General features: G+C 39.6%; 1 protein-coding gene across 4 annotated transcripts; it reads left to right on the forward strand.

Moving 5' to 3' along the window:
• The first annotated feature begins 13,708 nt into the window (after positions 1-13,708).
• On the forward strand, positions 13,709-56,534 carry GATA3 (GATA binding protein 3). Of its 4 annotated transcripts, none has more exons than XM_044276741.1 (6): positions 13,709-13,826; positions 29,443-29,798; positions 31,142-31,645; positions 43,947-44,092; positions 46,253-46,378; positions 55,553-56,534. In XM_044276741.1, the coding sequence occupies exons 2-6, from the start codon at positions 29,552-29,554 to the stop codon at positions 55,835-55,837; spliced, it is 1,308 nt and encodes a 435-aa protein (XP_044132676.1). In that variant the 5' UTR covers positions 13,709-13,826; positions 29,443-29,551; the 3' UTR covers positions 55,838-56,534. The 4 variants fall into 4 exon arrangements, with proteins under 4 accessions (XP_044132676.1, XP_044132677.1, XP_044132679.1 ...); XM_044276742.1 differs by lacking the exon at positions 13,709-13,826 and adding an exon at positions 15,114-15,128; XM_044276744.1 differs by lacking the exons at positions 13,709-13,826; positions 43,947-44,092 and adding an exon at positions 44,149-44,228 and having other exon boundaries at positions 29,182-29,798.
• Positions 56,535-72,089: the final 15,555 nt, after the last annotated feature.

Here is a 72,089-nt window from a genome sequence, read left to right on the forward strand (position 1 = left end):
TATTTCTACTATTGCTGTTATAACTCATCCCTATTCAAGGGAGTAAGAGAACAGAGTCGCAATACTCAACACAGCCCGTGGGCAAGAGTGCCGCTGTTTCTGGAAAACTAGCAGAACATTTTTTCTAATTCTTGACAACTTGATTTGATGGCATGGTGACTGCTTGGGCATAGTCCAAAATGAGTAAGGGGCAGAGTCCCCGAGGTCTGGTGGTGGGAGAGGAGGCCAAGAAAATGTTGGACTTGGTGTCCTTCAAACATTGGAATTTACCCATGTAACCAGTGATATTGTATGAAATAAAATGACATTAAGATGTGTCATCTTTGAGTCATGAGTATGACATAACACCTCACTAAACAACAGTATCAGTTTCATTGCTGAAGTCCGCATGATTGGACTGCTTGGGCATGCCAGCTGTTACACAACCATCAGGGTTATCTGGTCTCATATATATAGTCGGGTCTGGTCAGTTGTTTTCTTCCAGTGCCATACATAACTGGTGTACATGTATATGTACTTTAGTGTTTTAATGTAGCGTCCATAGACTGAAGGTGCAGAATAGAAAAGTGGTGCATGCACATCAGGTTTTCTTCTGATACCAGACATAACTGGTGTATGTGTATATGTCCTTTAGTGAAGAAAGGGATATAAATGAGCTCTTACATGCCCTGCCTCTGATGCAGCCAGATGTAAGGCAGCTATCCTATAAGTCAATGTTCGAGCCTTTAAATAAGCCTTGAGACATTACTCGGATATTAAATAAGCCAGCACCTTATCTGCAGACAGCTGTTTCGGGGTGATTGCCCCTCATCAGTGCAGAGCAGAGAGTACTGGCTTAAGTGGGCGAAACACCTAAGTCAGGGATTGGGGGGTACTATCTCTCCTTGGGGGGAGAGTGCCTTAATGGGCATGAGGAGACTTATATGCCATACATGCTCCTCTGGAATTCTGGGAAGAAAGGGATGCAAATGAGCTCTTTTAGTGCTATAGTCTAACGTCCATAGACTGAAAGTGCCGGATAGAAAAGTTCTGCATGCACTTCTGGTTTTCTTCTGGTGCCAGACATAACTGGTGTATATGTACTTTAGTGCTATAGTCTAACGTCCATAGACTGAAAGTGCCGGATAGAAAAGTTCTGCATGCACTTCTGGTTTTCTTCTGGTGCCAGACATAACTGGTGTATATGTACTTTAGTGCTATAGTCTAGCATCCATAGACTGAAAGTGCAGGACAGAAAAGTGCTGGATGCTACATTTTTCTATATGGCACTAGAAAATATCCAGCATCAAAACTGACGTTCCGGATGTTATGAGCCAACCAAAAGAAAACTATGGGATCAGATCTGGCCTCAGAAAATATGGTGGACTTTATGCGTCACATTTACCTACATATTATCCGATTCTCTACCATGGTAAGGTTTACAAATACCTGGCCATCCATTCCAGTTTCCTGCCAGTCTGGTACAAAGACTGAAACACATGGCTGGGTACATATGAACCTATGAACCTGACCTTGGTCATTAATATGTAAGTAAACAATACATATAAGGTCCACCATATTTTGTGATGTATTTACTACAGCCCATGATTGTAGCATTCTTGGTCATATAAGTGATAATTATAGCTGTAAACCCAGCCAAGCATACATGAAGCAGTCATCATTCAACATATTTTTTGCTATAATATTTCAGAAGACTCCTGTGTGAGCTACCATCACTGGTGTTATGTTATTACTCACTTCAGAACAAGCCTAAGAAGTTCATGCTTCTGCCCTGAACATTCACAGCAGAGATGGCTCCTGTCAGCACCAACCTCTCTCCTTAATAAGGACCACATTTAACAGTTTAAACCATTTTTCCTTTGCTATATCCCATTAGCATCAATATCAGACTTGTGCCCATATTAACCTAGGGTGGGTTTTCTCGGGTCTCCTCCGCTTGTTTAACACTAGCTAATATAGAGAAACTCCTCTTCCTCTGTCAGACTGCAGCCCTACTCCAGCTTCAGTAGAAGAGTTAACCAAATTGCCTTGACCCTTGTGCTATTTGATAGTTGCCTCTTTGACACTCATTTAGAAGTTCGCAGCAGTAGAGCAGACACAGGACAAGTCCAGCCTGAAACTGAAGCCCTATGAAAAGAGGAGATCAGGAGAACTTGATAGCTGGAAACTTGCTCTCTCCAAAGGCTTTTTGGACATTTTAGCTCAGCTCAGGAGCCCTTGGAGCGCCAGCAAGTCTCCAGCCAGGGTGTAAACTCTAAATGTTAGCTATTTGTTCCAGAGATTGCTGCAAAATTCAATCTTTCTTTTGTTACATTGTAACCTCTCTACTTCATTTTAACAACCATTCATTAAGTAGGATAATATCCATCTGAATATAGCAAAGCCAGATCCAGCGCTGCCCCAACTACCCGTGTCTATATATAGTACTATGTAGTGAGATAAAGTTGACTATATATATATATATATATATACAGTATATATATATATATAGATATATATATTAGAGATGAGCGAAGTTTTGAAAAATTCAATTTGGCAACTTTGCCAAAGCTTGGCAAAAATGTTAATCATTCCTTATTAATTCGTCACAAATCACTATAAATCAGGTATACCCGGCATACCCGGGCAAGTGCTGGGGCCCATTGCCCCTGGGGAGGGCCCACTGCCACTGGCGTAGTTATAGGGGTCGCAGCGGTTGCAGTTGCGACCAGGTTTCTAAGCCAGGAGGGCCACAGGCCCCCCCTTGCTGATGGTGTTATATTTTTCACTTTATAAGACAGTGCGTCTAGTGAGTACTTCTATTATGGAAGTGCTCAATCGTATGCAGGAAACGGGGGAGTGTAGCGATGTGAGCGCTATACTCACCCCTTCTCTCTGGCCTCCTCTGGGCTGCGCTCTACTGTCCTGACTGCCCACAGCATCAAGATGTATCGCAGGCCCAGAAAAGACAAAAGAGTATGACTGCAGGGTAGAGAGTGCCAGAGGAGCAGGAGAGGTAAGTCAATTTATTTATTTTAAAGTCTGATCTGAGATGTGATACTTGCGGGTTCTGACATGGAGGTCTAATGGGAGTCTTATCTGAGGTGTGATATAGAGGCCCCCGTCTCATACGGAGTCCTGATCTGAGGTCTCAAATGATATAGGGGTCTATTCTGAAAATCTGATATGGGGGTCTGATGATCTGATGTACTGACGCACATTGTACTGTTGCACATTATAAGGGGGTATTTTTTGTACTGGCGCACATACTGTATTTTATTTGGCCAAATCTATAATATATGCAATTTCATTGTCGCATGCATCGTACATAATGCTACAAGGGGGTCCACTGAGACTTTATTGTCCAAGGGCCCACATGAACCTGGAGCCAGCCCTGCTAGAAGTGATGCCATACTTTTCTATGGGATCATTCATATACACCCTGTGCATCAGTTGTGATGCCAAATGTCAAATTGCCAAATTGCTCCAGGCAGAAAAACCTGGCTGATATATGTGCACCCAACCCTACTAAACCGCCTATTTAGATGTTCTCAAATATGCACTTATACAAGTTACATTAAGAAGTATTAGGGTCATTTATCAAACTGGTGTAGAGTAGAACTGGCTTAGTTGCCCAAAGCAACCAATCAGATTCCCGCTTTCATTTTTCAAAGGAGCTGTCAAAAATGAAAGGTGGAATCTTATTGGTTGCTATGGGCAACTAAGCCAGTTCTACTTTACACCAGTTTGATAAATGACTCCATATATATTTAGGAAACATCTGCAATGCACATATTATATGTGACCAGTAGAGATGACCAAAACAATTCTAACCTTTGGTAATTTGACCAGAATTTTTCAAAACGTTGTGATTATTAAGAATCAGAATTTAGTGTGATTTAATTTGGGGAAATCAAAGAGGGAAGAGAGACAGAGAGAGAGACTTTTCCAAGCAATCAGAGCACTTTTGATTCAGGTCAAATTTAATCAGACCAGAATTCAATTGCATACGTGATTTGGCAGAAAATTTTGAGAAATTTACTCATCTCTATGACCAGTAATTTACATAGAGAAGATAAAAATTTAGATTCTTCATTTAAAGGTACCATTAAATGAGGACTTTCACTTTTTATCTCCTCTATCTTCTAGCTAAGGCTACTTTCACACTCGCGTTTGGTGCGGATCCGTCATGCATCTGCACAGACGAATCCGTTCAGATAATACAACCGCATGCAGAACGGATCAGTTTGTATTATCTGTAATATAGCCAAGACGGATCCGTCATGAACTCCACTGAACGTCAATGGGGGACGGATCAGTTTTCTATTGTGCCAGATTGTGTCAAAGTGGAATGGAGGCGGAACGGAGGCAAACTGATGCATTCTGAGCGGATCCTTTTCCAATCAGAATACATTAGGGCAAAACTGATCCGTTTTGGACCGCTTGTGAGAGCCCATGACGGATCTCACAAACGGAAAGCCAAAACGCCAGTGTGAAAGTAGCCTAACATGGTACACAGATTTTCATACAGTTATACACATCAAATATGTCAAATGGATTTGTATATATGTTCATCACTTTAAGTCTAATTATTAATAGCCATGTGTTTTGTGTATATTAACATATATTTATGCCTAAAATTATAATGTAACAGGGAGGTTGTGTCGTAATGCTGTCTATTTGTAAATATATGTCATCTATGTTTACACATTAATTATCTTTTATCTACATAATGTATATCATTCTACATGGTCTTTATCCCTTAAATACTATATTATACTAATATTATTTATATTATTATCATTTATCTATCTATCTTTTTTTTTTAAAGGAACTTTTATTGAGAGAAACAGAGTATGAAAGACATACAGTACATAGGGTATGCACAGAATACAGACATGTCAAATATACCGCCGCAGATAGTATGATACTTTCCATCACTGTTTCTTCAACTTGTCCTCAACCCAAACATAGATGCGTAGGAGGGCATCAAGGCAATGTCAGGTATAGAAGGCTACTTACATATGAGCTATATCAACACAGCCCGACCGCCATCAACAGTCGTGTAGAAAGAAAGTCTGAACAACAACCAAAGATAGAACAAAATAAAATAGTGGGAAAGAAGGGAAGGAACCTATCATGTATCTACCGCATTTAGTGACTATTTGGCTAGCATTTTTCTAACTCTCTATTTATTATCTATCAATCTGTCTATATGTCAATCTGTCTTCTAAATCTCTAACTTTCGATTATCTATTTGTTATCTGTCTATCTATTATCTATCTATCTATCTATATATCTATTATCTATCTATTATTGTCTATCAATCTATCATCTATTTATTAGCTATCTATTAATTATCTATCAATCTGTCTATATGTCAATCTGTTTTCTAAATCTCTAACTTTTGATTATCTATTTGTCTATCTGTCTATTACCTATCTATCTATCTATCTATCTATCTATTTTCTAAAATTAGTCACTACATATAAATGGGGTGGATATGCCATCATTTCATGACATCTATCATCTATAATTAATATAAGAACTATTATCCTTATATCTATTTTTATCATCTGTAATATCTGGCTTTCTATGTCTCCTGGAGTATATGTAACGATTTCCTGACTGTGCAGCCATCTATTTAATAATCTAAAAATGACAGATATTATTTAGGCAGAAAGAAAGATTGGTAGATTATTTAGACTTTAAATATGTGTATGCAAATGATAAATATCAGTATATTCCTCTGATAATTCTGAGTTTGTGCATTAAAATATCTGTCTATTAATGTGTGTATAATCTACTGGTCCTATATAATGTCCATATAGTATCTGTAATATCTATATCTATACTATCAATTTACCTATCTGAATCTTTTTATTAAAGTCTGGTGTGTATTACAAATGGTAGCATATGAATAGGTTCTAATGTGCTTTTGATATGATTAGGGTGGTGGGAACACTTGCACTCCTCACAATGGTGCTTCTATTGTAAAATCACTGAGGTCTCCAACCCCCCCTTCCTTTTCCATCCTGACCAGAGATAAGATATTATGAAAGGGCTGCATACAGAGAGTGTCATATTATAGATCAAAAGTGACATCAATGATATACAAAATGGCTGCTAAACAAAGGGGACTTGGAGATGTTCATCTGCTAATTACAGCTGCAAATATTATGCAAATGTTTCTTGGCACACAAGAGGCAGACAGCAAGTTTAAGTGTGGAGATAAGGCTGCAGGACTGACTGCTCGTCTGAGAGTGGGAAGGGGTCCAGTAGGTTCTAGTTGTGTGTGCTGCATTTTATCAGACATGAGCCTTCCTATATCAGCTGCTGATGCCAATCTGTGGGCACATTCCTGCCTGGGGGTAACACATCAGCTTCATTCAGCTGGTATACCAAATGTGCAGGAGCAGGGCTCAGAGGAAAAATATCTATCTATCTTATATCTATCTATCTATCTATATCTCCTATCTATCTATATCTCCTATCTATCTATCTATCTATCTATCTATCTATCTATCTATCTATATCTCCTATCTATCTATCTATCTATATCTCCTATCTATCTATCTTTCTATCTATCTATATATCTCCTATCTATCTCATATGTATCTATTATCTATCTATCTATCTTATATCTATCTATTATCTATCATCTATCCATTCATCTGTCTATCTATCTATCTATCTATCTATCTCATATGTATCTATTATCTATCTATCTATCTTATATCTATCTATCTATTATCTATCTATCTTATATCTATCTATTATCTATCATCTATCCATTCATCTGTCTATCTATCTATCTATCTATCTATCTATCTATCTATCTATCTATCTCATATGTATCTATTATCTATCTATCTACCTATCTTATACCTATCTATTATCTATCTATCTGTCTATTATCTATCTATCTATCTATCTATCTCTTCATCCATCCATCTGTCTATCCATTTATCTATCTATCCAGCTATCGGTCTATTATCTATCTATCTATCCATCTGTATATCTATATCTATAATCTATCCATTCGTCTGTCTATCTATCTATGTCTACCTATTTATCTATCCAACTATCTTTCGATCTTTCTATCATCTGTCTGTCTTCTCAGTCATATATCAGTTATCCATCATTTTAATGATCTATCAATTATCTATTGCAGTCAAAAGGGAATAATAATGTTTATTTTTATAATAACCAGATAATAGGTCGATTAGATAGACTGTAGTCTGTCTGTCTGTCTGTCTATCTATCCTTCCTATAACTGCAATTTGTGGATGGTTTCGGTAAAATAGAACAGATTACAGAAGTGGCTTTTAAGACTATGGAGACTGGCTGGAGGTACCTCAGCCCAGCTAATGGTGTCAGTCATTCAATGAAATACACAAGTCTTTGTTAGATAAGCAGCAATATTCCATCCACACTCGCATGTCTGGGATAGAGCCACTGGAAAGACAAGCCTCAGTGTAAAGGGAACTAGATCTAGATTATCAGACCAAGGCTAAAAGTGATGAATCTGAAGTTTATTGAAAGAAAAGTGCATTTCACATAATGATACAGTGTCGGCACCGACATGGAGGAGCTCAGCCTCCTGTCTCCAGAACTGTTCCCCTAAAACCCATCAAGAGATACAATTACCCCCTGGACACAAATACTAATCTCTCTGCTCTGAAATGGAAAGGACATTTTATCCCCTGAACGACATTTACATGCGCTTTCTTTCTGCAGCCATCCACTGTCCAAAGATATATTTCCATCATATACATATATATATATATATATATATATATATATATATACACACACACATACTTTATGTGATTGTTTGTAGATAAATAAATAATAGATAGAATATATATATATATATATATATATATATATATACTTTGTGTGATTGTTTGATTGTTTGTAGATAGATAAATAAATAAATAAAGAATATATATATATATATATATATATATATATATATATATATGTATATATATATATATTTCCATAAAGATGTATTGATGATCCACAGTAGAGGACCTGAGATGGCAGGTGTCATAGTAGATGAGGGACTATCCACAGTCCATGATTGCTTATGTATCACGTTTTAGAAGGTAGTTGAGAAGAGCTTATTATTAGCCCAGGTTTAATCGATGAGAGGAGTGAATTGCTCTTATTAAATCTGTTAGTGGACACAAATCTACAGATATGTGCAGATGTAATAAATAATGCCCCGTGCAATCGAGCCGGGACTATGCGCAGATGAAGCAGAATTTTGGGGTGAATCTTGTTAATTTCATCCTGAAAGTGACACACTAATTACCCAGCAGCACTGCTATGGGAGGAAGGCGAGCTCCAGCCAGCTCTTTATCTGATGTGCCTCTTATTTTCCCAATTAAAAGTCTAAAGGCAATTTCATTGCCCCAGATAAAAAATAAGCCCCCTCCCTGCCTCTCGTCCCCTTGTATATATTTTACAGCATTGGCCATCAGTCTGGCAGCATCAGATTCATTGTGATGTATTAGATGCAATAAATTATCCCATGTAACAAAACATTGGGAGCTGAAAGGCTGATAATCTGGAAAGCACAGATAAGAATTCATTATTCCAAATCATTATGAATCCGACGTTGCCTGTGACTTCTTCCTTAATCAGCTCCTGTGATCCTGGTTATGTGAGCAGCGCAGATAAGGACACAGTCATTTATAATTCTGCACCTCGCCTAATATTGGAGAATCGAGTCAGTGCAGGGAGAGGCTGCCCTGTATGCTGCCAGCAGGCAGTGGAGAGCCAGCGCCTCCATCTCCTTATTCTCCTTCTAATTCTTCTGTATCCACCCGGACTGGAAGATGTCATTACACACCGCAGCTCCACATCCCCTGCACTGGGAGTAATTGATATAAATGGGCAAAGTGGGAGCAGGCAAGTCACTTATAGAGCCCTGGCAATGGTCAAGGAGGCTTCTCCTAGCCCTGTGAATGGGGCACCACATCCCCAGTCCTCTGCACAATGCCATATGGAGGACACAAAGTATCAGCATGCTCTGCCTGTGTGTGTGTGTGTGTGTGTATATATATATATATATATATATATATATATATATATATATCCCACCATTCTAGATATAGATAGATAGATGGATAGATGGGATAGGATTTTATATTTATATATATATATATATATATATATATATATATATATATATATATTAGATAGATAGATTTGCAGAAACCTATCTGCCTTATGATAACTAGCAAGGTGGGATAGGATAATATATATATTAGATAGATTTGTAGATACTAGCAGGGTGGGATAGGATTATATATATATATATATATATATATATATATATATATATATTAGATAGATAGATTTGCAGACACCTATCTGACTTCTGATAACTAGCAGGGTGGGATAGGATAATATATATATATTAGATAGATAGATTTGTAGATACTAGCAGGGTGGTATAGGATTATATATATATTAGATAGATAGATAGATAGATTTGTAGATACTAGCAGGGTGGTATAGGATTATATATATATATATATAAATATATATATATATATATATATATATATATACATAAAAGAAGTTTCAGGCAGCACTCCTGTCGTTTTACTCAGCCGTAGCTGTGTGGTGCCGGCGGTGGTCCCTCGATTCGAGACGTAAAACAATGAAGAAAATCCGCAGCACTCCTTGAAGTGTAGAAAAAATGTGTAGTTTTATTCACACATGTCAAATAAGACAACGTTTCGGTTCTCTCACAGAACCTTTTTCAAGTGACTTGAAAAAGGTTCTGTGAGAGAACCGAAACGTTGTCTTATTTGACATGTGTGAATAAAACTACACATTTTTTCTACACTTCAAGGAGTGCTGCGGATTTTCTTCATTATATATATATATATATATATATATATATATATATATATATATAATAAATAGATAGATAGATAGATAGATAGATAGATTTGTAGATACTAGCAGGGTGGGATGGGATGAATGCTGGAAATGCTCTGGAATGTATGAAAAAGAGCCCTGCTCCTCCCTATGCAGATGTTGCAGTGGGGGAAGGGCAGTTTGGGGTACTATATGAGTTATACAGAATGACTGGACCATATGATGGGAAGGGGGCAGAACTGTGTGTAGTAATCATCCTCTAGGATGATGGTTGTGTGACTGTACTATACAGCTTCATGTGTATGTTGTGCCCCATGGTCAGGTCTGGTGCCCTCTCCTGTGATGAGACAGTCCCCCAGGTCTCACTCCACATAATGAAGGTTGGTAACCAGCTGTAAACTCTTCATCACCCCGCAGAGCCTGGCACTTATCTTGCCACCTTTATATTGGCACCGGGGTAAAGTGGCCTTTGTCTGGGCTACTTTTATCCGCTCCATAGACTCGCTTGCAGCCCCATTATCTTTAATTTATTACCTTAATTGAATTTGTTTTCTAAAGATAGAATTGGTTACGAATCAGATTACATTTCACTACACAGAGAGTCACATTAGAAAGTGAGAGATGTGCCCCCAACGTCAGCACCGAGCCCCACACTGATCTATTACACTGATTTATTTACCACCATGCCCTGCCCGGCTGCCACTGTGCCCACATACCTGCCCTCCATACCTCTTCTCACCTACCACACTATTTCACTGGATTCATGCAACCTTCAGTATAATACCACACACGTCTATTAGATACCAGCACACAAGCTGACGGGTTTCTTACAATTTACATATTATTTTAATGGGAAAAATATATACCTTTTCATATTTATTTATTTATTTATAACATATCTATAGACAAATAGACAAACAGATGATTAGATAGATAGAAATATAATAGATAGATAGAAGATAGATAATAGATAAATATGATAAAAAGAGTGAACAAGATAAATCAGTCTGCTGATTTCTGTCGATCTATCTATCTATTCATCTAATTCTATGTAGGAATAATTATTTTATATCTATCTATACTTATTTGTATTTTGATAGTGGATGATACTTAAATATACAGATGGATAGAGGGCTAGATAGACGGACAGATAGATAGATAATAGATAGAAGATAGATAAATATGAGACATACGGAAAGAAAGAAAGAAAGAAAGAAAGAACAATCCTGTGACGTCATCATTTGATGATACTTTTCTTTTTTACTCATGTAACAATCGACCATAGCACAGACATGGAGACAATGGTATGCCCTCACTGCGCCAAGGTATGCCCTTACTGCGCCAGGTATCAGAAGACTGAGACAATGTTATGCCCTCACTGCGCCAGGTATCAGAGGACTGAGACAATGTTATGCCCTCACTGCGCCAGGTATCAGAGGACTGAGACAATGTTATGCCCTCACTGCGCCAGGTATCAGAGGACTGAGACAATGTTATGCGCTCACTGCGCCAGGTATCAGAGGACTGAGACAATGTTATGCCCTCACTGCACCATGGTATGCCCTGACTGCGCCAGGTATCAGAGGACTGAGACAATGTTATGCCCTCACTGTGCCAAGGTATGCCCTGACTGCGCCAGGTATCAGAGGACTGAGACAATGCTATGCCCTCACTTCGCCATGGTATGCCCTCACTGCGCCATGGTATCAGAGGACTGAGACAATGTTATTCCCTCACTGCGCCATGGTATGCCCTCACTGCGCCATGGTATGCCCTCACTGCGGCATGGTATCTGAGGACTGAGACAATGTTATGCCATCACTGCGCCATGGTATGCCCTCACTGCGCCATGGTATGCCCTCACTGCGCCATGGTATGCCCTCACTGCGCCATGTATCAGAGGACTGAGACAATGTTATGCCCTCACTGTGCCAAGGTATGCCCTGACTGTGCCAGGTATCAGAGGACTGAGACAATGTTATGCCCTCACTGTGCCAAGGTATGCCCTGACTGCGCCAGGTATCAGAGGACTGAGACAATGCTATGCCCTCACTTCGCCATGGTATGCCCTCACTGCGCCATGGTATCAGAGGACTGAGACAATGTTATTCCCTCACTGCGCCATGGTATGCCCTCACTGCGCCATGGTATGCCCTCACTGCGCCATGGTATCTGAGGACTGAGACAATGTTATGCCATCACTGCGCCATGGTATGCCCTCACTGCGCCATGGTATGCTCTCACTGCACCATGGTATGCACTCACTGCGCCATGTATCAGAGGACTGAGACAATGTTATGCCCTCACTGCGCCATGGTATGCCCTCACTGCGCCAGGTATCAGAGGACTGAGACAATGTTATGCCCTCACTGCGCCAGGTATGAGAGGACTGAGACAATGTTATGCCCTCACTGCGCCATGGTATGCCCTGACTGCGCCAGGTGTCAGAGGACTGAGACAATGTTATGCCCTCACTGCGCCATGGTCTGCCCTGACTGCGCCAGGTATCAGAGGACTGACAATGCTATGCCCTCACTGCGCCAGGTATCAGAGTACTGAGACAATGTTATGCCCTCACTGTGCCAAGGTATGCCCTCACTGCGCCAGGTATCAGAGGACTGAGACAATGTTATGCCCTCACTGCGCCATGGTATGCCCTCACTGTGCCAGGTATCAGAGGACTGAGACAATGTTATGCCCTCACTGCGCCAGGTATGAGAGGACTGAGACAATGTTATGCTCTCACTGTGCCATGGTATGCCCTGACTGCGCCAGGTGTCAGAGGACTGAGACAATGTTATGCCCTCACTGCGCCATGGTCTGCCCTGACTGCGCCAGGTATCAGAGGACTGAGACAATGCTATGCCCTCACTGGGCCATGATATGCCCTCACTGCGCCAGGTATCAGAGGACTGAGACAATGTTATGCCCTCACTGCGCCATGGTATGCCCTCACTGCGCCATGTATCACAGGACTGAGACAATGTTATGCCCTCACTGCGCCATGATATGCCCTCACTGCTCCAGGTATCAGAGGACTGAGACAATGTTATGCCCTCACTGCGCCAAGGTATGCCCTCACTGCGCCAGGTATCAGAGGACTGAGACAATGTTATGCCCTCACTGCGCCATGGTATTCCCTCACTGCGCCATGGTATGCCCTCACTGCACCATAGTATGCCCTCACTGCGCCATGGTATGCCCTCAGTGCCAGGTATCAGAGGACTGAGACAATGCTATGCCCTCGCTGCGCCAGGTATCAGAGGACTGAGACAATGCTATGCCCTCACTGCGCCAGGTATCAGAGGACTGAGACAATACTATGCCCTCGTTGCCCCAGGTATCAGAAGACTGAGACAATATTTCCCCCTCCTTATAACACACAATCTAAAGGGTCGCGACAAATGTCTCACTTCTGTATCGGCCTTCATTAAGTTGTCCTAGTAAATGGCGACATTCGTTGGGCTCTTCTTCGCATGCTTTCCAGACCCTCGAATAGATGAAATGTCGCAGAGCATTTTCCCACATTTGTCGCCGATTATGCGTAAAGGGTGTGTTTAGTGTACAGTAAGTGAGGGGCATGGAGTGGTTACAGTGGGAGATGTGCCTGGTCTATGGGCTGGGGGCAGGGAGGTCCATCACTGGTGTGTCCTCTGGATGAAGGTCTTTACTACTGAGTCCAGCTCTTTATCCTTCTGCTGTCACATGTGTGTAACGTGGATGTCACTCATCTGTGTGTGAAGGACCAATAACAGGCAGACCCCGAACCTGAGGCAAGGCTGGTGGGGTTGTGAATGGCGGCAGTGTGGAGCACAGTGCCCTGAAGGTGGGGGTGTTGTGTGTGTGCTGACGAGCTCCTCAGAAGCAGCCCTGTCCTCCAGGCTGAGACACCTCTGCAGCCAGCTGGAAGTCTACCGGCAGCACCCGCAGTCAGGAAACTCAAGGTACTACTCCTGCTACTACTACCCCTATCATCTATCCTCTCCGCTTCTTACTCACTCACTACCGCTGTGCATGGTGACTACTACCCCAATGTAACAGTGTATCTGGAGGAAAAGAATTCTAGTGAATATATTGGATACACTATAGGTAGATACATAGGAAATAGCTTAATATCTGAAGAGTAGTGACTGCATAGCCAGAGCGGCTGTGCCATCACCGTAGGATATATACATATCTATCTATCTATTATCTATGTATCTGTCTCATTATCTATCTATTATCTATTTATCTATCTATCTATCTATTATCTATCTCATTATCTATCTATTATCTATTTATCTATTATCTATCTCATATCTATTATCTATCTATCAATCTATCTATCTATCTATCTATCTATCTATCTATTATCTATCTCATTATGTATTATCTATCTATCTACCTTCTCACACATATATCAGTTATCTACCATGTCAATGATCTAGTCATTATCTATCGCAGTCAAAGGGATTAATAATCTTTCATTTTATAACTTCCAGACGGTAAATGCTAGATTTATAAATATAAATATAGATGATAGATATTGGATAAATAGATAGATAGATAGATAGATAGATAGATAAATAGAACGTAGTGTATCTATGTATGTATCTATATACCTATAATCTATCTATCTTCATTTGTTTATGATATCTTTCATGTATCAACTCTCTATTTAGTTTCTATCCCTCTACCTTTCATATCCATATTTTTAATTTAAATTACTACTTTCGATATGTGTATCTATATATTATCCATATTTCAAGCCTATTTTGTATTTTTATGTCTGCACATTGCTATATCAGTCTGAATGCTTGATTTTCATATATAAATGATTCTGAGTATGTGTATCTATCTATCTAATGAATGTAATATCTATTTGTTTTCATATTATCCATCCACCTGTCTATTGCTTTTTTAATATTTCCTTTCAATTCTATGGTTGATATCTGTATTATCTCCAGACTGTGGTAAAACATTGTAAACATGACAATAATTGGAGAATAGAATTCTGCAGATAATAATAATAATCGTACAGGTAGAGTTCTCCATAGGCACACCTCACATATGTATTGGGGCTGATTGCTAGCTCTGTGATTTGGGTGTCCTCCATCACCCAGGAAGAGGTGAGCTTCTCCCCGGCAGCCGGGCGGTGGGTGGTGGAGGAGGAGGTAGGAAGACCCCCCACCGGTGGTGTGCCCCCTGTGTGTCATTGCGCCTGAGATATTGAGGAGATCAGAGGGGAGATCGGCTGCAGCCTGCAGGTCAGTGACCGGAGATCTGCCCTCCACGAGCTCTGCCTTAAAGGGGCCCCGCACCATTGCCCCAGGTTATAGAGGAAGCTGAGGAGGGGGGGGGGGGGGGGGGGGTACAATAGGGGGGTCTTTATCCAGTTATATAGTCCTGTGCCCATATATTAGACAGGGGGTTAGCTTAGAGCACAGCCGGCGCCTGGCCTCTCCCCTGGAGTGTCAGCTCTTCAGGATCCGGACACAGTTCAATGTGCTGCCATTTGCATCGCATAGATTTTACAACTGACAGGTATATACACAGACTATATACTGCTCCCAGCACTGTGGTCAAGGGAAATGCATATCTGTGTCTGTACATGTAAATGTGGCTAGATCACTTACACACACACACACACACACATATATATATCACTTACATATATCACTTACATGTATATATAGATCACTTACACACACACACACACATATATATATATATATATATATCACTTACATGTATAAATAGATCACTTACATGTATATATAGATCACTTACATATATAGATCACTTATATACAGTAGATCACACACACACACACACATATATATATATATATATATAGCACTTACATGTATATATAGATCACATATATATATATATAGATCACTTATATATATAGATCACTTACATATATATACAGATCACTTACATATATACAGTAGATCACACACACACACATATATAGATCGCTTACATAAATAGATCGTTTACATATATACAGTAGATCACACACACACACACACATATATATATATATATATAAAAAAAATCACTTACATATATATAGATCATTTACATATATATATACACAGATCACTTACATATATACAGTAGATCACACCCACCCACACCCACATATATATAGATCACTTACATATATAGACCACTTATATACAGCATATATATATATCGATCACTTTACATATATATATATATATATATATATATATATAGATCGCTTACATAAATAGATCATTTACATATATACAGTAGATCACACACACACATATATACATATATATATATAAATCACTTATATATATAGATCATTTACATATATACAGTAGATCACACATATATAGATCAATTACGTATATATACACTAGCCTGTCGTGTGTGTATATACAGTATTATATATATCGCTGTCTCATTCCTGTGGCTCCCTCTGTCTCTATAAGTTGATGCCCATGATGCTATATATGTGTCTGTACCCCGGGGTTGTATTGTGTATAGGGTGCAGACGATGGCAGTGTGGTTATACGTCTCTGTGCAGATGTTGCTGCTTTTGCTACTTTTTGCTGCCTGTGTAATAATAATTTTCCGACCACTATTCGGGATATCATATTCAGAGATCTGCGGTGATAACCACATATACAGTAATTCCGGGCTCAGCCCCTTCACCGAAATACTGCATTTTATTATCGTCTCATCTACGGAGCATCAGCCCCTGACGGCAGAGAACATTCTCAGAAAGATCCAGCTCATCATCATCATCATCATCGTCATCGTCAGAAGTGGGGGATGGCCGATATCTATCTATCTATCTATATATATTCACATTACCTCGCACTACTAGTCATTTTCGTGTTTGTACTTTTTGTTGGATTCCTCTAGAATATAAGTACATCAAATAATACATATTTATCAAATATACTGATGAATTACATAGAGGATGGAAATACAGACACTGAGATGGATACATGTACGGATAAGGATACAAAGAGTTAATAGGATAGGCGGTAAATAGATACATCCATCCCAGATATAGAAATAGACACAGTAGTTGATAGATGTATAGATTGATGATTGATAATAGATAATAAATAGAGATATATCGCTAAATAAACGATAATCTATATATTAGACATAAATAAATATATATATATGGACAAAATACATAAATAAAAGAAATAAATCTCTAGACATATAAATGTAATAAACACATAGATGTATAGACTCGATAGCTGACAGACATCCAGAGATGGTAGATGGAGGCTATCCCCCGGCTGTCACCTGCAGGCTGCTCTCCCTGCCCCGCTCTGCAGAGAGGTATGCGATAGTTAAGGGCTTGGATGTTAAATGTTTACACTCAAGTGGAGAAATGTGTCAGTTGAACTGTTCTCAATGGCCTCTGGAGACATTTAACTAAAACACATCTAGTCTGAGCCAGGGGCAGACAAAATACCTGTAATCCATTTTCCATTCCTGTGATAAATGGCTGCAGCTCCAGTAAACTGGAGGAGCCGGAGCGTCCCTCTGCTGCAGACCAGGACACCGCTCCTGAGCCACATATATCTGCTGCAGACCAGGACACCGCTCCTGAGCCACATATATCTGCTGCAGACCGGGGCACCGCTCCTGAGCCACATATATCTGCTGCAGACCAGGACACCGCTCCTGAGCCACATATATCTGCTGCAGACCGGGGCACCGCTCCTGAGCCACATATATCTGCTGCAGACCAGGACACCGCTCCTGAGCCACATATATCTGCTGCAGACCGGGACACCGCTCCTGAGCCACATATATCTGCTGCAGACCAGGACACCGCTCCTGAGCCACATGTATCTGCTGCAGACCGGGACACCGCTCCTGAGCCACATATATCTGCTGCAGACCAGGACACCGCTCCTGAGCCACATATATCTGCTGCAGACCGGGGCACCGCTCCTGAGCCACATATATCTGCTGCAGACCAGGACACCGCTCCTGAGCCACATATATCTGCTGCAGACCGGGACACCGCTCCTGAGCCACATATATCTGCTGCAGACCAGGACACCGCTCCTGAGCCACATATATCTGCTGCAGACCAGGACACCGCTCCTGAGCCACATATATCTGCTGCAGACCGGGGCACCGCTCCTGAGCCACATATATCTGCTGCAGACCGGGACACCGCTCCTGAGCCACATATATCTGCTGCAGACCGGGACACCGCTCCTGAGCCACATATATCTGCTGCAGACCAGGACACCGCTCCTGAGCCACATATATCTGCTGCAGACCGGGGCACCGCTCCTGAGCCACATATATCTGCTGCAGACCGGGACACCGCTCCTGAGCCACATATATCTGCTGCAGACCAGGACACCGCTCCTGAGCCACATATATCTGCTGCAGACCAGGACACCGCTCCTGAGCCACATATATCTGCTGCAGACCGGGGCACCGCTCCTGAGCCACATATATCTGCTGCAGACCGGGACACCGCTCCTGAGCCACATATATCTGCTGCAGACCGGGGCACCGCTCCTGAGCCACATATATCTGCTGCAGACCGGGACACCGCTCCTGAGCCACATATATCTGCTGCAGACCGGGACACCGCTCCTGAGCCACATATATCTGCTGCAGACCGGGACACCGCTCCTGAGCCACATATATCTGCTGCAGACCGGGACACCGCTCCTGAGCCACATATATCTGCTGCAGACCGGGGCACCGCTCCTGAGCCACATATATCTGCTGCAGACCGGGACACCGCTCCTGAGCCACATATATCTGCTGCAGACCGGGGCACCGCTCCTGAGCCACATATATCTGCTGCAGACCGGGACACCGCTCCTGAGCCACATATATCTGCTGCAGACCGGGACACCGCTCTTGAGCCACATATATCTGCTGCAGACCGGGACACCGCTCCTGAGCCACATATATCTGCTGCAGACCGGGGCACCGCTCCTGAGCCACATATATCTGCTGCAGACCGGGACACCGCTCCTGAGCCACATATATCTGCTGCAGACCGGGGCACCGCTCCTGAGCCACATATATCTGCTGCAGACCGGGACACCGCTCCTGAGCCACATATATCTGCTGCAGACCGGGACACCGCTCCTGAGCCACATATATCTGCTGCAGACCGGGGCACCGCTCCTGAGCCACATATATCTGCTGCAGACCAGGACACCGCTCCTGAGCCACATGTATCTGCTGCAGACCGGGACACCGCTCCTGAGCCACATATATCTGCTGCAGACCAGGACACCGCTCCTGAGCCACATATATCTGCTGCAGACCGGGGACACCGCTCCTGAGCCACATATATCTGCTGCAGACCGGGCACCGCTCCTGAGCCACATATATCTGCTGCAGACCAGGACAACGCTCCTGAGCCACATATATCTGCTGCAGACCAGGACAACGCTCCTGAGCCACATATATCTGCTGCAGACCAGGACACCGCTCCTGAGCCACATATATCTGCTGCAGACCAGGACACGGCTCCTGAGCCACATATATCTGCTGCAGACCGGGACACCGCTCCTGAGCCACATATATCTGCTGCAGACCAGGACACCGCTCCTGAGCCACATATATCTGCTGCAGACCAGGACACCGCTCCTGAGCCACATATATCTGCTGCAGACCAGGACACCGCTCCTGAGCCACATATATCTGCTGCAGACCAGGACACTGCTCCTGAGCCACATATATCTGCTGCAGACCAGGACACCGCTCCTGAGCCACATATATCCACCTAATCTATCTGCTATCTGTCTATCTATCTATCCACCTAATCTATCTGTCTATCATCTATCTATATCCTATCTATCTGTCTATCATCATCTATCTGTTATCTATCTATTATCTATCTGTTATCGATATATCTATGTTTCTATCTGTTATCTATATGTTATTTATCTATCTAATATCTATCACCAAATCTACTATCTAATCGCCTAATCTATCTATCAATCAATCAATCAATCAATCATTATCTATCTATCTGTTATCTATCTATCTAATATCTATCTATTTGTTATCTATCTATTATCTATATATCTATGTTTCTATCTGTTATCTATATGTTATTTATCTATCTAATATCTATCACCAAATCTATCTAATCGCCTAATCTATCTATCAATCATTATCTATCTATCTGTTATCTATCATCTATCTATTTGTCATCTATCTATCTATATATCTATGTTTCTATCCGTTATCTATCTAATATCTATCAACAAATATATTATCTAATCACTCTATGTATGTATGTATGTATGTATGTATGTATCTATCTATCTATTATCTTCTATCGGTCTATGAATTTATCTGTTAGGAGGATAGTCACTATACCCCTGATTACTGGACTGTGTATTTGGCAGTACATGAGGTAGAGGCTGTGGATATCATGCCACCAGTCCGCTTGCCCCTGGCATGTGTACCCGCCGCCCCTCACCCAGTCTCCTGCCCTGGGCCTGTCCTCTGTATAACCCCCTGGTCCGGGGCCCGGGGCTGTTGACACAGCTTTACCTGTAGTACTCAAGGACCCTGTTAAATCAAACGTAACCTAATCCTGCGATCAGCAGGCTGCTCCTCCAGAAATGCGGACCAGGTGCGGCGGACCCTCACTCCTCACATCAAAAGGGAATGGAAGTAAAACAATTCACGGAGGATCTGGGGGGCTCCATTGTTTCCATTAACATCCCCGCTGCCTTCCTGCTGACCCGCACGGTAACCCCTCTACTGCTCCTCATTATTACCATGGCGTGTAAGGATTAGGGGCTAGCGGCGGGGCTGCATGGCGTCACCGGGATGACGTCACCTCTTCCTCCCCACACACACCCTTTAGTTGCCGGCACCTGTCTACTATTTGTCAAATCTGAATGGATATCTATTGGCCTTAGCACAAAATTCACCATATTAAAATATAATAAGGCCATGCTGATTGATACAGTGAAGAAGACATCTTAGTCACCTCCATGGTCTTTTCAGTAATGTATTGTGGAACCCCCCAAGCCTCATACAGGAGGGTCCCTTACAGCACAGGTCAGGACCCGCCTCACCTCAAGCCTTGGAATGAGGTTTTGGGAAATGTCCCGAGATTGAAAGCGACGTGTGGGCTAAATAGTGGTGGCAAGAGGCCGCCTGGCTCCATGGGTGGTGGACGTGGAAGCCCTCCGGTCCCTCCCGCAGGCCCCGGGGCCACTGTCTGCACAGTTCCCAGCATGAGAAGGAACACAGTGTGTGGAGACTGGGCCAACAGAGGCGCCTATGAGTCCTGTCAATGGGGGGCTGGGGGCAGTAGTGCCCCTGACAATGTCGCTCTTATTCCACATCAGGAGACATTTTTTACACTGGAAGTATTTTAAAACCCATAATTCCCCATAGGCGTCTATTATGTTTTATCTACCTATCTATCTCTAATATGTATCTATATATCTATTATCTATCTATCTATCTATCTATCTATCTAATATCTATCTATATATCTAATATATATCTATATCTGATATCTATCTATCTCTAATATGTATCTATATATCTATTATCTATATCTATCTATCAATTAAATATCTATCTATATATCTAATATATATCTATATCTGATATCTATCTATATCTATGTAACATTTATATATCTATCTCTAATATGTATCTATATATCTATTGTCTATATCTATCTATCTATCTAATATCTATTTATATATCTAATATATATCTATATCTGATATCTATCTATATCTATGTAATATCTATCTATCTCTAATATGTATCTATATATCTATTATCTATATCTATCTGTTTATCTAATATCTATCTATATATCTAATATATATCTATATCTGATATCTATCTATATCTGATATCTATCTATATCTATGTAATACCTATCTATCTATAATTATGTATGTATATATCTATCTGATATCTATCTATATATCTAATATTTATCTACATGTCATATCTAACTATCTATATCTATGTAATATCTATCTATCTATCTATCTATCTATCTATCTATCTATCTATCTATCTATCTATCTATCTATCCATCCAACAACAAAGTCCAGGGCAGCACAATCAGTAAACAAATAAAGGAGTGCCAGCAGTTTAGAGGTAACCAACTGTACTCAAAGCATAGATAAAAGGAAAAAGACCCGGGCACTTCCAAATGGTGAAAACATGTGTAGTCCTTTATTCACCAGTGCAACGTTTCAGTCCACTTACTGGGACTGTTATCAAATCTATCAATCTTTGCATCTATCTATATTTTTATATGTATTTTTATCTATCACCTATCTATCTATCTGCTTCACCTGTGTGTATATCTATTTATCTATATTTGTATGTATCTATATTTTTATTTACATGTATCTATCTATCTATCTATCTATCTATCTATCTATCATCTATCAATCAGCTATCTATCTATATTTGTATGTATCTATATTTTTTATCTATTATCTATCAATCTATTTTATCTATCGATCTATTATCTATCTACCTTCTATCATCTATATTATATCTATCTATCTATCATCTATCTACTATCTATCTACTCTATCATCTATCTACTATCTATCTATATATCCATCTATCTACTATCTATCTATCAATCTACTCTATAATCTATCTACTATCTATCTACTCTATCATCTATCTATCTATCTATCTATCTATCTATCTATCTATCAATCTACTCTATCATCTATCTACTATCTATCTATCATCTATATTTTATACATATTTGTATCTGTCTATGTAACTCTGCAGCAGTGTGTTCTATGCGGGATAGATGATATACTATTACTAGTATAGGCAGGGATGGTTTATCGTACGTGTAGTGATCACTAGCTGGTGAGAGCAGCAGCAGAGTGTTTGTCGCAGGGTTGGGTGTTCTTACGTAAACAGTCGCAGTGATGGCCTAGGGCAGAGTGGAGACTGACAACTGAACAGACTTTTGGATTTTAAAGAGATTATTGCTACAAGAGTATTAGCAGAGTACATGACAAAGCTGCTGTGACTCACAGCAGGTCAATTAGCACTGCAGCCACTTACCTGCCTCTATATCACCTGGGATGTACTATGGGGTCTGGGGCACGACTGATCGTAGACTCCACATGGCAGAGCCACAAGCAGTGATTTACAGCTATGATTTTGAAGGGGATATGGCATCTTATGGCTGCCTGTTTCCCTGCACTGATCTCTTCCGAGCAGGAATACAGCTTCTGGTTAGCCTGCTGAGACCTGTAGTTCTGCACAAGCTCCACTGACTGTGTGTAAATCCCCGTATGATTGGCAGGCTCCTGCAGTGCTGGAGCTTCCTGTGACGTCACGGTTCCTGGCGTCGGTCAGGCTGGACAGTGCAGGCAATGCATAGCATCAAAGGGCGGCCTCCCCAGCTCCACACTGTCAGTCTGCCCTGCTATGGACAGATCAGAAGGATACGGATTCCAGCTGGAGTCTGCCACCATTCTTTGCCTCCTGCCCCATGGATATCATCCTTAGGTTGATGCCTGCGTTTCTCGCCCTTGGGTGATGCTGTGTACACTGTGTGCCTATAGATGAGCAGCGGCCAGGGGGCGACAGGTCCTAGTGCACGGCTCTGTGTACAGATGGGTGCCCCCTGCCTCAATGAATGCGATAGGAAGTGATATACAGAAAAATCCATTGATGGGGCTGGAGGTATATATATATATATATATATATATATATATATATAGGACTTCTCTTTCTCCTTCCTTACCTAGCACATAAATACATGTGCAGACATATACCCACATACATAATCACGTATATACATATATGTATATATATAAAGCCGCTAATAGCTAATTCCTGGGACGCCGCTAGGGGGCGCACCAAGCACAGGAGGTCCCAGGACCTGGAGCTAGTGACAGCTGATCTCTCCCCTGCAGCACATTACACAGGCTCCCCCTGAGAGTCACCGAATTGGGACTGGCCATTACTGGACTGAATACTACATACTCCCACCTAATTGCCTGAATAATGGGCCCCCACTACCTACCTCCGCCCTGGACACCTGCAGCTCATACATAGCTATCTACTGCACCCAGTAACTGATCTATAGAGAACACATCGCGCTGAAAACATATAGACGGTGATCAGGATGAAACAGGAAAGCTTCATGTACAGGCTGCAGTGTGCCCTCACTGGTGTCATGTAGTCAGCAGTATCATGACAATGCCCTGGTGCAGTATCCAAGCAGCCTTCACACCTGTACTAGTGCAGTATCCAAGCAGCCTTCACACCTGTACTAGTGCACTATCCAAGCAGCCTTCACACCTGTACTAGTGCAGTATCCAAGCAGCCTTCACACCTGTACTAGTGCACTATCCAAGCAGCCTTCACACCTGTACTAGTGCAGTATCCAAGCAGCCTTCACACCTGTACTAGTGCAGTATCCAAGCAGCCTTCACACCTGTACTAGTGCAGTATCCAAGCAGTCTTCACACCTGTACTAGTGCAGTATCCAAGCAGCCTTCACACCTGTACTAGTGCAGTATCCAAGCAGCCTTCACACCTGTACTAGTGCAGTATCCAAGCAGCCTTCACATCTATACTAGTGCACTATCCAAGCAGCCTTCACACCTGTACTAGTGCAGTATCCAAGCAGCCTTCACACCTGTACTAGTGCAGTATCCAAGCAGTCTTCACACCTGTACTAGTGCACTATCCAAGCAGCCTTCACACCTGTACTAGTACAGTATCCAAGCAGCCTTCTCACCTGTACTAGTGCAGTATCCAAGCAGCCTTCACACCTGTACTAGTGCAGTATCCAAGCAGCCTTCACACCTGTACTAGTGCAGTATCCAAGCAGCCTTCACACCTGTACTAGTGCACTATCCAAGCAACCTCCACCCCTGTACTAGTGCAGTATCCAAGCAGCCTTCACACCTGTACTAGTGCACTATCCAAGCAGCCTTTACACCTATACTAGTGCACTATCCAAGCAGCCTTCACACCTGTTCTAGTGCAGTATCCAAGCAGCCTTCACACCTGTACTAGTGCAGTATCCAAGCAGCCTTCACACCTGTACTAGTGCAGTATCCAAGCAGCCTTCACACCTGTACTAGTGCAGTATCCAAGCAGCCTTCACACCTATACTAGTGCACTATCCAAGCAGCCTTCACTCCTGTACTAGTGCAGTATCCAAGCAGCCTTCACACCTGTACTAGTGCAGTATCCAACAGCCTTCACACCTATACTAGTGCAGTATCCAAGCAGCCTTCACTCCTGTACTAGTGCAGTATCCAAGCAGCCTTCACACCTGTACTAGTGCAGTATCTAAGCAGCCTTCACACCTGTACTAGTGCAGTATCCAAGCAGCCTTCACACCTGTACTAGTGCAGTATCCAAGCATCCTTCACACCTGTACTAGTGCAGTATCCAAGCAGCCTTCACACCTGTACTAGTGCAATATCCAAGCAGCCTTCTCACCTGTACTAGTGCAGTATCCAAGCAGCCTTCTCACCTGTACTAGTGCAATATCCAAGCAGCCTTCTCACCTGTACTAGTGCAGTATCCAAGCAGCCTTCTCACCTGTACTAGTGCAGTATCCAAGCAGTCTTCACACCTATACTAGTGCAGTATCCAAGCAGCCTTCACACCTGTACTAGTGCAGTATCCAAGCAGCCTTCACACCTGTACTAGTGCAGTATCCAACAGCCTTCACACCTATACTAGTGCAGTATCCAAGCAGCCTTCACACCTGTACTAGTGCACTATCCAAGCAGCCTTCACACCTGTACTAGTGCAGTATCCAAGCAGCCTTCACACCTGTACTAGTGCAGTATCCAAGCAGCCTTCACTCCTGTACTAGTGCAGTATCCAAGCAGCCTTCACACCTGTACTAGTGCAGTATCTAAGCAGCCTTCACACCTGTACTAGTGCAGTATCCAAGCAGCCTTCACACCTGTACTAGTGAAGTATCCAAGCATCCTTCACACCTGTACTAGTGCAGTATCCAAGCAGCCTTCACACCTGTACTAGTGCAATATCCAAGCAGCCTTCTCACCTGTACTAGTGCAGTATCCAAGCAGCCTTCTCACCTGTACTAGTGCAATATCCAAGCAGCTTTCTCACCTGTACTAGTGCAGTATCCAAGCAGCCTTCACACCTGTACTAGTGCAGTATCCAAGAAGCCTTCACACCTGTACTAGTGCAATATCCAAGCAGCCTTCTCACCTGTACTAGTGCAGTATCCAAGCAGTCTTCACACCTATACTAGTGCAGTATCCAAGCAGCCTTCACACCTGTACTAGTGCAGTATCCAAGCAGCCTTCACACCTGTACTAGTGCAGTATCCAAGCAGCCTTCACACCTATACTAGTGCAGTATCCAAGCAGCCTTCACACCTGTACTAGTGCAGGTCTGTAGTCCTGCAGGAGCACTATAATGATGTAATAATAGTCATCAGAGTAGATGGGTGTACTACTGTCATATATCAATACATGATAGTTATATCATGATATATAGACAGCAGAATGCCCAGGATAATAATAACAACAACAACAATAATACTACCACTTATTATAATTAATAATAATAATAATAATAATAATAATTATAAATATAATACTGTATGCTCTTCTCCCATTCATTGCATATATTGTCATGCAATGTGTGTGGTTATGTGCTGGTATGTAGGAACATGAATGTCCATAAAATATGTATGTGACAATAGTAATTAACAATGCTATTTATTTAGTTATTTTCAAGCATCCCTTTTTGCTGGAATATTTATGTATTTAGTTATGTGCAGACTTTAATATACAATCCAGATATCTAATGTAATGTACACACAAATAATTGTTATACATTATTAATAATAATAATAATAATAATGTGGTTTGTAACTATGTGCAGGCAATAATGTATACAATGCAGACATCTTGTTATTAATGCACACACAAACTGCTTATATAATACTACTACTACTAATACTATAATAGTAATATGGATGCAGTGCTCGGTGTAGCTGGCAGGCAGTCCATGGCGCACAGTTAATATCATAGCTACAATGCTAGTAATATGTAATGCACATAGCAGTGCTAGTAACATGTAATGCACATAGCAGTGCTAGTAACATGTAATGCACATAGCGGTGCTGGTAACATGTAATGCACATAACTGTGCTGGTAACATGTAATGCACATAGCGGTTCTGGTAACATGTAATGCATATAGCGGTGCTGGTAACATGTAATGCACATAGCAGTGCTGGTAACATGTAATGTACATAGCAGTGCTAGTAACATGTAATGCACATAGCGGTGCTGGTAACATGTAATGCACATAGCTGGTAGCATGTAATGCACATAGCAGTGCTGGTAACATGTAATGCACATAGCAGTGCTGGAAACATGTAATGCACATAGCAGTGCTGGTAACATGTAATGCACATAGCAGTGCTGGTAACATGTAATGCACATAGTAGTTCTGGTAGCATGTAATGCACATAGCAGTGCTGGTAACATGTAATGCACATTGTAGTGCTGGTAACATGTAATGCACATAGCAGTGCTGGTAGCATGTACTGCACATAGTAGTTCTGGTAGCATGTAATGCACATAGTAGTTCTGGTAGCATGTAATGCACATAGTAGTGCTGGTAGCATGTAATGCACATAGTAGTGCTGGTAGCATGTAGTGCACATAGCAGTGCTGGTAGCATTTAATGCACATAGCAGTGCTGGTAACATGTAATGAACATAGCAGTGCTGGTAACATGTAATGAACATAGCAGTGCTGGTAACATGTAATGCACATAGTAGTGCTGGTAACATGTAATGCACATAGTAGTTCTGGTAGCATGTAATACACATAGTAGTGCTGGTAGCATGTAATGCACATTGCAGTGCTGGTAACATGTAATGCACATAGCACTGCTGGTAACATGTAATGCACATAGTAGTGCTGGTAACATGTAATGCACATAGTAGTTCTGGTAGCATGTAATACACATAGTAGTGCTGGTAGCATGTAATGCACATTGCAGTGCTGGTAACATGTAAAGCACATAGTAGTTCTGGTAGCATGAACTGCACATAGTAGTGCTGGTAACATGTAATACACATAGTGCTGGTAACATGTAATGCACATAGCAGTGCTGGTAACATGTAATGCACATAGCAGTGCTGGTAGCATGTAATGCACATAGTAGTGCTGGTAGCATGTAATGCACATAGTAGTGCTGGTAGCATGTAGAGCACATAGCAGTGCTGGTAGCATGTAATGCACATAGCAGTGCTGGTAACATGTAATGCACATAGAAGTGCTGGTAACATGTAATGCACATAGCAGTGCTGGTAGCATTTAATGCACATAGTAGTGCTGGTAACATGTAATGCACATAGCAGTGCTGGTAACATGTAATGAACATAGTAGTGCTGGTAACATGTAATGCACATAGCAGTGCTGGTAACATGTAATGCACATAGCAGTGCTGGTAACATGTAATGCACATAGCAGTGCTGGTAACATGTAATGCACATTGCAGTGCTGGTAACATGTAATGCACATAGCACTGCTGGTAACATGTAATGCACATAGCAGTGCTGGTAACATGTAATGCACATAGCAGTGCTGGTAACATGTAATGCACATTGCAGTGCTGGTAACATGTAATGCACATAGCAGTGCTGGTAACATGTAATGCACATAGCAGTGCTGGTAGCATGTAGTGCACATAGCAGTGCTGGTAGCATGTAATTAACATAGCAGTGCTGGAAACATGTAATGCACATAGTAGTGCTGGTAACATGTAATGCACATAGCAGTGCTGGTAACATGTAATGCACATAGCAGTGCTGGTAACATGTAATGCACATAGCACTGCTGGTAACATGTAATGCACATAGCAGTGCTGGTAACATGTAATGCACATAGTAGTACTGGTAGCATGTAGTGCACATAGTATAGCAGTGCTGGTAACATGTAATGCACATAGTAGTGCTGGTAACATGTAATGCACATAGCAGTGCTGGTAACATGTAATGCACATAGCAGTGCTGGTAACATGTAATGCACATAGTAGTGCTGGTAACATGTAATGCACATAGTAGTGCTAGTAGCATGAACTGCACATAGTATAGCAGTACTATGGGCCCACACCACCTGCAGTGATGACACCTGGTACTATAGGTGCACACCGGGCGGCAGGCACATGACAGGGGCGTGTGATGATAAGGATGGGAGGCTCGGCTCCGGGTGAGCCCCTCCTGGGTGACAGTCCCTCCCTCTCTACTGATGACAGTGGAACCTCCTTAAGTTGCGTCTCGCCACAGCTGTCTGCGATCATTGAGCCGCCTGGCGCCATCCTGCTCCTTGCAGAAAGAATGCCTGCACTGTAAAAAATAGAGAGAAAACACGAGATCCGATCAGGCAGTCTGAGCCCTGGGATCTCAGCCCTCCCGCTTTGTAGTGTGGGACTTCTGCTGGGCTGGGGCACAACTTCTGTGGGACACTCACCTGAAGGAGCCTCTCCTCACCTGAGCTCACACACTCCTCCTAAACTGCTGCTCTCCCTGCAGGTCACTCGCTCCCTGGATTTATCTCTTACTTCAGCTGATTGGACTTACTTTTCTGCCAAGTTGGGAAGCACAGAAGAACTTCAGCAACAAGTCCTAAGTGCTGGGGGACATGGAGGTCTCTGCTACAGACCAGCCTCGCTGGGTCAGTCACCACCACCACCACCCGGCTGTACTTAATGGACAACACCCCGAGTCCCATCACCCTGGGCTAAGTCACTCCTACATTGATCACTCACAGTACCCTCTTACAGAAGATGTGGATGTACTTTTTAATATCGAGAGTCAAGGAACCCATGTCCCTTCCTACTATAGCAACTCGGTGCGAGCAGTGCCCAGGTACCCAGCTCCACATCACGGTGAGTGCCACCCTGCCTCCCACAGTGGTTTTTACATGCCCTCTGCAATATCTATTTAATATATGTGTATATCTATATATCTATCATCTGTCTATATAAATCTATCTACATCTATCTATATAAATCTATCTACATCTATCTATATAAATCTATCTACATCTATCTATATAAATCTATCTACATCTATCTATATAAATCTATCTACATCTATCTATATAAATCTATCTGCATCTGTCTATCTAAATCTATCTATCTACATCTCTCTATCTCATATCTCTCATATATATATATATATATATATATATATATATATATCATATCTATATATCTAATATTTCTATCTTTCTCATCTTTATGATTGACCTGTTGCTTGTGTGCTTTTACCCCATTTTTTGGTTATAGAAGACTACATGAGATCTAGTATTTTCACACTTATTTCTTCTTGGCTTCCTGCATCCTGTGTCTATATCGCCCCCTCCTCTTCCTCTTCTGTGTCTTTCATACCTGGTTTGAATAATTCAGCTTATGACTAGAAAACCATGGTAGTGTAATTTAATTATCATCGTGCAGTGTTTTCTTATAAATCGCATCTGCACATCTCAGATGTGTAATAGGTTGCCTTGGCATTATGGTATATTATATTGTGACATATTAAAATATACAATGATGTGATATAATCCCATAGAAAACCAGTTCCTCCTTTTTTCAGTGCTCTGAAAATGTGAATGAATTAGTATACCACGCATTCATTATTTTAGATATAGAAGGCTTGCAAATTTTTGCTACAATACCTTATATCATTTAATACAGATGAATGGGTAGGTTGAAGATAGATAGAAAGATATATAATAGATAGATAAATATGTCGATATACAGATAAATATGTGGATAGATAATAGATAGATATAGACAGATCTGAAATAGATAGACAAATATGTCGATAGATAGCTAATATATAGATAGATATAGACCGGTATGAGATAGATAATAGATACCTGTAGATATATAGATAATAAATGAATAATAGATAAATAAATAGGCAGGTGACATTCTATATTTATTGAGCGCTGCATATGGAGTATATGATATTTTATTAGGGCCCGAAAACAATATTCAGTAAAGGCACACGACTCTATTCCGGTTTCTTATAAATTTAAAATGGCAGAATATGGGTGACATTTTGCTATATAGTAATAAAATATTTGCTGCAAAAGACAAATCAGAACGGAGAAGATGTCACATTTAATAGTATTGTAAATGGCTGTGGTCAGTGCAGGTTTGTAGGAATGTCTTCAGACATATTTGATAACATTTAATCTTACCGTGTTCATTGCGTTTTTTAGGCCAGGTATGTCGCCCTCCTCTTCTACACCCCTGGTTGGATCATAGCAGCAAGGCTATAGGAGGACCTCATGCCGCATCACCATGGAACCTGCCTCCCTTCTCCAAGACCCACAGTCCTCCCGGACCCCTTACTGTCTACCCTCCAACTTCTTCGTCATCCTCTTCCCTGGTTACTGGACATTCAAGCCCCCACCTCTTCCCTTTCCCCCCAACACCACCAAAAGATGTCTCCCCAGACCCCTCCATATCTAACACTGGATCCACAGCTAATCGTCAAGAGGACAAGGATTGCATCAAATACCATGTGTCCTCCGAGTCCATGAAACTGGAGTCCTCTCACACCAGAACCTTAGGAGGAGCAACGTCTTCTGCTCACCACTCCTTATCCAACTACCAGTCCTATGTCCAAGACTACAGTCCTGGACTTTTCCCACCAAACATTATCGGGGGATCTCCAACCAGCTTCCAGTGTAAAGCTAGACCAAAGACACGCTCAAGCACAGGTAGGACGGTTCTTCTAATAGGACAATATCATCTTGTATATTATGGTCATTCATACCTGTCATCAATTCAAAATGACATTTTTGTTCACAATTTTAGAATAATTCTAAGGTGGACTAAAGCTTTCATCTAGGACAAGGTTGTCCGGAATATGTGTTCTTCAATACATGTTCTGATTTTCAGTCCTAGTAATAGCACATTGGTCTACAGGCCCTGACTGTGTCATCAGAGCTTCACTCTGGCCAGATTTTTTTTTAGGTCATAACTGCACTATGCACTTTCCCCAAACTACTGAAATACTATCTATCTATCTATCTATCTATCTATCTATATCCAATATATCTACATATTATCTATCTGAACAATTCTGTCTATCTATCTTTACAATATATATCTACATGTATCTGAACAATTCTATCCATCTATTTATCAATAGTATCTGTCTATCTATTTATCTATCTATCTGTAAATCAATCAATGTATCTATCTATCTAATCTATCCATTCAATATATCTACATATTATCTATCTGAACAATTATATCAATCCAATATAGCTACATATTATCTATCTGAACATATCTATCCAATATATCTACATATTATCTGAACAATTATATCTATCCAATATATCTACATATGATCTTTCTGAACATATCTATCTATCCAATATATCTACATATTATCTATCTGAACAATTCTGTCTATCTATCTTTACAATATATATCTACATGTATCTGAACAATTCTATCCATCTATTTATCAATAGTATCTGCCTATCTATTTATCTATCTGTAAATCAATCAATGTGTCTATCTATCTAATCTATCCATTCAATATATCTACATATTATCTATCTGAACATATCTATCTATCCAATATATCTACATATTATCTGAACAATTCTATCTATCCAATATATCTACATATGATCTATCTGAACATATCTATCTATCCAATATATCTACATATGATCTATCTGAACAATTCTATCTATCCAATATATCTACATATGATCTATCTAAACATATCTATCTATCCAATATATCTACATATGATCTATCTGAACATATCTATCTATTTATCCAATATATCTACATATGATCTATCTGAACATATCTATCCAATATACCTACATATTATCTATCTGAACAATACTGTCTATCTTAACAAATCTATCTATCTAATCTCTCACCGACTGTCTATGAAGCACTCAGTGACACTTGTAATGAAGAAGCATAGAGGAGGTGGCACAGCTGGTAATTGTGTGTGACCTGGGAGAGGGCAGAGCTGGCAGTGTCAGGGCCCGGGCTGTGTGATCAGGGGGTTTTCCAGGGTGACATTTGCTCTGCTTGTCTGCGCTGGGACTGGATCTATTTAGCTGATATGTTTGACTTAATCCAATTATTTTCAGACTGCTGCACGCGACAGTTTCATTGTTTACCCAGCGCCAAGGAGTTTAATAGGGTCCGGATGTGGCCAGGCTGCCCAGAGGACAGGGGTCCTGCTGCCCTGTGCACAGGGAAAACCCGAGGAGCTTCCACCATTCCCGTGAAAGCTGCAGAAGATGATAGTAGAATACTACTGAATATTAGAATTAGATCGTGTGGAACTGCAAGCCCCAGCATGCCCAGGCAGCCTTTAGGAGGGCCACAAGGTGCCAGCCTACAGCTGTAATTGCAGTGCTGAAACTGATGCTGCATCCCACAGTTCACATTACAGCAGGTTAATTGGAATCCTTAAGTATCCAGCCCGAATGCCTGGTTTGTGAGCTAGGCAGCACCAATGGTGAGATTGTGGAGGAGGCTGCATTGTACATGATGGGGCTCAGCTCAGCAGGGAAATAGGTCACACGTTGTTATTGTAGCACTAAGTGTGGTTACTAAACCCCAAGCTCAGGTAGAGACAACAGCAACCCTAAACTGTGACCATGCAAATACAGGTGTTCAAGAAGATAGAAAAGTCACAGGGAGGCTAGTACAGAGACCTTACTACTGTGTGCTCCTCAGAGATGACATGGACCTCAATATCAATGTGTGAGTCACAAACTAGAGAAAAAGAAACAGTTACAGGCTTGTGGTTGTGGCACTGGTGTGCAGGAACCAGACTTTACATGAACTAGCTTCTGTATAACTGCCTCCCACATCCCAGCAGCTGGGAGGCTCAAGGACTTTGAGGCCTATACATGATGGGGGTACAGAGCACAGGTCAATATGATGGAAATTAGGTTATATGGATGAGTCCTGTACATGATGGTGGTACAGAGCACAGGTCAATATGATGGAAATTAGGTTATATGGATGAGTCCTGTACATGATGGTGGTACACAGCACAGGTCAATATGATGGAGATTAGGTTATATGGATGAGGCCTGTACATGATGGTGGTACACAGCACAGGTCAATATGATGGACATGAGGTTATATGGATGAGGTCTGAACATGATGGTGGTACAGAGCACAGGTCAATATGATGGAGATTAGGTTATATGGATGAGGCCTGTACATGATGGGGGTACAGAGCACAGGTCAATATGATGGAGATTAGGTTATATGGATGAGGTCTGTACATGATGGTGGTACACAGCACAGGTCAATATGATGGACATGAGGTTATATGGATGAGGTCTGTACATGATGGTGGTACACAGCACAGGTCAATATGATGGACATGAGGTTATATGGATGAGGCCTGTACATAATGGTGGTGCACAGATCAATATGATGGACATGAGGTTATATGGATGATGCCTGTACATGACGGTGGTACACAGTACAGGCCAATATGATGGACATGAGGTTATATGGATGAGGCCTGTACATGACGGTGGTACACAGCACAGGTCAATATGATGGACATGAGGTTATATGGATGAGGCCTGTACATGATGGTGGTACACAGCACAGGTCAATATGATGGACATGAGGTTATATGGATGAGACCTGTACATGATGGTGGTACACAGCACAGGTTAATATGATGGATATGGGGTTATATGGATGAGGCCAGTACATGATGGTGGTACACAGCACAGGCCAATATGATGGCCATGAGGTTATATGGATGATCCCTGTACATGATGGTGGTACACAGCACAGGTCAATATGATGAACATGAGGTTATATGGATAAGGCCTATACACGATGGTGGCACACAGCACAGGCCAATATGATGGACATGAGGTTATATAAGCCCGTCCCACCTCAGCCTTTAAATTTATTACTGTCTATGATGCCAGTTAAGGACAGAAACAAATATGATGCCAGCAGGTTTTACCTGAGAAATGACTTCCTCATAGATGTGGCCTTTTATACTGTGTACTCTATATATGTACTGTGTATTGGATATGCACAGTGAGCAGGGGTGAATGGATATGCCTGCTGTTTAATCAGTCACTGAAAGCATGATTTAGGCCTCTTTCACTGACCGTTTTTTCCCCCCGTTTACGGGCCGTTTTTTGCGTTCTGTATACCGAACCATTTATTTCAATGGCTCCGCAAAAAAAAAAAGGAATGTACTCCGTATGCATTCCGTTTACGTATTTCTGTTTTTCTGTTCAGTTGAAAGATAGAACATGTCCTATTATTGCCCGCAAATCACGTTCCGTGGCTCCATTCAAGTCAATGGGTCTGCGAAAAAAAAAGGGAACACATACGGAAATGCATCCGTATGTCTTCAGTATCAATTCCGTTTTTGCGTAATCCATCTATTGAAAATGTTATTCCCAGCCCAATTTTTTCTATGTAATTACTGTATACTGTATCTGCCATACGGAACAGAAACGGAAACACAACGGAAACAAAAAAACGGAACAACGGATCCTTGAAAAATGGACCGCAAAACACTGAAAAAGCCATACGGTCGTGTGAAAGAGGCCTTAGCCTTTCCCATGTTGGTGAGCCCTCTCCTATTAGTCCTTTGTAAGCCACAGTTTACATGATTTGTTGTCTTCAACTTAGTCCTTTCAAAAGATTTACTTCTCTTCAAAGAAAAGGAGCAAAGCTATGGAGACAGATATCAATATTTTGTCACACTGTTGCTTAAGAAGAATGCATACATTCTAAGGGCAGACAATAGGCTATAGGCTCCTGCTTTTAAAGTAAACAGCGCCTCTTAAGATGTCTACAGTTCAGCTGAGCCCTTGAAAGGGATCACTCCAAGCCCACCTGGAAAATGATCTATTACCTTCCATTCGCAGGGTTATACACGTGTAGCCTATGTACAGAAGGAGGGTTACGGCAGGTATAAATACAGCATAGGGTAAACTGTGAGTCAATTTGTCATTATTTCCAGCTATATATCTATATAAACAGATATATAATATTATATTTATGGGGCTTGTAATTGAGGTAAAATATGCTTGTAATTACCCCATAATAGAATATATATATATTGTATAAAATGAAGAACACTTTTTTTTTTAATATTGATTTATGGTTTATTTATTATTATTTAATTTTTAATTATCTAAAGTACTAACCCTAGTTTAAGGCTTCATGCACACAGTCGTGTCCATATTTCAGTCTGCAAAATATGGATACCTTCTGTGTGCAGTTTGTATTTTTCAAAAGCCCATAAGTAGAAATGGCTATTCTCATCCTCAGTGAATAGGACATGTTCTATAACTGAAAAACGGATCCGCAAAATACACTGATGTGTGCTCGGCTCCATAGAAATGAATGGGTCATTGTGCTCTCCGCAAAAAAATGGGGATATTGCATGGATGTGAGATACAGTCGTGTGCACGAAGCCTAACAGGGAGATAATGAACCCAGCGCTTTCTTGCGGATGTCGTTGAGCTCTGTAGCTTTACTGTAAAACAAAGTGTTCCCTTGCTGGCATCGAAAAGGTTAATGAAGTAACATAGCCCCCCTCCGAAGACATTCAGTGGTATCTCTTGGGGACAGTTAAGGCGAGTTAACAAAGCAATCCTTGCTCAATGGATTTGTGCGAAATAACATGACAGGATTTGCATAGATATTTTTCCTTCACATTATTTGCAAATTGAGACCTCTGAAAATCCATTTTGTGTATTTAGTGATGCAGCAAATGCTTTGCTTATTTTGGGCATAAATAGGCCTTTATTTACCGAAATTCTCATGTAAAGTGTGACATCTGATAACGGCGCATTTGCATAACAGCATTTAAGGCTTAGAAAGTCCTAATTTATACGCAGTAACACACGGGTTATATGTCTTTTACCGTGAGTATATTGCTTTATATTATATGTTAGTTTTTTTTCTTTTACATTTAGCTCTTTTAAGCATAAATATGCTTACATAATGTAGAAGGCCATTCCCTTTTCAAATGTTATTTCATGGCTGACATTTTTATTAAGAAAAGGAGAGAAATACATGACAGCATAATAAAAAAAATAATAATACAAAAAAATAAAAAATGTTATCAGCTAAGGTAATACATATAAATGTGGCGACCTCTGCGCCACATTTTTTTGACACAGTGTGAAAAAAAAAAAATATCAACCCCCTTTGAGTTGTAGTGGCAGAAAATGTCTGGAGGAGTAATTGTTTACAAGTTGAAAGACTGCATACCGAATTGGTATGATTTTCAACTGATAATTCTTTTCCTGAGGAAGCTCATAGCATATAATCTTTTCCTGAGGTAACTCATAGCTGTTAATCTGCTGTGTCAATTATTCTGCTGTTACCTTTAGTTTAGTGCAGTTTTGTGCTGTTATTATTGTTATTACTCGCTGAAACACGCAGAACGTGAAAGCCTTTCCTGTTTAATATGCAAATGTCACAGGTATTTACCACAAGAAGGCACAGTCAGCAATACTGCGCTTTCACTTTTGAATAATCAGATATCAAACCTTAGTAAAGGAGGTGAAAATGTGCCCATTCAATGGCTGACGCTTGTTATTACTACGAGAACAGCATATGGTGGGCCTACGTCATGAATACAGCCTAATAATCTCTCTCTCTCTCTATAATATTCATCTGCAGGCCATTCCAAATATTGTATTCATAGCTCAGTGTGAAATATTTGTCATCGCTGTGGTAAAATGGTGTCCTAGAAACCAAGATAAAACTGTTCAATTTCACAGTGTTAACACGCAACAAAAACTTTATTAAAAACAAACAGAACAGTGGCTGCTTATAGTCTCTCCTAACCCTCCTCCCTTTTTTTTTTTTTTTTTTGATTTATCCCAGGCTCGTAGAGTCACAAAATTTTCCATTTGTAACGATATACATTTGTTTCAAGAATCCCTGCTGTGTATAAATATGTGTAGCGCTGGAATTAAGGAACGTCACGCGCTGCTCTCATAATGCATTATCAGGATGCAGGAATATTTTCCTGTATTATCTCCATTGACCAAAAATGTTTCAATGATCTATCCCAGGTGATTGTATGATATAAAATAGCTAATTATTTCCATGCAAAGCCTTATTCGTAACCGCCATCATATTCTGTAAATTTTTCCATATAATATAATCAGCCCCCAATTTTTTCTTGATTTTTTTTTTTCACATTTCAGCTTAGTTCATTCTCCAGTCACATATTTGTTGAAGTCTCTGTTGCAAATTTTGTCAAAAATGGCACATGTGGCACCGTGACAGAAATGCAGCGGCCCCCATTATAGTCAGCGGAGTCTGTCAGACGCTGTTGGTGTCTGTCATGTGATGGATCCAGCACTGTTGTTATTTTCATTTTTCTTTTGTTGACGACGGAACAGAAACCTGGAAAAACACATGCAGATGAGAACATTAACTAACTCCATGACTCATTTGACATTGCCTATAAGTCTCTTCCAGTTAAAACTGAAGGTCATCTTAGGTTCCTCAGATTCAGTTTAGACTTGAAAAGACAATCTAGGACTCCTCCATACCCAGATCATCTTGCGTGTAGCTTGGTTATGGTATTATGTTTAGTAGTCAAGCAGAGTTTAAGCCTCAGAGAAACCCACCATGGGCTTCTAGGGGAATGACTTTAAAATCTGTAATTGCTGGTAGACCATATCATGTGTATCCTAATGCTTTACCAGTAGTCTAAAGGTAGACTGTTATATAAATTTGCCGTGTGCAACATCTCTTCTCGGATGGGTTTCCATTGCCCCAGAATAGAAGGTGTTAACTTTGACTTTCTGTAAACAGTACCAAGTAGCTAATGGATTCTACAGATCTTGGTGTCAGGGATAACTCCTGCTCCAGGAACCAGAAATGTTTTCTTTTACGCTAACCTCTCCTTAGAGATGTTCTCCTCCTCCTTTTACAGACAGTTATAATAAATGCCATCATTTATTCATAATTATAATAATATTTGACCTTTATTGGCAGCACTAAATAAATCATACCGCCTATTAAGCATGTAGTATTGTGTGCCCTCTTTTTGTCCCAATAGTTCCAGTACCATCCTACCCATAAGATATCATGATGCTTGTAAACTTACAGTTGAGTTTAGGGTCGTCCCACCGCCCTGCAGCTATATGACTGAATCTAAATGAAAGATTAGGAGTAGCCCTTTAACCTTTCCATGGCCTACCCAGTGTCGTACAAACCGGCATAATGGTAAATATAAGAAAATCTAAAAAGATTGAGATCTTGACCATCTGTGCTGCCCTTCATTAAAATTGGCAGACCACTTTGAGGTCCATTGAAACCTGTAGACAGGTGACAGTAGTGACCGACTTCTGACTACATTGCTAGTCATAGCCAAAAAGGACTGCATGGATTGTATGACGGTCTTCAGCAATCACAGTAGTTTTAGGCCTAGTTTATTGTGATAACTTGTATGACCAGATTTGGGCATCTTGGCGTTTTTCCTTCCAAGAAAGCCCTACATATGCTTCTGTGACAAGGTCTCGTCCATATACCGATCAGTAATAAACATGAAGGCAGTCCAATAAAATTGATATTCCAAATTGATGCATCATATCATTTAGCAAAACAATGGGGTGAGAATATCACTCTGAGGTTTTCTCACTACACTATTATAGGCCTCACTAATACATTGCAGTATGGGTTCAATAAGGCTTATAAAGCTCAAGCAGACATTTTTCTGCAAACAAACCTTAGTAGGACCTATTACAAGATATCTTTCATGTACAAAACCTTAAACCTGTTCTACCACACCTTATTTTTATCTGAGCCTCTCCAAATATCATATTACTGGGTGTCTGTAATTGGTTTGGCATATCATTTCTTTACGGGAATTTGGATCAGAAGCTTTACACATACATTTTCGTAGTGCAACCTTTGTGCCAATTGTAATTATGTCATGAGTATATCACTAGCCCAACATATTGGTTTAACAGGTTGGAGAGCTGCTCCGTATCCTTCAAGAGGCAAATAATTATGAGCAGGACTGAGCAGTCAGGCAGGCTGGTCCCCTTCCCCATAATACACATAAAAAAAAAAAAAGATTTGTATGTAGTGTATTGCTGAGGAGTAACTGACATTTATGCTGCAAATATTAGTGAAATTTAATATGCACTTTAAAATATCACTTCTCATTGCTTTTAACATCAGTGGCACCATACATTTGGTGCTGTCATTGGGGCCAACAAGGGTCCTGTTAAACTGCTTTAATGGCTGTCAGCTGACAGCTGTTTCTCCTAACTCCCCATACACTTGCATGCTTGGTTTGTGTTGTCGAAGAGGAGAGTCGGGGGTGCACCACCAATGAGGCTAGGTCAGGCGATCGCCTCAGGCAGCACAAGGTAGGGGCAAGAGGGGGGCAGCCAATGGACCATGGGCTGAAGGGGAGGGGTTAGGTTAAGAAATTTGCATTGAAGGGGGGGGGGGGGGCGCCACTTCAGTTTTCGCTTCAGGCAGCAGAAAGACTAGGTACACCCCTGGGGAGAGGGGAGCAAGCTGCTTCTCCTGAGAACAATAGGATTAGGAGCTAAGAGATTCGACATAGCTGATCCTCCTTTACCCCCGACATCATCTCTTTGGATGATCCAATGCACATAAAATAGTTGGCTGGTCTTGTAGAAGTCTGAGAATTCCAGAGACTTTAGCCTGATCTGGCAGTCTGGTAGTAATCTCCATAGGTAGTGTATCAGTAATCTAAATTGTATCTAACATATCTATCAATACATGTCTTATGTCATGATTGATAGCTTGGGGGTTGAGTGCGCTCTAAAGCTGGCCCTACACATTAGATAGAAGTTAGCTGTTGGTTGAACAGCAATTGAACAAACGATCATCTGGTGAACCATCGTTTTGCAGACACAGCCATAAACATTTTAGTCCATATTGTCTGGTTTTCAAACTGGCCATACATGTTCAGTGAAACCAGGTGATGGATGAAAGATCTGGGAACATTCTTTCAGAGAAAGATCTTTCATCCATGAATGATCTTTCTTTAAATGAAAGATCTTTTGTCAGGCTATCGGGCAAAAATTTCAAACACGGCCTACTTCTTTTCAGATGACAATGGTCTGTCACTGGTCAGCTACAACGGTCATTTACACTTAAAGTTCACCTGACGAAACAATCGCTTTGGTTGAAATCGTCCATTTTGTTCAACTTTAGACTAATGTGTATGGTCACCTAAAATTTAGCCCAGCCCTGGCCATGGATAAAGCAGAACTTAGGGCATTAGGTTTATCTTATAGCATAATTTCTAGATTAGATGAGCAAGCTTGGATTCTATACATGAATGTCTTTACACAGTACTCGTACATTTAGTCATTTCTTGATATCTGCAAGCAACCCTTCATATTGGTGATATGGAACAGATTGTCTTGTGTATTAGTTATAGAAACTCAGGAAATGCTTGTTATCTGCTTATAAAGGCAATATACGGTAAATGTTGAGCTCCTGTCATACAAGCAGTGCACTCTTCTATAGGCATGAGGCATTAATCTTCATGTGACAGGAAGTCATCATTTACAAACACTATGATGGAGGATTGCTAAAGGCTGGTAAACGGAACATAGTTAAAAAAAACTCAACATACATATATGAACATTCCCATGAAGTTGCAGATCTCACCGAAGCCAAATTCACAGTGTTTTTATGGCAAAAGGCATAGATGAACATGATGATTGTGTGGCTTCAAGTGTGCTCAGGCCTCCATAATGTCATGATGTCAGTGCGCTGGTAGCAATACAAAAAATATTAAAAAAGGCTTAAACAGATCATAGAAAAAGCTCAGATCTATCTGATCAATGAGACACAAGGCATCGGTCTTCATTATACACCATACTTCTTGTGAAAGTGGCCACCAGGTTTGTGGAATGTCGACAAACTTGATCCCTGCAACAATGCAGTTTGGACCTTCTCTTTCCTAAGTGCACATTTGCTTCCGTATGGAGCTATATTGGTGTTTGGGTGCATAGTGTAAAATACATGTCTTAAAACATTTTAAAGTCCCTAATAATAAAATTATTGTGACCGGTGGTCAAGATTGGTTTATATTGGGCCATCATAGTGTACCATCATTCAGATTTCTACCAAACATATAGTCTTGATCGTAGATTGCGTTTACCTCTAAGGCAGTTTGTATAGTGAAACAAACATCTAGTGCACTGTTCTCCAACTGCTACAAAACGGCAACTTTTAGGTTGGAGACCACAGATCCAGGTGGATCTGGTAGGTTTGGCAGATTTTTATGGACATGTGTCTTTTTAACTTCGTTTTCATTATGGTGCACTTGGTATTGCTACATACTTATAGTGATACACAGGCCCTTAGCTCCTATTAGGCGGCAGCATAGTTTTCATTAGGCTTCATGCACACGACCCTATGTATTTTGTGGTCCGCAAAAAACATCCGCAAAAAATACGGATGATGTCCGTGTGCATTCTGTATTTTGCGGAACAGAACAGCTGTCCCCTGATAGAACAGTACTCTCCTTGTTCGTAATGTAGCCAATAATAGGACATGTTCTATTTTTTTGCGGAACGGAAATACAGACATACAGAAACGGAATGCACAAAGAGTAACTTCGAGTAACTTTTTTTGCGGACCCATTGAAATGAACGGTTCCGTATACGGTCCGCCAAAAAAAAAAACCTGAATGGACACAGAAATAATATAGGTTCGTGTGCATGAGGCCTTAATAAGCGGCAAGTGACGATTTATTGAGTTGTTTGCATTCAAAAGACGTTCAATTACATGAAGTTATAATTGCAAAACTATTTTCTCACTCATCGTTCGCAATTTCATGTGACTTCTCAAATTTGAACGATTTTGCGAAAATTTAAACGAAAACTAAAAACACAAAAAGTTAAAAATATACATGATATTTAATCCATAATATTAAAAAAGACATAAATCACATTAAGTATATAAAGACACATTGACCACACAATCTAATGGCACCCACTGCGATATAATATATTAAAGTGCAAATCTTATAGGGGCTGTAGTTATGTGCATATATTAATATACCCTAGGTATACAACATACTCTAGGTATACTGTAGGCTGTAAAGCATACAAAATACAAAAATCCCTTGGTATAATAAAACAATAATACATAAACTGATATACAAGTGCAAATAGGAAAATACCTAATAAATGAATGGCTAAAGTATACAGATATATGTACTAATATTCTGTACATAGCAAAGACAATATAAAATTAGAACAGAAAATGAAGCAAAAAATTCAAACAATATTCACACAGTTAATATACCTTTTACTCCTTAGGGTACTCATTTAGAAATGGGTTGTAAGTTTTATTTTTTATTTTTTTTACCCCCTTTCACCTATATTCCCCTTCCCCGTTGTATACACTACTATATTTACTAATGATGACTAGAAATAACACGCATAACATACACCGTACACAGAAGTGTATGACACCACGCTGATATCTGAAAGAGGCCTACCGATTCCACCGATTCTGACTTTATGATACCAAACTGCAGCCTCTGTATAGGTGGGATTTGCATCTACTAGGTTTAGTCATTTGGTATTATGACAATGCTGTTTTCTTTTACAGCAAAAACTTAGTGTAGGGCAAGATCAGCCTCTGTATAAACTCAATGATCCCTGAGGAGTTAACTATTTGAATATGTGCTACCAATTTTCCACCAGTCTCAATTTTATTCATATCCTGTTTTGTCTTATTGCTGTATACATTTATATGTATCATTACGCTAAGAAGTGCTATGGTGTCCAGGACTAAGAGGGCAAGAGAGAATCTTAGTGTCTGGTAGTGTCCTAATATTACGCTATTCATTCATGATGGCGCTCTAGAACATACTGCGGAATGTCCTCCATTGTAAGCAGGTCTTCTAGTTGTTTCTTCCTTAATTATCATTTACAGCTATGTTAGTAAATTGCTCCATGTTGTTCAGAGATCAACCATTTGTAATCTTGTTTTCAGAAGGCAGGGAGTGTGTAAACTGTGGGGCAACGTCAACCCCTCTGTGGAGGCGAGATGGCACCGGGCATTATCTTTGTAATGCATGTGGACTCTATCACAAAATGAATGGCCAGAACCGACCCCTCATTAAACCTAAAAGAAGGCTGGTAAGTGAGAAACCAACATGCAAACACCAACTCTCTTCTTTCTCTAATCTCCTCAGCTCAGAAAGGGAAGCTTTCAGCAGGATATTGGCATCTCCACCAAAAGACTTGTTATAGTGGCCAGAAGAACAGTTTTCAAGTAAGGAAGATTAGACACTCTTGGTCCCACATTACCCATTTTTATTGCCATCTGCTTGGGTTCTAGGCCTCACACATATTTGGCGTCATGCACGCAGAGCTATTTATACAGACCAAAGATCTTATGGCTTTAACTGTCCTCATTAGACAACAATGCCTCCCTGTAATTAAATGACTAATGCCGCAGTGATCCCTCTGCAGATCACTTTAGAATCAGACCTTTCAGCCAAGCGTTCTCTAATAGTATAAGACGACGCGTCACACAGAGACAGGCACAGCTTTATCGTTTCATTTATACCCTGCTAGTTTTGTGTCAAAGTACGCACCCGAAATACGTAGCATGCAGCTGTTTTATATCTGCTCTCCATTTCATTAGTTTATATGAACATGCCAGTAAATGTCTACCAATAAACTGTCCATCTATCTATCTCCTATCTATTGTCTATCTTCTATCTCATATCTATCTATCTATCTATCTATCTATCTATCTATCTCACATCTATTATCTATCTTCTATCTCATATCTATCTATCTATCTATCTATCTATCTATCTCACATCTATTATCTATCTTCTATCTCATATCTATCTATCTATCTATCTATCTATCTATCTATCTATCTCATATCTATTATCTTCTATCTATCTCATATCTATTATCTATCTATCTATCTATCTATCTATCTATCTATCTATTATCTTCTATCTATCTACTTATCCAATATCTATCTATTATCTATCTTATGTATCTATCTACTTATCCAATATCTACTGTATCTATCTATCTATATTCTATCTATCTATTTCTATCTATCTCATATCTTTCTATCTATTATCTATGTATCTATCTATTATCTATCTATCTATCTATCTATCTATCTATCTATCTACGTATCCTCTATCTATTATCTATCTTATCTATCATCACCTTATCATCTATCTACTATTTATTTATCTATTTATCCAATAGCTATCCATCCATCTACCTGACTATCTATCTATCTATCTATCTATCTTTATATCTATCTATCTACTTATCCAATATCTATCTATCTACTTATCCAATATCTATCCATCCATCTACCTGACTATCTTATTATCTATCTCTATATCTATCCATCCATCCATCCTTCTATCTATTATCTATCTTATTATCTATATATCTAATTATCTATCTATCTATACATCCATCTCCTATCTATCTATCTATCTATCTATCTATCTATCTATCTATCTATCTATCATCTCCTATCTATCTATCTATCTATCCATCTCCTATCTATCTATCTATCTATCTATCTATCTATCTATCTATCTATCTATCTATCTTATTATCTATATATCTAATTATCTATCTATCTATCTATCTATCTATCTATCTATCTATCTCTATACATCCATCCTTCTATCTATTATCTATCTATCTATCTATCTATCTATCTATCTATCTATCTATCTATCTATCTATCTATCTCTATACATCCATCCTTCTATCTATTATCTATCTATCTATCTATCTATCTATCTATCTATCTATCTATCTATCTATCTTTTATCTTCAGTTTTAAGTCACTAAAATCAAAGTCTCTCATAAAAGAGGGCTTTCACAAGGCTTTGATTTTTGGCAGCTGTCCCCTGTCTCCACTCCCTCTTTATATGTGAATTGAACTTCCCAGGAAATATCTGCCGGAAATCTGATCTCCTTAGATAACTCCCAAGTAACAATTTCCTCAAAGTAAACCATTAAGTAAGTTACAAAGCAGGAAGGACTAGGAAAACGGCAGACTGTATGAATGGTTATATGTCATCACTTGTAAATACTGATCCAAATGATCCCAAATTTAAAGGAAAATAGTGCAGCAGCAGAGTACATGAGAGACGGCAGAGATATCTTAGAGCGTGCATCTTAATGGTTTTAACCCTTTGTTTCTAACGCTCTGTTCACTTTCTACTGTCCAGTACTGGCAGCTTTGTTTGTGCACCGATGCAGCTATCACCTGACAGTAACCATATTGTCTTCTTTCAGTCCGCAGCTAGGAGAGCGGGTACGTCTTGTGCAAACTGTCAAACCACCACCACTACGCTGTGGAGAAGGAATGCCAATGGTGACCCAGTGTGCAATGCCTGTGGGCTGTACTATAAGCTGCACAATGTAAGTCTATACAGCTAGTTAGCCGAAAGTCCAGTTTCCTCTGAAAAAATGTAAAAATGTGCTTTAACCAGTTAGTCTTATTAAACTAAGGTAATTGAAAGTTAATTATCAGTGCTGTAGCTACAGTACATATAGAGTATATACAGGCGCAGCAGATTCGCTGCTGAAATTTCCGTGACTGTCCTAATTATCTGAATCCATGTGCTTGGCACCAAAACAACCCTGTTCAGATGAATGAAACTGATTATAAGTTTATTGATTTACTAAGGCTACTTTCACACTAGCGTTTTTACTGGATCCGGCAGGGTTCAGCAAAAACAACTCCGTTACTGATAATACAACCGTCTGCATCTGTTATGAAGGGACCCGGTTGTATTATCTGTAACATTGCCAAGACGGATCCGTCATGAACTCCATTGAAAGTCAATGGGGGACGGATCAGTTTTCTATTGTGTCAAATTCCGTCTTGCTCCACATCCCAGGACGGAAAGCAAAATACAACATGCTGCGGTTTTCTCTCCGGTCTGGGAACGCAACTAAACGGAACTGAATGCTTTTTGGAGCATTCCATTCTGTTCAGTTCAGTTTTGTCCCCATTGACAATGAATGGAGACAAAACTGAAGCTTTTTTTCCGGTATTGAGCCCCTATGACAGAACTCAGTACCGGAAAACTAAAACCCTAGTGTGAAAGTAGCCTAAGAAGAGTGAATCAAATGAGAGTTCCGTCATTTCCCACCAGGTTTTAACACTCTCACTACCAGACTGTACTCTTAAAAGTGAGCAGCAAGGATATCAGATCTTCCTTCTCTCCATTCAATCGTTTTTTTAAAGTAGTTTACAGATTATGTTTTTCTCCAGATATTATTGTTAAAGAGCTATGAAATCAGTACTAATGAAAAGAGGAAAATTGAAGGAGTTGATCTCAGATTTCATTTTCATGCCTAATTTATGCATGACACTTGCGCTGATTAATACGTTATAAAGTACCTTAAATACGCTCATGCTTTCATCAGATAACAATCAATGTTTTTAAATTTTGATGTAATTAAATGGATTATAAATTTATGAAATGTACAATTCTCATTAGTTTAATATCTGGGTTGATATGGTTGACATTAATCTTATATAAATATATATATATATATATATATATATATATATATCTCATAAGTATAAATAGTATAATATAGTATAACTAGTGTGTATATATATATATATATATATACACATATATATATAAAATAGTGTGTATATATATATATATATATATATATAAAATAGTGTATATATATATATTAGTGTATATATATATATATATATATATATATATAATAAAATATTTATTAATGTTTTTAGCCTTTTGACTTAAACTATGCTTAAATTTAATTCCCAACCAGTTAGAATTTTTTTTTTTTTACAATTTTACTGATAATGACGCCTTTGTGTAATATATATGGCTTCTTTTATATACTGTAAACTAAATATTATTCAATAGAAAGCAGCAATATACAGCCTCCGACAGGTCTGAATACAAATCATTGTAATATTCTATAGATTAATTACACTCAGACTCTGATTGTTCTTTATTTGGAAATGCTACACAAATATATTTAGACTTGGCTGTCAGACTGCCGAGGTGTCTTCATGTGGTGTGAAACACACCGAGCCCATAGCAAGATTAAGCTTGCTTTATTTTCATTTAATTAAATATTTCCTTTGATATGCGCTGTAGACTGTAATGTAAAATAGGTCATCATTCCACATCTGCAAATGAAACTTGGAGACTTGTCTCATATTTCTAAGGTGTAGATATTTTTTGCAGGCGAATAGTTTCTTGTCTGGGTTATAAAATAGATTCTGCTCCTTGTTAACCCCTTTTTAGCAGAGCAGGACATTTGTGATAGCTTCATGATGCGTACTGGGGTAATGACTAGTTTTTAGGAGTGCTTGAATCCACAACTGTCATTTTTTTGACCGATTAATTAATTCCTCAGCATTTTGTGACAAGAAATCTGAGATATGCTTACATGACAATATGACTGCTTATGTTGCAATCCGTGCAGTTATGTACAGTCCGCCAAGCATATATAGATTTTACCTTTTCAAAGACCCGCATATTGTTAATTTACAAAAAATCTTGCTGAATATTTCATTATTTCCTAATGCCTTCACTTACACATATCAGTTCATGGACAATAAAATCTTTACTATTACAGTATAGTTAAGTAGTATAGTTATATTATTAAGCCTCATGCACACAAACGTATTTTCTTTCTGTGTCTGTTCCGTTTTTTTGTTGTAGAACGTATGCGGAACCATTAATTTCAATGGTTCCCCCCCAAAAAAACGGAAGTTACTCCGTGTGCATTCTGTTTCCATATGTCCGTATTTCTGTTCCGCCCAAAAAAAAATTGTACTATTATTGTCCGCATTATGGACAAGAATAGTACTGTTCTATTGGGGGCCAGCTCACGGACATCATCCGTTTTTTGCAGAGCGCAAAATACATATGGTAGTGTGCATGAGCCCTAAGTGGCACTATTTAGGAATGAGTGAATTTCTTGAAATTTCATTCGGATTTGATTTGAGTGAATTATTTAGGTGATTTGAATTGGGGCCACATACATTTGACTCAAATTGAAAGCACTCCAATTTTCCTGAAAAGTTTTGGATGGCATTATTGGGTCTCCTTGGACTGTAGTAATACCCTAGTTATTTTAAAGTGAAAGTGGCATATATGCTATGGGCAAATAAATGGCTGCTAGTGACAACAAACAGCATTTTCATATTTTTTTAGTACCTGCCTATTTGAAAGCCATAACTTTTTTCAGTTATGTACTTAATTTTTGCGCCTTTATTCAGTGATACATGGAGCTTTATTTTTAAGTGATTAAATTTTTTTTATATAAAAAGGAAAACTGTAAAAAAGGGGAAAATGGTTTTTCCAATTTTTTTTTATTTTTTTTGTTAATAGCACAAGGTGCCACTCATTTTTTGTGTATTATGTCCATTATGGGATGAATGGGTTATGGTCCCTTAAAGTGTCACTAGAAGCTGCAGTGCAGCGTGTTGGGTCTTTTTAAAATTATTTAGTCTTTATTTATTTTTTATTTTACACTTTGTGCCTCCCATAAGGTCATACAAGATCTTTGAGGGACATTTAACATTACATTTTTTCATTTATCGCTGATTTCTCCTATAACTGGGGCTGATGTACTAGCCTCAGTTACCGGGGGAATACAACCCCCAGTGAGGTTGTAGAGACCCGTACAGCCTCACTGCAGAGCTGTATCTGCTAATCTCCAGACTTTTAAATGTGCCGACTGCCTGGACATATTCGGGTGGCCGGAAAGGGGTTAAAAATAAACTGCACTGTAGATTATTTTTTTTATGGTCTGAATAATTTTCATATTTTTTTTTTCATTTTGTTTATGGCAAATTCCTGCCTGTGTGCACACACACACCACCTGGAATCACGTGATTCTCCTTCATCTGCATAGCTGACTCCATTTTGAGAACTTCACCCAAATCAAATCACCAAAAACTTGCATTTGACCCTATATTTGTGCCACTACTACACACCACTAGAAATGCAAGCAGTAGAGTAGATTATAGTAGTATGCCATTTGGTTCGGAGAGAATTTCTACTTCAGTGTTGATGCAGTATGGTTTTTAGGCTCTGTTCACACTATGGGGAGAACATAGTGTTTTTATTGAAATAAATAGGAGAGCATAAACAGAGGCCAAGAACAATGGTCAGCATGCAGGCCATCACAATCTAGGACATTTTCCTTAAATGTCAGTGAAATACAATTGACAGATCAAAGACTAAGGACTCTCAAAACAAGAAAACACAACAATAAATAGCTTGCACTAAAAAACAACTAACAAACAAACATAGCAGCGCTAGGGAGAAAGCCAAGGAGCTATATCGACAGAGCACAGCACACATGTGTGTGGTGAGTGAGCGACAGCAAGAGTGCAGAGGTATCAGAGGAGGGTAATTCTCTCAGGAATTAGACCGTCCTGAGAGAATTATAAGGTTATGGCCTCATGCACAGGGCCGTATGTATTTTGTGGTCTGCAAAAAACGGATCGCAAAAAATACGGATTACGTCTCTGTGCATTCTGTATTTTGCGGAACGGAACAGCTGGCCCCTAATAGAACAGTACTATCCTTGTCCGTAATGCAGACAATAACAGGACATGTTCTATTTTTTTGCGGAATGGAAATACGGATATACAGAAACAGAATGCACGCGGAGTAACTTGCGTTTTTTTGCGGACCCATTAAAATGAATGGTTCCGTATACGATCCGCAAAAAAAAAAAAGGAACCGACAAGGAAAGAAAATACATTCGTGTGCAAGAGGCCTATCAGAGGGCAGCTAGCGAGAACAGACCTTTATGAAAGAAGCCCTGTCTTCCAGCCTGCCAGTTCTTCATTTCTACAAATTTGCTGCGCCCTGGTCACCCACATACTGATTGTGGGAAGATGTTGGCTTCTCTATTTATTTGTAGTCATCTTCGCTTTAGCCTTCCTTAGTGTTATGTTTTGTCAAATTTATCTTAACTTTGAACATTTTTAAAACCTAACACTTTCATCTTCAAATCTATTTTTTATGGGACACCCTACTGGACTGAGTCTTTTTTGTGGCTTTTTAAATAAGTCACAGTGCTTAATCTGGAATAAAACGAAGGCCTAGTTCACACGAACATATGGCTTTTATAGTTTTTTGCGGTCCGTTTTTCACGGATCCGTTGTTACGTTTTTGAGTTCCGTTGTGTTTCCATTCCATTTTTCAGTATGGCATATACAGTATACAATAATTACATAGAAAAAATTGGGCTGGGCATAACATTTTCAATAAATGGTTCCGCAAAAACATAACGGATACGGAAGACATACGGATGCATTTCCGTATGTGTTCCGTTTTTTTGCGGACCCATTGACTTGAATGGAGCCACGGAACGTGATTTGCGGGCAATAATAGGACATGTTCTATCTTTAAACGGAACGGAAATACGGAAACGGAATGCTTACGAAACACATTCCGTTTTTAATGCGGAACCATTGAAATGAATGGTTCCATATACGGAACACAAAAAAACTGCCCGTACACTCGCAAAAAAACCTATAGTGTGAACTAGGCCTAATTAATATACTTAACCACACCTACCTTTTCACTAACTTTTCAAAACTGGAGTAAGTGGTGTCAACGCACAAATAAGCCCAAAAAGTCACAAAATTTTGCCTTAGGCCTGGTCACCCACATACTGATTGTGGGAAGATGTTGGCTTCTCTATTTATTTGTAGTCATCTTCGCTTTAGCCTTCCTTAGTGTTATGTTTTGTCAAATTTATCTTAACTTTGAACATTTTTAAAACCTAACACTTTCATCTTCAAATCTATTTTTTATGGGACACCCTACTGGACTGTCTTTTTTGTGGCTTTTTAAATAAGTCACAGTGCTTAATCTGGAATAAAACGAAGGCCTAGTTCACACGAACATATGGCTTTTATAGTTTTTTGCGGTCCGTTTTTCACGGATCCGTTGTTACGTTTTTGAGTTCCGTTGTGTTTCCATTCCATTTTTCAGTATGGCATATACAGTATACAATAATTACATAGAAAAAATTGGGCTGGGCATAACATTTTCAATAAATGGTTCCGCAAAAACATAACGGATACGGAAGACATACGGATGCATTTCCGTATGTGTTCCGTTTTTTTGCGGACCCATTGACTTGAATGGAGCCACGGAACATGATTTGCGGGCAATAATAGGACATGTTCTATCTTTAAACGGAACGGAAATACGGAAACGGAATGCTTACGGAACACATTCCGTTTTTAATGCGGAACCATTGAAATGAATGGTTCCATATACGGAACACAAAAAAACTGCCCGTACACTCGCAAAAAAACCTATAGTGTGAACTAGGCCTAATTAATATATCTAACCACACCTACCTTTTCACTAACTTTTCAAAACTGGAGTAAGTGGTGTCAACGCACAAATAAGCCCAAAAAGTCACAAAATTTTGCCTTAGGCCCCTTGCACAGGACCGTCAGCAAAAAAGCAGATCCGCAAAAAATACGGAACGGACACGGAATGAAAATATGTTTGTGTGCAAGAGGTCTTATGCTGTGACTTTTCAAAACCAGTATTCTGGAGCGCAGAGCTTCACAATCCAACCCCCCCATGGTTTTTTTTTTTTTTTTTTTTTTTTGTGCAATTTCAAAACGTATACTGGACAAAACCCAAGGGCTTCTATGAGGAGGCAAATGTCTGGCAGGTTATGTCTGGATACCTATTTGACTATATTATAAAATGTTGGCTGCAGAACTTTCAAAACAGGAAACCACAAAAAAACACATACAGTAAAGTATACTTATTTTTTATAATGGAAGTCAATAACAGAAAGATCCATAGTTATAATTATTTCTTTGCATATGTTTGCACAGTATACATTTTGGATGCAAAAACAGCCCAGACTAGTAAGAAGCTGCTTCACACTAAAACCTGAAACCATCCTCGCAGTAGAACCATTTTTTTTAACCTGGCAGATTATATATATCTCAGACGAAGAGACTGTTCTACATGCAAATTATCTGTTAGAAATGGGACTTTAACTTAGTATTAACCTTGTCTGATGTTTTTATACTTTATTACATTTTATGTACTTTCAAACACAGGGAACAATGCCACTATCATGGACATATAGACATAATTGTGCTATATTAATGCAATATACAAGGGTTTCGTCTAATATGGGTGTCATTATTTTATACATTCAACCTTTTTAATCCAGCATCCGATAATCCAACACCTTTCAGATCCCACTGATTTTTACTGAACATAGATAGAGCTTATCCCCGCTAAATCACCATCCATTACTCAATGTAACCTGCTCTGACAGATGCTGCTTACAAGAGCTGTAAAAAACAGACCACCTCTGACAAAGTGCGTAGCTAATTAGGAAGATAATGGGGTCTTGCTGTCATGTAGAACCCTGTGAAGACCATGAACAATTCCCAGCTTCCTAAGCCACACGCCACTCTTTTATTGGATGACCTCATGGTACGGTTGCTCTTTATGGAGTAAAAAACATTGGCAAGAATTTGCTAATTGTTAGGTGAATGGCACCAGACTAATGCAATCAATCTATGGTGTGTAGGGCAGCACGTAGAAGCTGACACTTTCAAGTCAAGCCGAATCTGGTTAGGACAGAGAGCTGTCAGTATGACAGCTTTAGGCCAGAAGTATGTCCGCTTTTTGTGTTAATTCTGTAAAATGCTGTATGTGCAGTTCAGGAGTCACTGATCATATATAGAGAGGAAGAACTGCACATGACACTTATTACACACAGTATATTCTATAAACATATAATATATAATCTTATTAATATCTTATTTAATATATCACATACTGGACACTACACAAGCTAAATAAAAATACTTCTACTACTACTACTACTACTAGTAACTACTTCTACTAATCATCATCATAATTCTTATTATATGATATGATATATAATAATTTATAGAACTGAAAAAAACTTATGTAATACGACAAAGGAGACATCCTCGCTCAGGCTGTAACATAACCTTTTGGCCCAGGTTCTGAAAAAAATAATGGGACTTAAAGGTCCATAGCAGACGTCATTTGTAACTGACTTTGGAGACAGTGGGACAGATTTACTAATCCAATTTTTTTTTGTCAACTTAAGATCCGTGCACATTAGCTAATGCTGAGCAGTAAAATGAGGGCCAATATACAAGTTGATGGCTAAAGTGCCTTTCACATATCCTGATGCAAAATGAGGGGGGGTTAACAATCGTTATTATGATCATTTGTCCCACAATCACTTTGCTTATTGTTCCCAGAGCGATGTGCTGTTAACAGATTTTTTATGTTCATTTGATCATTCAAAAATTAGCATTTTGCCTGTTTGTAGGGTGGCTGGCTGCACTTTTACGTGGGTCAATTATCAGGAACGAACACCTTTCTTTGGCTGTGTAAGAAGGACACTTAAGAGCCCTTTACACTGGCTCAGAATCCACCATCCATAATCACTAATGAGCGTTTATAGGAACGCTTCTTAGGGTACTTTCACACTTGCGTTAAACTTTTATGGTATTGAGTTCCGTCATAGGGGCTCAATACCGGAAAAAAATGATCAGTTGTATCCTAATGCATTCTGAATGGAGAGCAATCCGTTCAGTATGCATCAGGGTGTCTTCAGTTTAGTCACTGTACAGTTTTTGGAGGGAGAAAATACTGCAGCATGCTGCAGTATTTTCTCCGTTCAAAATTCGGGAACACTTGCCAGAATGCCGGATCCGGCATTATTTTCCATTGAAATGCATTAATGCCAGATCCGGTCCCAAGTGTTCTGTAAAAACGGATCCGGTTTTGCAGTCTGCGCATACCCTTAGCAGTTATCTGCAGGTGTAAAAGTTCTAACAATTACCCGCTGAATGACAAAACGCTTGTGTGTATAGTGATTGAATAGTTTGTGTGGTCACCTAAATCTTGTTTGCTGGCATTAGTTCGTGCTGTGTAAACAGCCTCTGCTACCGGCAAACAACGAGTCTGTATGGGGACGAGCGATGACATTAGCGATCACTCCTCCCCATACTGTGGAGGAGATTGCTGCATGTACATGCAGTGGTCTCCTTCACTGACAGGCAGGAGCTTGCCTGGAAGTAAAGCTTCCTTCTCGACAATCACTTGCTGAATTGACCAGTGTAAAGGGGCCTTTAGAAAATGCTGAGATTTAGGCCGAATGCACACGGCCGTTGTTCACGGCCGTGAGCGGACCGTGGAACCGTGGCCTGGATTCCTCCTGAGAGCAGGAGTGCATGGCGTCATTGGTTGCTATGACGCCGTGCGCTCCCTGCTGCCGCCGCACTACAGTAATACACTGCTATGATCTATACCAGTGTATTACTGTACTGCGGCGGCAGCAGGGAGCGCACGGCGTCATAGCAACCAATGAGGCCGTGCGCTCCTGCTCTCAGCAGGAATCCAGGCCGCGGTTCCACGGACCGCTCACGGCCGTGTGCATTCGGCCTTATAAAGTAGTTGATAACAATCTTGTATGCCTGCACTTTACAAAAGAAACTAAAGAAAGAGAGACAAAAACAAATAATAATTTTTTGTTTAGATTAACAGACCTTTGACTATGAAGAAGGAAGGAATCCAGACCAGAAACCGAAAAATGTCTAGCAAGTCGAAGAAATGTAAAAAGATCCATGATGGTCTCGAGGACTACACGAAGGCCAGTTCATTTAGCCCTGCAGCCCTCTCCAGACATATGTCTTCGCTTACCCACATTTCACCTTTTAGCCACCCCAGCCACATGCTTACCACACCAACACCAATGCACCCATCGTCCAGCCTCGCGTTTGGACCTCATCATCCCTCCAGTATGGTCACTGCCATGGGTTAGACTTTAAACCATGCCTCTTGCATCCCCCTTAAGACTTCATCTCTATTTTGCATTTTTTTGCAAACTGATGACCCCCCCCCCTATGGAAAGGAAGTTAATTTAAATGCTCACGCAATGTATTGTTAGCAAATTTCAAAGGAACTCACTATGGCATCTGCGCATTCTTGACCACTGAATCTGGATCCCATTTGTGAATAAGCCATTTAAACGTCAACTCCCTGTTGACAAGGGTTTCTAGTGCTGTGAACAAAGTAATGAACCTTGCAAAGAAATATAAAAAGCAAAATAAAAAAAAATCAATAAAACAAACTTCTATGTTGTAAATTTTGGAGACTTTTATCGCCACATAGCACCTGTATGAAAAGCATGAAGGACCAGAAGACTATATGGAGATGGCGGCTTTGAAAACTAAGACTTATATACTGCAATGCTTTCTGTCTAAGAACATGAACAAACTGCCAGCGCTGTTTTCCTCTGACTGGCTGGAGTTGTTTGGTGCATTAAACTTGTAGACAGTTCATACATTCAGGATTTGGGCCTCTTTTTAGGATGTTCTATTGGTCCCAGGCAATCAGTGTTAATATACCGATATTGCCAATGTGGATGTACAGCTAGCTCATTCCTCAGGCCTCAATGCATTGTGAACAAGTTCCTGTAATTGTTGTTTGTATGTATAATTCAAAGACACCAGAATAATAAAAAAGATGTAGATTTATTTCATCCTATTATACAGACTGATTGGTTGTATACATTTATTTACTGCTAGTGTAAAGAACTGCTTTTATTGTTTTCATATAATTTTTCTTCCTTTAAAAATAAAATAGATTACATTCAGTTGAACGAGGTTGTTTGCTATTTGTTCTTAAATGGGTACATATAAAATGTATATATAGATATATATAAATCTATCAACCTTTTTATCTGAAAAAGGTCTATCTACAGTTATGAATAAGAATTTAACTGATGGAGTGGGGAGAATAAGTATCTTTTTAGAGCTGAAGGATATGTTATTGCATTGCTGACTACTGTCATTATAGAGCATCTGTCAGCAGGTTTGTAGCTATGACACTAGCTGACCTGTTACATGTGCACTTGTCAGCAGAAGACATCTGTGTTGGTCCCATGTTCATATGTGTCCGTATTGCTGAGAAACATGATCTTTTACGATATGCAAAAGAGCCTCTAGGAGCAACGGGGGCGTTGACATTACACCTACAGGCTCTGCTCTCTCTGCAACTGCTGCATCCTCTCCACTTTGATTGAAAGGGCCAGGTGGGATCACATATACATTGCCTGGTCCTGTGAAATAAAGTGCAGAGGGTTTGGTAATTGCAGAGACAGCAGAGCCTCTAGGTGTAACGGCAACACCCCAGTAGCTCCTAGAGGCTCATTTGCATATATTAAAACATCATATATGGGCACATATGAACATGGAACCAACACAGATGTCTTCAGCTGCCAAGTGCACATGTAACAGGTCAGCCAGTGTCATAGGTACAAACCTGCTGACAGATGAAGCTTACTCAACTATTTCATATTGAAATAAAATGAGCTGCTATTGTTCGTTATTGCATATGTTATTGCTTGATAATGTAGTTAATGCATTTAAATTCTGCTCATCAGAGAGAAAAGACAGATGAACTGACACGTGATTTGGGCCAAGCATGTAACTATCAAGTTAACAAATTAATCTAAAATGTAAAACTGCTAATGGTGATCGTTATGTGTATGTTCTAAACTGATGGAGATTTGTTCCATTGGTTTTTACAGATTGAGGACATTCCCAGGTGTCATGTTAAAAAATACTTCTAGAACAACGTAAATTAATCCTATTTGCAAGAATGGGAGATGTTTAAAATTATTCCCATGATTGCATCTTGTTTTGTGTGCCCCAACAAGGGTTGTGAAAGAAAATAATTTCTGATTGGTGGTCTAATCAATGGTAATTTGAAAAAGCCATTCCATACTAATGGTCAGTGTCAGACTAGGATGCCTAGGGCCCACCAGTAAAATTCATTCTGGGGCCCACTGTACAGCCACAGGCAAATATTGCCTGCCCACACAGAGGCAGACAGCAACAAGACGGTAAAAGAAGATTGACAATGCGGGTCTCTGCAACAACTTCAAAAGGTGGGTCCCAAGGCAGAGAGGATACTGGCTGGTCTGCCTCTATTCCTAGAGGCCATCTTAATCTTCTGATGCATCTATAATAATAAACTTGATAGTCTACCCATTTTTTTATATTGATATACAGTAGATATAAAAAGTCTACACACCCCTGTAAAAATGTCAGGTTTCTGTGATGTAAAAAATTGAGACAAAGATAAATCATTTCAGAACTTTTTCCACCTTGAATGTGACCTATAAACTGTACAACTAAATTGAAAAACAAACTGAAATCTTTTAGGTAGAGGGAAGAAAAAATATAAAAATAAAATAATATGGTTGCATAAGTGTGCACACCCTTAAACTAATACTTTGTTGAAGCACCTTTTGATTGTATTACAGCACTCAGTCTTTTTGGTTATGAGTCTATCAGCATAGCACATTTTGACTTGGCAAGATTTCCCCACTCTTCTCTGCAAAAACACTCCAAATCTGTTGGATTGCAAGGTCATCTCCTGTGCACAGCCCTCTTCAGATCACCCCACAGATTTTCAATTGGATTCAGGTCTGGGCTCTGGCTGGGCCATTCCAAAACTTTAATCTTCTTCTGGGGAAGCCATTCTTTTGTTGATTTGGATATATGCTTTGAGTTGTTGTCATGCTGAAAGATGAAGCTCCTCTTCATGTTCAGCTTTCTAGCAGAAGCCTGAAGGTGTTGTGCCAATATTGACAGGTATTTGGAACTGTTCATAATTCCCTGTAGCTTAACTAAGGCCCCAGTTCCAGCTGCAGAAAAACAGCCCCAAAGCACGATGATGTCACCACCATGCTTCACTGTGGGTATGGTGTTCTTTTGGTTATGTGCAGTGTTGTTTTTACGCCAAATATATCTTTTGGAATTATGGCCAAAAAGTTCAACCTTGGTTTCATCAGACCATAACACCTTTTCCCACATGCTTTTGGGAGACTTCAGATGTGTTTTTGCATAATGTAGCCTGGCTTGGATGTTTTTCTTTGTAAGAAAAGGCTTTAGTCTTGCCACTCTACCCCATAGCCCAGACATATGAAGATTATGGGAGATTGTTGTCACATGTACTACACAGCCAGTACTTTCCAGATATTCCTGCAGCTCCTTTAATGTTGCTGTAGGCCTCTTGGTAGCCTCCCAGACCAGTTTTCTTCTCACCTTTTCATCAATTTTGGAGGGACGTCCAGTTCTTGGTAATGTCACTGTTGTGCCATATTTTCTCCACTTGATGACTGTGTTCACTGTGTTCCATGATATCTAATGCCTTGGAAATTCTTTTGTACCCTTCTCCTGATTGGTACCTTTTAACAATGAGATCCCTCTGATGCTTTGGAAGCTCTCTGTGGACCATGGCTTTTGATGTGGTTTGCGACTAAGAAAATTTCAGGAAAGACCAACTAGAGCAGCTGAACTTTATTTGGGGTTAATCAGAGGCACTTTAAATGATGGCAGGTGTATGCTGACTCCTATTTAACATGATTCTGAATGTGATTGCTTAATTCTGAAGACAGCGATATCCCCAGTTATCAGAGGGTGTGCACACTTATGCAAACACATTATATTAGTTTTTTCTTTTTTCTTCCCTCCATCTAAAAGATTTCAGTTTGTTTGTCAATTCAGTGGTACTGTTTATAGGTCACATTAAAGGTGGAAAATTATTTTTCTTTGTCTCATTTTTTTACAGCACAGAAACCTGACATTTTAACAGGGGTGTGTAGACTTTTTATATCCACTGTAGGTTGTCTGCGATGCTGTGCTCAGGGAGACACAAGGGGATTCCCCTGTTCCCCTGTGGGCCAGTCCGAACCTGCTAATGGTTATACTAGACACAACACCTTCATTGTTGTCATTGATGGCGGTCCCAGTGGCATGGTTATTGACGTGATTTTTAGATTGGGAAATTATCTGGATATATAGCTACACAAATGAAAGATACACTCCCTGTACCCAAGACAAGCACATTATTAGTATAAACAGAAAATGTTCAAAGTTATTGAATCTACTAGATCCCATTATTATCCAACCTACAATTTATTTTCTGATGACCACATCAAGAAATGAGGGTCACACCAGGATTAAACTAGTTATCAGGGTGTGTGTATGATTGGGTTTGAATTCTAAATGTGGGAACCAAGGTTTGACTTGGCATTTTCCAAGATGGACCTTTTCCATCAGTACACTCATCAAGAGGAATGTCCTCTGTAGGGTGGGCAACATCACCGACTAGAACCAGATGAAGGCAGCTCTCCAAAAAATCAAACCAAATTTCTCAAGATCTGTGTGCTAGGTAGGTGCATATTGTATATGTAACATGGAAATTAATTGTTACTGTTGGCATAGGTGATCATTTTTGGATATATGCAATTTAGATCAACAATTAAGTTGTATTGTTAGTCACTGTCTTCTTATGCACTTCCATGAAACATTTATATTAGCTTTGCTTAGAAAGCAAATTATAAGGATAATTACCCTTTAAGATATGCTGACAGCTAGTGATTGCCTATGAATGATTGCCCAGTGGAGAAACTTATTAAGAATGTCTACCTACAGTGCTCCTGTAAGCGCCATGGCCTCCTCAAATAACTGATCAAGGGAGGTCCCAGATGTCGGACCCCCAGTAATCATATATAGAGGATAGGTCATCAGTATAAAAAAGTCAGAAAACTCCTTTAAAGATGGTGGTTGTATGGATTATGTATTTATTTTTACTTTCAGCCATAGATTGAGTTTTTAGAGGCTGGAAAGAATATTGTCATGAATTACGATACATAAGTAGTAAATAGTTTAAAACTCAAAATATTGGTCTTTTAAGAAGTAATGAGTGAGGAATTATAGCGGGTAGTTAGGAGAAAGTGAATTCATTAAAAAAAATTCTCCACTCTGTTGACATGGAAAAATAAATGTCAGGTGAAAAGTGACACAGTAAAATCCCCAATAAATGTCACTTGTCTGAAGGTGCCAATAAACCTTCAATAACTGTCAGGTGAATGCTTGTTCATCCAATAGCTACTCCTCCTGGCTCCCCCATTGACATGCACCACATGAACAGAAGGTTTGAGTTGAAATCAACGTGCTGTTCCTTCTGATCGGGGAGAGTTGTGAAATTACCATACTTGTTAGACAGTTGCCTAGCCCTGCCAAAATCGGCAGGTTTGACTGATTATCTAATGTGTATGGAGGTTTTAATCCAGGAAGAAATGCAGCACCACCTTAACCCCTTATATAGTGGCAAAAATAAGGTTGAAAAGTGACCTGTGTAGGATGGTTTAACCCCTTCAAGACAGCCATTTTTCACCTTCGTAACAGTGCCTATTTTTGCAAATCTGACTTGTGTCACTTTATGTGGTTATAACTTTGTTATGCTTTTACTTATCCAAACAATTCTGAGATTTTCTTATGACACAATGTACTTTATGTTAAAGGTCAATTTGAGTCAGTATGTTTTACCTTTATATAAAAGAAAATCCCAAATTGACAATGTAGAAAAATTAGCTATTTTCTAAATTTAAATTTCTTTACTTTTAGGACAGATTGTGATACATCATCAAGAAGTTATTAACATTCACCATCTGTCTACTTTATGTTTCCATCATTTTGTGAATGTCAATTTATTTTATTTGGAAGTTAGAAGGCTTAGATTTTAGGAGCTAATTTTGAGATTTTTAAGGAAATTTCCAAAATTCACTTTTTTAAGGACCAATTGAGCTTTCAAGTCACTTTGTGGGGCTAACGTACATAAATGACCACATTTTATAAACTACATCCCTCAAGTTATTCAAAACTGATTTTAAAGTGGTTAACCCTTTATATCACAATAATAAAATAATTAAAGAAAACTAATTTTACACTTTAATCCATTTTTTCCTGTAAGGCAAACAATCCTCAATATTTATTATCCTGATTCAGCAGTTTACAGAAACACCCCATATGTAGTCGTAAACTGCAGTATGGGCATATGGCAGGACTGCAGTATGGGCACATTTTGCTGGAATGGTTTTTGGGCACCATGTTATATTTTAAGGCACACTAAGGTACCCCCCAGTAGAATGTTCCAAAAAGTGACCCCATTTTGGAAACAACACCCCTCAAGGAATTTATTGGGGTTACACTGACCACTGTGACCCCACAGGCTTTTAATAGAATTTAGAAACACTTGGATGTGAAAATTTAAATTTTAATTTTTTTCCAATAAAATGTTTCATTTTCACAAGAGGTAACAGGAGAAAAAGCACCACAAATTTATCATTTTCTCCTGAACACGGCAACATCCCATACATAGTTGTAAATTGCTGTTTGGGCACATGGCAGAGATTAGAAGAGAAGGAGTACCATATGGTTTTTGGAGGGAAGATTTTGGTGGAATAGTTTACAGGCGCCATGTTGCTATTGATCAGCCTCTGAAGACCAGTACAGCCATTTACTGACAACCATACATTTGATTTGTCTCTCAACGGAGCTTTATCATTGGTGCTGTTATGAGGTACATACAACTTTTTTATTGCTTTTTATTTAGCTTTTTAGGAAGCAAAATAATGATAAAGCGGAAAATCTGCCATTGTTTTTGAGATTAGTTATTGTAGCTCTGACATGGTATATTTGATATATGAGTATGATTACAGAGGGGTAATGAACCTTGCAAAGAAATATAAAAAGCAAAATAAATAAAAATCTATAAAACAAACTTCTATGTTGTAAATTTTGGAGACTTTTATCGCCACATAGCACCTGTATCAAAAGCATGAAGGACCAGAAGACTATATGGAGATGGCGGCTTTGAAAACTAAGACTTATATACTGCAATGCTTTCTGTCTAAGAACATGAACAAACTGCCAGCGCTGTTTTCCTCTGACTGGCTGGAGTTGTTTGGTGCATTAAACTTGTAGACAGTTCATACATTCAGGATTTGGGCCTCTTTTTAGGATGTTCTATTGGTCCCAGGCAATCAGTGTTAATATACCGATATTGCCAATGTGGATGTACAGCTAGCTCATTCCTCAGGCCTCAATGCATTGTGAACAAGTTCCTGCAATTGTTGTTTGTATGTATAATTCAAAGACACCAGAATAATAAAATAAGATGTAGATTTATTTCATCCTATTATACAGACTGATTGGTTGTATACATTTATTTACTGCTAGTGTAAAGAACTGCTTTTATTGCTTTCATATAATTTTTCTTCCTTTAAAAATAAAATAGATTACATTCAGTTGAACAAGGTTTTTGCTATTTGTTCTTAAATGGGTACATATAAAATGTATATATACATATATATAAATCTATCAACCTTTTTATCTGAAAAAGGTCTATCTACAGTTATGAATAAGAATTTAACTGATGGAGTGGGGAGAATAAGTATCTTTTTAGAGCTGAAGGATATGTTATTGCATTGCTGATTACTGTCATTATAGGGCGTCTGTCAGCAGGTTTGTACCTATGACACTAGCTGACCTGTTACATGTGCACTTGGCAGCTGAAGGCATCTCTGTTGGTCCCATGTTCTTATGTGCCAGTATCGCTGAGAAACATTATATTTTACTATATGCAAAAGAGCCTCTAGGAGCAACGGGGGCGTTGTCGTTACACCTACAGGCTCTGCTCTCTCTGCAACTGCTGCATCCTCTCCACTTTGATTGAAAGGGCCAGGTGTGATCACATATACATTGCCTGGTCCTGTGAAATAAAGTGCAGAGGATGCAGCAGTTGCAGAGAGAGCTGAGCCTCTAGGAGTAACGGCAACACCCCAGTTGCCCCTGGAGGCTCATTTGCATATATTAAAACATCATTTTTCTCAGCAATCGGGCACATATGAACATGGGACCAACACAGATGTCTTCAGCTGCCAAGTGCACATGTAACAGGTCAGCCAGTGTCATAGGTACAAACCTGCTGACAGATGCCCTTTAACAAATTACTATAAAGTTTAAGGGTTCAGTTCTCCTGTGGTTTGCATGATGTGAAAGCTTACTCAACTATTTCATATTGAAATAAAATGAGCTGCTATTGTTTGTTATTGCATATGTTATTGCTTGATAATGTAGTTAATGCATTTAAATTCTGCTCATCAGAGAGTAAAGACAGATGAACTGACAAGTGATTTTTTCATGGGCCAAGCATGTAACTATCAAGTTAGTATATTAATCTAAAATGTAAAACTGTTAATGGTGATCGTTATGTGTATGTTCTAAACTGATGGAGATTTGTTCCATTGGTTTTTACAGATTGAGGACATTCCCAGGTGTCATATTAAAAAATTCTTCTAGAACAACGTAAATTTATACTATTTGCAAGTATGGGAGATGTTTAAAATTATTCCCATGATTGCATCTTGTTTTGTGTGCCCCAACAAGGGTTGTGAAAGAAAATAATTTCTGATTGGTGGTCTAATCAATGGTAATTTGAAAAAGCCATTTCATACTAATGGTCAGTGTCAGACTAGGATGCCTAGGGCCCACCAGTAAAATTAATTCTGGGGCCCACTGTACAGCCACAGGCAAATATTGCCTGCCCACACAGAGGCAGACAGCAACAAGACGGTAAAAGAAGATTGACAATGCGGGTCTCTGCAACAACTTCAAAAGGTGGGTCCCAAGGAAGAGAGGATACTGGCTGGTCTGCCTCTATTCCTAGAGGCCATCTTAATCTTCTGATGCATCTATAATAATAAACTTGATAGTCTACCCAATTTTTTTATAATGATATACAGTGGATATAAAAAGTCTACACACCCCCTGTTAAAATGTCAGGTTTATGTGATGTAAAAAATTGAGACAAAGATAAATCATTTCAGATTTATCTGTCAGATTGCGAGGGCATCTCCTGTGCACAGCCCTCTGCAGATCACCCCACAGATTTTCAATCGGATTCAGGTCTGGGCTCTGGCTGGGCCATTCCAAAACTTTAATCTTCTTCTGGTGAAGCCATTCCTTTGTTGATTTGGATGTATGCTTTGGGTCGTTGTCATGCTGAAAGATGAAGCTCCTCTTCATGTTCAGCTTTCTAGCAGAAACCTGAAGGTTTTGTGCCAATATTGACTAGTATTTGGAACTGTTCATAATTCCCTCTAGCTTAACTAAGGCCCCAGTTCCAGCTACAGAAAAACAGCCCCAAAGCATGATGCTGCCACCACCATGCTTCACTGTGGGTATGGTGTTCTTTTGGTGATGCGCAGTGTTGTTTTTACGCCAAACATATCTTTTGGAATTATGGCCAAAAAGTTCAACCTTGGTTTCATCAGACCATAACACCTTTTCCCACATGCTTTTGGGAGACTTCAGATGTGTTTTTGCATAATGCAGCCTGGCTTGGATGTTTTTCTTCGTAAGAAAAGGCTTTAGTCTTGCCACACTACCCCATAGCCCAGACATATGAAGATTATGGGAGATTGTTGTCACATGTACCACAAAGCCACAAATACCACAAATACTTGCCAGATATTCCTGCAGCTCCTTTAATGTTGCTGCAGGCCTCTTAGTAGCCTCCCAGACCAGTTTTCTTCTCATCTTTTCATCAATTTTGGAGGGACGTCCAGTTCTTGGTAATGTCACTGTTGTGCATATTTCTACAATTGATGAAGGTGATGACTGTCTTCACTGTGTTCCATGGTATATCTAATGCCTTGGAAATTACTTTGTAGGTTAACCTGTAAGTAGAGATACGGCTCATTTTTTTCTGTGAATGGTATTTATATCCGCGTGCCCGGGTCTTAGTTTTTCCAAAACTCCTTACAGGTATACAAGAACAATAAACAATTTTCAGACTCCAGCACTCACTTTTTCTTGAAGTATCAAGTTCTCCGGCTTTATTTATCAAAAGTGCACAGGTATTACAAGGTTCAATTCTCTTAGGTGTAGGTGTTGACGCGTTTCGAAAGTTCTTATTCGCTGTTACGAATAAGAACTTTCGAAACGCGTCAACAGCCTACACCTAAGAGAATTGAACCTTGTAATACCTGTGCACTTTTGATAAATAAAGCCGGAGAACTTGATACTTCAAGAAAAAGTGAGTGCTGGAGTCTGAAAATTTGTTTATTGTTCTTGAAATTATTTTGTACCCTTCTCCTGACCTTTTAACAGTGCTCTGATGCTTTGGAAGCTCTCTGTGGACCATGGCTTTTGCTGTGGGATGCGACTAAGAAAATTTCAGGAAAGACCGACTAGAGCACCTGAACTTTATTTGGGGTTAATCAGAGGCACTTTAAATGATGGCAGGTGTATGCTGACTCCTATTTAACATGATTTTTAGTGTGATTGCTTAATTATGAACACAGCTACATCCCCAGTTATAAGTTTCAGTTTGTTTTCCAATTGAGTGGTACAGTTATAGGTCAAATTAAAAGTGGAAAAAGTTCTGAATTGATTTATCTTTGTCTCATTTTTTTACAGCACAGAAACCTGACATTTTTTATATCCACTGTAGGTTGTCTGAGCTGCTGTGCTTGAGGACCTGTGGCCTGCCTTTCTCAGGGAGCCACCGGGGGCTTCCCCTGTTCCCCTGTGGGCCAGTCCGAACCTGCTAAAGGATATAATAGACACAACACCTTCATTGTTGTCATCGATGGCGGTCCCAGTGGCCTGGTTATTGACGTGATTTTTAGATTGGGAAATTATCTGGATATATAGCTACACAAATGAAGGATACACTCCCTTTACCCAAGGCAAGCACATTATTAGTATAAACAGAAAATGTTCAAAGTTATTGAATCTACTAGATCCCATTATTATCCAACCTACAATTTATTTTCTGATGTGATCACTTTAGTTTTGATTGTTGTATGTAAATGAGGATTACATCAAGAAATGAGGTTCACACCTGGCATAAAGTAGTTATCAGGGTGTGTGTATGATTGGGTTTGAATTCTAAATGTGGGAACCAAGGCTTGACTTGGCATTTTCCAAGATGGACCTTTTCCATCAGTACACTCATCAAGGAGGAGTATCCTCTGTAGGGTGGGCAACATCACCGACTAGAACCAGATGAATAAGGAGATGGCAGCTCTCCAAAAAATCAAACCAAATTTCTCAAGATCTGTGTGCTAGGTAGGTGCATATTGTATATGTAACATGGAAATTAATTGTTACTGTTGGCATAGGTGATCATTTTTAGATATATGCAATTTAGATCAACATTAAGTTTTATTGTCACTGTCTTCTTATGCATTTCCATTAAGCATTTATATTGGCTTTGTTTAGAAGCAAGCAAATGATAAGGATAATTACCTTTAAGATCTGTTGACAGATAGTGATTGCCCATGAATGATTGCCCTTATTAATAATTTCTACCTAATTAATAGCATGTTGGTTGATGTATTGATTGGTGATGTAGTACAAATAATTTTGTCATGGATGAACAATATATTTAGCTTTCATTTACATAGGATGGTTATTTGAATGTGACTGAGCTGTGTCTAGGCCATGTGACCAATGAACGTGACATCACTGGCCTAAGTTAGACTACGAGAAGGTCAGTGCTCCTGTAAGCGCCATGGCCTCCTCAAATAACTGATCAAGGGAGGTTCCAGATGTCAGACCCCCCAGTAATCATATATAGAGGATAGGTCATGAGTATAAAAAACTCCTTTAAAGATGGTGGTTGTGTGGAATATGTATTTATTTTTACTTTCAGCCATAGATTGAGTTTTTAGAGGCTGGAAAAAATATTGTCATCACTTACGGTGCATAAGTAGTAAATAGTTTAAAACTCAAACTATTGGTCTTTTAAGAAGTAATGAGTGAGGAATTATAGCGGGTAATTAGGATAAAGTGAATTAATAAAACATTTTTCTCCTCTCTGTTCACATGGAAAAATAAATGTCAGGAGAAAAGTGACACAGTAAAATCCCCAATAAATGTCACCTGTCTAAAGGTGCCAATAAACCTTCAATAACAGTGTCAGGTGAATGCTTGTTCATCCCATAGCTACTCCTCCTGGCTCCCCATTGACATGCGCCACATGAACAGAAGGTTTGAGTTGAAATCAACGTGCTGATCCTTCTGTTCCTTCTGATCGGGGAGAGTTGTGAAATTACCATACATGTTAGACAGTTGCCTAGCCCTGCCAAAATCGGCAGGTTTGACTGATTATCTAATGTGTACGGAGGCTTTAATCCAGGAAGAAATGCAGCACCACCATAATGCCTTATATAGTAAAATGAGGTTGCAAAGTGACCTGTGTAGGATGGTTTAACCCCTGTGTCTTTACACAGCCATTTTTCACCTTCCTAACAGTGCCTATTTTTGCAAATCTGACTTGTGTCACTTTATGTGGTTATAACTTTGTTATGCTTTATACTTATTCGAAACAATTCTGAGATTTTCTTATGACACAATGTACTTTATGTTAAAGGTAAATTTGAGTCAGTATGTTTTACCTTTATATAAAAGAAAATCCAAAATTGACAGAATATGTAGAAAAAATTGCTATTGTTCTAAATTTAAATTTCTTTACTTTTAGGACGGATTGTGATACCTCATCAAGAAGTTATTAACATTCACCATCTGTCTACTTTATGTTTCCATCATTTTGTGAATGTCAATTATTTTTTTAGGAAGTTTGAAGGCTTAGATGTTTAGAAGCAAATCTTCAAATTTTTAAGGAAATTTCCAAAATTCACTTTTTTAAGGACCAATTGAGCTTTCAAGTCACTTTGTGGGGCTAACATACATAAATGACCCCATTTTATAAACTACATCCCTCAAGTTATTCAAAACTGATTTTAAAGTGGTTAACCCTTTATATGTTTTACAATAATAAAATAATTAAAGAATACAAATTTTACACTTTAATCCATTTTTTCCTGTAAGGCAAACAAACATCAATATTTATTATCCTGATTCTGCAGTTTACAGAAACACCCCATATGTGGTCAGAAACTACAGTATGGGCACATGGCAGGACTGCAGTATGGGCACATTTTGCTGGAATGGTTTTTGGGCACCATGTTATATTTGAAGGCACACTAATGTACACCCAGTAGAATGCCCCAAAAAGTGACCCATTTTCGAAACAACACCCCTCAAGGAATTTATTGAGGTTGCACTGACCACTGTGACCCTACAGGCTTTTAAGCTTTTAATAGAATTTAGAAACCCTTGGATGTGAACATTTTTATTTTTATTTTTTCCAATAAAATGTTTTATTTTCACAAGAGGTAACAGGAGAAAAAGCACCAAAAATGTATCATTTTCTCCTGAACACGGCAACATCCCATACATAGTTGTAAATAGCTTTTTGGGCACCTGGCAGAGATTAGAAGAGAAGGAGTACCATATGGTTTTTGGAGGGAAGATTTTGGTGGAATAGTTTACAGGCGCCATGTTGCTATTGATCAGCCTCTGAAGACCAGTACAGCCATTTACTGCCAACCATACATTTTATTTTTCTCTCAACGGAGCTTTATCATTGGTGCCGTTATGAGGCACATACAACTTTTTTATTGCTTTTTATTTAGCTTTTTAGGAAGCAAAATAATGATAAAGTGGAAAATCTGCCATTGTTTTTGAGATTAGTTATCGTAGCTCTGACATGTTATATTTAATATATGAGTATGATTACAGAGATACCAATTTTATATAGTTTTTATTACATTTTACCACTTTTAAACAAAGCTTTTTTGAAAAAAATTGTCACCATTTTCTGAGAGCCATATTTTTTTTTAAATTATCTGCCATTTGTCTTGTGTGGGGGCTTTTTTTGCAGGATGAGTTGACGTTTTCAGTGGTAGCAATTTGAGGTACATAGTACTTTTGATCACTTGCTACTGCACTTTTTGTAAGGCAAAGTAAGTGTAAGTGACAAAAAATTACTATTTTGGCATGGATTTTATGCGTTATTATGGTTTTCTATTTTTTTTCTATTTTTTACAAGTTTATATGTATATTATGGGAAACTGTGTTTTCTTAACTTGAAACTTTTATTTTTCTATTATGAAAAAAAAAATGTAAAAGCTTTTTTTTTCATATTTTTTGTCCCACTGTGGGACATCAACTTTTTGGGGTCTGATCCCCTCTACAATGCATTACTTTAGCTGTACCTCCTGACGAAGCCTACGTGGCGAAACACGTAGTCGAGGTTGAAGCAGTGGGGGAACCGTGTCACCATTTTTCAGCAGTAACATGGGTAGGTGACATGGTATCTGGATTAGGGTGGGACTAGTGGCTTGCAGTTATTGTTATATGCCATCTTTATGAGTAGTATTGCACTGTCCATTTATACCCTACAGCATCCATTGGTTGGACGCTGTGAATAAGAGCCAGGTAGTTGTTCAATACCAGGGAACAGCAATTGCACCCGCAACTACTCCAATATTCACAGCTTCTGTCAATTGTCTGTTACCTGCTGTATATGGTCACATTATCCCCCATTGTGATTCTCCACATTGTAGAGCCCTTTTGTGGCCCAGTCTCCATGTCCTGTCCCTTTTGAGTCTCACCTATAATGATCATGTGATTTATATTGAATAAAATGAGATTTTTTTACCTTGTTAAATCCGTGCTCTTTTTTGTACAATGCATTACAATACATCCTGGGATGTGCTGGCTAACTCCCTTTTTTTCTTTGTAGTCTGGTTGGATGTTATGGCTGTCACTCAGATCAGACAGATAAGACTGTGAAGCAGAGAGCACTTCACAGTAAAGCAGCACCATCAGTGTACTTCCGGGAGCAGAAACTAGCAGAATAAAAGTTACACTACTCCTGAATCCTGATAATAAAAGCTCCACACATGCTATGTTTTTCCTGTGTTCTCTGGCCCCTACCTAGAGCTGTCAAAACTACTTATAGACTCCATTGAAAGGGGGAATCCAAGGGGATAACTCTTAGATCAATAGGAGAACAACAACTGATCATGAGAATAGGGGACCTGTGTCCCCCATTAGAATGGAGCGCTGGTCTAGTATTCTCACCATCACTCCTATTCAGCGAAGACCTACATATGCAAGTTCCCCACAGCTGTGCCAAAGTTCAGAGAACCTTTATCTCTGAGACATTTACAGCCAAAGAAGAAGCTTTACCACTAAAGTGCTCCAGAGAAAAGGAAGTTTGGAAGTTTAGAAGGTCCAGAATCTTCAAGGCTCTGCACATTTATGGCAGAGAGAGACTTTGCTGCTGCGAGAGGGAACATTGCTAATGCACCCTCCACACTTTGAGATGGTTTTGCCAACCGTATATTCAATTGCAGCGTCCCACTACGTGTGTGTGGGCACTGCTTAAAAGCACTTTTTACCTTGACAACTGCATTATGTTGTATTGTGGTACTTTGTATTATTGCAACATAATTATTTGCTAAATATTATTGTGAGTTGCATCTTACCACTGTCTACCTCATTATTACCACTACTGGTTGTACCACCATTAACGGTACTGGTGTCATGACAAAAAACATCAAGGGACTCAGCTGCAACAAGCACCCTAAGCACCCTAACATCAAGGGCACCTCAGCCACCTTCTTGGCTGATGCTTCCTTACCACAGAGCGTGCCCTGGAGGATTTTGTGCTGTCCACCTCATCACTGTGCTGCCAGCCCAGGGAGGCTTTCTGCTAACCGTGAGTAAACTGATGAACCGTGTGTTATATTTTGGCCCCTCATCGGTCCACTGTGCACCTCACGTGTTGCCCCTGCGCTACTGGCTGGCTGCATATATTTTCCTGGCATCATGAACAGGATATTAACCCATGCGCCATAGTTGAGAGACTTTCGCATGTGAATAAGCCCCTTTATTGGATTGAGAGACTTTTATTGTGTGCTGTTTTGGGCTACAGAAGTGTTTAAATTGTTTGCAAAGTATATGGAGGTGCTATACTAGTCCCCAGCATAACAATCACAGTGTTAAAAGTGAGAAAATCCAACATTTGTGTGTCACCAACACTGCTTGCTGTCAGTGAATAGACTGCTCATATGCACTTAACATGGCCACTGGAGCTCTTGTTTAAAAAAAAAATACTGCGCCATCAATGTGGACAGGTTAGCGACAACCCCTGAAGAGCGGGAAAATATTGTGCCACCCCTTTATGCAAAATTGTCTGGTCACAGCCAATCCTACCTTTACTGTGTTGTTTCCGAAAGGCCAGCCCTGTATGCAAACGCAGTGCCGCCTCCTCTTCCTGTAGCCACATCAAAAGGA

Source organism: Bufo gargarizans, chromosome 2 (assembly GCF_014858855.1).
Source record: "Bufo gargarizans isolate SCDJY-AF-19 chromosome 2, ASM1485885v1, whole genome shotgun sequence".
In the NCBI taxonomy this organism is placed as follows: domain Eukaryota; kingdom Metazoa; phylum Chordata; class Amphibia; order Anura; family Bufonidae; genus Bufo; species Bufo gargarizans.

Bases quoted from the DNA above. Each gene is read 5' to 3' on its own strand.
- GATA3 (XM_044276741.1), top strand. From the start codon at position 29,552: ATGGAGGTCTCTGCTACAGACCAGCCTCGCTGGGTCAGTCACCACCAC. The intron at 29,799-31,141 runs GTGAGTGCCACC...TGCGTTTTTTAG, and splicing joins GTACCCAGCTCCACATCACG to GCCAGGTATGTCGCCCTCCT. The intron at 44,093-46,252 runs GTAAGTGAGAAA...GTCTTCTTTCAG, and splicing joins TTAAACCTAAAAGAAGGCTG to TCCGCAGCTAGGAGAGCGGG.